The 72,089-nt window shown below is 45.9% G+C and overlaps 1 protein-coding gene across 1 annotated transcript; it reads right to left on the minus strand.

Annotated features, from left to right (window-relative positions):
* Nucleotides 1-19,705: 19,705 nt before the first annotated feature.
* LOC138638882 (antileukoproteinase-like) lies at nt 19,706-55,181 on the minus strand. The gene is made up of 3 exons (XM_069728588.1): nt 55,021-55,181; nt 37,328-37,467; nt 19,706-19,978 (listed from the first exon to the last, which is right to left on the minus strand). Exons 1-3 carry the CDS (start codon nt 55,112-55,114, stop codon nt 19,967-19,969), a joined length of 246 nt encoding a protein of 81 aa, XP_069584689.1. The 5' UTR covers nt 55,115-55,181; the 3' UTR covers nt 19,706-19,966.
* Between the last annotated feature and the right edge of the window lie 16,908 nt (nt 55,182-72,089).

The following is a 72,089-nucleotide window of genomic DNA, read 5'->3' on the forward strand; positions in this document are numbered from 1 at the left end:
CGCCACATACAGACTATTTGTTTGCACAGGTGCACCAAGCAGCCAATTCCTCATTGTAGGGTGGCTGCATTATCGGTATTATTGCACCTGTGTATTTGCCATCTTAACTTGGGTCCACTGCACCCTGGTTAGTGCAATTGTTGGAGGCCTTGAACAGGTAAGCATCTTTGCCTGTATACTGGTGTTTTTTTGTTTAGAATAGTGGAGGTCTTTCCTCTTATGGTGTTTTTTTTTGAGTTTATGTGTTTGTCAAGAAAACAGACTTTTGTTTGTGTAAGCCTGTAATAAAGACTTATATTGTGCGCTTATCCTTGATGACTAGTCATGTTTACTGATAAGCTAATTAATCATTCTCTAGGCCAGGTAGTTTATTGATTTTTAAATCAGAGGATTGAAGGACACTTGTTAAACCTAAAATGAAGCAATATGCCTCTCTGACTGACAGACTCAGAAAAAGAGAGTGACAGCCAGAGATTCTGCGAACAGAAAGTCGATAATAACTGCACTCATAACTGGAAGAATTTTGCTTCAAGTGAAAATATTTATTCATAGGTAATAAGCAACAGGCAATTTGACATTTCAGCCATGCCGTGGCCTTGATCACAGTGTTGCTGAAAAAAACAGAAACAATATCCATATAAAAATATATACAGTATATACAAAAAAACATAACCTATGATACATATTTACAGAGAAAATGAAACCATGTCACAAAGGAGAGAATTATAACCGAATGATAGATAGGCTATTTGCTGATCACTGTCAAACATGAGGAAAAATATCCTAAGTGTAGAGACATTGGTGCAGAGGCTAGGCAGAAAGAGACGAAAAAAATAGATGGTGACGATGTATAGGGCAGTGAGATGGAAGAAGATGCAGAAAAAATGTAGAGATCATGTAGACGAGGACATACCATTACATTAGTGCGTCAACAATCGTACTTGTACATTCCCATCAGGGAAAGAGGCATATTGATAGGTATGTCCTGTTAGGGATAATAAAGCGTCATGAGGGAATATCATGAAAAAGCAAAAAAGACCTTTTTGTTGGATGGTGTTGGTTGTCCGGAAATGCAGCGTTGTGCATGGATCAGTGGCTGTACAAGCCGATGGTGGTGGTGAAGTGGGAGGGCCGGCATATATAGTACCGGTGTAACAGAGTGGAGATTTAGTAGATATGTTCTGGTTTTTCTGCTGTCATTGGTTTTAAGTTCAAGATGTTTGTCCAGAGTAGCATTGATTTTGTTACTTATGGAGGTTGTGGGGTCACAATGGGTTTTCCCATACGTGATGTTGTCAGAAAGTTGTCTCCTGATTTCGGCAGCATAGTAGCTTCTATTCATGACCACGATGGCTCCCCCCTTATCCGCCGGTTTGGTCACAAACCAGGGATTCAAGCTTGAGGAGGCTAATTTGCATATTCCAGGTGCTTTCTGGGAAAAGCGAAGTCTCCCTAAGCTAGAAGATCGTTGGGTACAGCCGGGACCAGCTGCTTGGAAAGCATCACCAAACCAAATTTTTGCCTATAGGATATTATTGCAAGAGAGCTTGGCTGAGTAGATTACACAAGAAGGAAAACACACAGCAAGTCAGCAGGATCTAGGAGCAACATGGCAGATGTGACAACCTACATGGTGAGCTGCAGCATGTGCTACATGTTCACAGATCGACCAGAAGAAGAATCCAATTTCACCTGTCAGAAGTGTAGACTAGTGGCCCTTTTAGAAGAAAAGGTGCGGGGTCTGGAAGAAAGAATAGCAACTTTGAAACTCATCAAAGAGAATGAAGACTTTCTAGACAGAACAGAAGCATCTCTACTGGTCACAGAAGGTGAAAAAAGTGTCAGAGAACCTCCAAAAGCAGATGAGTGGAAGCATGTGACCAAAAGAAGCAAGAAGACCATGGAGATATCACCAACCACACAATTGAAGAACCGATATCAAATCTTTGTAGAGGATGAAGATGGCACACCTAAGAATGAAGCAATACCAGCAAGCAAAAAAGAAAAGGGCACACAGCAACAAGTGACAGCAAAAAGTACAGCCAAGAAGCAACGAAGAGTGGTGGTGGTGGGAGACTCACTACTGAGAGGCACAGAAGCAGCCATCTGCAGACCGGACATAACTGCAAGAGAAGTATGCTGCCTTCCAGGTGCGATAATCAAGGATGTGACCGATAGGATACCAAAGCTCTTCAGCTCCAAGGACGTCCACCCATTTCTTCTGATACATGTTGGCACCAATGACACGGCAAGGAAGGACCGACCGACAATCTGCAAAGACTTTGAAGAGTTAGGGAAGAAAGTAAAGAACTGGATGCACAGGTAGTTTTTTCTTCTATCCTTCCAGTAGATGGGCATTGCACCAGGAGATGGAACAGGATCCTTGATGCAAACAACTGGTTAAGACGATGGTGCAGACAACAAGGATTCGGATTCCTGGACCACGGTGTGAATTACTGGTATGATGGACTCCTCGCCAGAGACGGACTACACCTCAACAAACCTGGGAAACACACATTCGCCAGAAGACTCGCTACACTCATCAGGAGGGCGTTAAACTAGAAGAAGAGGGGACGGGAAGAAAAACATTAGACTTGAACAAAGAAGATCCAGGAAAACATACTCAGAAGGGAGGTAAGAATATTTCTAAAACAATCCACAGTGAGGAGATTGGAACAAAACAAAATCCTCTAAACTGCATGCTCGCAAACGCCAGAAGCCTGACAAACAAGATGGAAGAACTAGAAGCAGAAATATCTACAGGTAACTTTGACATAGTGGGAATAACCGAGACATGGTTAGATGAAAGCTATGACTGGGCAGTTAACTTACAGGGTTACAGTCTGTTTAGAAAGGATCGTAAAAATCGGAGAGGAGGAGGGGTTTGTCTCTATGTAAAGTCTTGTCTAAAGTCCACTTTAAGGGAGGATATTAGCGAAGGAAATGAGGATGTCGAGTCCATATGGGTCGAAATTCATGGAGGGAAAAATGGTAACAAAATTCTCATTGAGGTCTGTTACAAACCCCCAAATATAACATAAACCATGGAAAGTCTACTTCTAAAGCAGATAGATGAAGCTGCAACCCATAATGAGGTCCTGGTTATGGGGGACTTTAACTACCCGGATATTAACTGGGAAACAGAAACCTGTGAAACCCATAAAGGCAACAGGTTTCTGCTAATAACCAAGAAAAATTATCTTTCACAATTGGTGCAGAATCCAACCAGAGGAGCAGCACTTTTAGACCTAATACTATCTAATAGACCTGACAGAATAACAAATCTGCAGGTGGTTGGGCATCTAGGAAATAGCGACCACAATATTGTACAGTTTCACCTGTCTTTCACTAGGGGGACTTGTCAGGGAGTCACAAAAACACTGAACTTTAGGAAGGCAAAGTTTGACCAGCTTAGAGATGCCCTTAATCTGGTAGACTGGGACAATATCCTCAGAAATAAGAATACAGATAATAAATGGGAAATGTTTAAGAACATCCTAAATAGGCACTGTAAGCGGTTTATACCTTGTGGGAATAAAAGGACTAGAAATAGAAAAAACCCAATGTGGCTAAACAAAGAAGTAAGACAGGCAATTAACAGTAAAAAGAAAGCATTTGCACTACTAAAGCAGGATGGCACCATTGAAGCTCTAAAAAACTATAGGGAGAAAAATACTTTATCTAAAAAACTAATTAAAGCTGCCAAAAAGGAAACAGAGAAGCACATTGCTAAGGAGAGTAAAACTAATCCCAAACTGTTCTTCAACTATATCAATAGTAAAAGAATAAGAACTGAAAATGTAGGCCCCTTAAAAAATAGTGAGGAAAGAATGGTTGTAGATGACGAGGAAAAAGCTAACATATTAAACACCTTCTTCTCCATGGTATTCACGGTGGAAAATGAAATGCTAGGTGAAATCCCAAGAAACAATGAAAACCCTATATTAAGGGTCACCAATCTAACCCAAGAAGAGGTGCGAAACCGGCTAAATAAGATTAAAATAGATAAATCTCCGGGTCCGGATGGCATACACCCACGAGTACTAAGAGAACTAAGTAATGTAATAGATAAACCATTATTTCTTATTTTTAGGGACTCTATAGCGACAGGGTCTGTTCCGCAGGACTGGCGCATAGCAAATGTGGTGCCAATATTCAAAAAGGGCTCTAAAAGTGAACCTGGAAATTATAGGCCAGTAAGTCTAACCTCTATTGTTGGTAAAATATTTGAAGGGTTTCTGAGGGATGTTATTCTGGATTATCTCAATGAGAATAACTGTTTAACTCCATATCAGCATGGGTTTATGAGAAATCGCTCCTGTCAAACCAATCTAATCAGTTTTTATGAAGAGGTAAGCTATAGGCTGGACCACGGTGAGTCATTGGACGTGGTATATCTCGATTTTTCCAAAGCGTTTGATACCGTGCCGCACAAGAGGTTGGTACACAAAATGAGAATGCTTGGTCTGGGGGAAATTGTGTGTAAATGGGTTAGTAACTGGCTTAGTGATAGAAAGCAGAGGGTGGTTATAAATGGTATAGTCTCTAACTGGGTCGCTGTGACCAGTGGGGTACCGCAGGGGTCAGTATTGGGACCTGTTCTCTTCAACATATTCATTAATGATCTGGTAGAAGGTTTACACAGTAAAATATCGATATTTGCAGATGATACAAAACTATGTAAAGCAGTTAATACAAGAGAAGATAGTATTCTGCTACAGATGGATCTGGATAAGTTGGAAACTTGGGCTGAAAGGTGGCAGATGAGGTTTAACAATGATAAATGTAAGGTTATACACATGGGAAGAGGGAATCAATATCACCATTACACACTGAATGGGAAACCACTGGGTAAATCTGACAGGGAGAAGGACTTGGGGATCCTAGTTAATGATAAACTTACCTGGAGCAGCCAGTGCCAGGCAGCAGCTGCCAAGGCAAACAGGATCATGGGGTGCATTAAAAGAGGTCTGGATACACATGATGAGAGCATTATACTGCCTCTGTACAAATCCCTAGTTAGACCGCACATGGAGTACTGTGTACCAAGGAAGGTGACGGGCACAAGGGGGCATTCTTTGCGTCTGGAGGAGAGAAGGTTTTTCCACCAACATAGAAGAGGATTCTTTACTGTTAGGGCAGTGAGAATCTGGAATTGCTTGCCTGAGGAGGTGGTGATGGCGAACTCAGTCGAGGGGTTCAAGAGATATGTATAACCTTACATTTATCATTGTTAATCTATCATTCTATCATTCTACAGGAAACAACCTAGGGGTTCTCGGCTCCGGTTGGAGGAATACAGATCTGCTCCATTGACCATCGCTGAACCATGGATATGCTTGGAGAAAGTCAGGATTGGGACCCGCCGGTCACCTGGATCCATGGAGATGTTCAGAGAAGCCAGGTTGTGACCCTCAGGTCAGCTGGACTGTCATCTCCCTATGTTTGTCATTATAACCGCTGCCATTATCCCGGTGAGTCAGCGGAAGGGAGAGCGGGAGTGTGGCGGGATGATCCCCTGGTCCATGCGGTTCCGGCTAGCGGACCTTGGTGCCCGCTGACCTCCCATGCCTACACAACCATATATTCAACTTTTTACCCCTATTTTGAATATTATTACTTTTCCTTTGTTTACAGTTTATAGAGCACCGCTGCTCGATGGCATATCACGTGCAGCAATCGATAACTTTTGTTAATTTGTCTTTATTATTTGTGAAAAAATATGTATTTCTCTATTACTTTTTTTAAAGAATCCTTAAAAATCAGTGTCCTCCTGATATTACCTGAATGTTTCATGTCCAAAATTCTATAATGATTCGTTCATGTTGTTCTGTCCTCACTAGCTGAGGCAGGCTCATACGTAGCTATACAGTCAGCTAAACCGCTATACCGGGGTCCAATAAGGAGACTGTGGTTGAGTCTGTGCTTTATTAAACGTAGTGGTATATTGATGCGGTGAAACTGTGAACAATGATATACATAGAATCAGTGCATGGTATAGAACAGATACATACTACACATGAGGTACATTATGCATAACATTTAGGAAGCTAGTGACTAAACTAGGAGTACAACTGGTTAAACTAAGCTAATATAGAGCAGGAATATCTATATGAAGCATAAAGACATACCGGCAATGCAATCGCAAGGGGGATGAAGTGAAGCGTCTTTCCTTGAAGGCAAACTGAAGAAAGTGAAAGGAAAAATGGAGGGAAATGGAGGCTGAGCTACCATAATGCATTGCAAAGGAGGAGGAGAATCAGACATGGATAATACAAAAACAAGATTGAACTGCCAACATAACTCTGACCGCTAGAGGGAGCCAAAGCATCACAGATGAATAAAGGCATGAATATATCAATACTGTATACTGAGGAAACTGCAATTATGCAAGCAAATAATCAGGGTAACAATATTAGATGGCGGAGACAGAACACTCCCCGTCTGGCATCAACGGATGTCACTACTCCTTTCTTCCGAAGGCAACAATAGGACCAGTTCAGATACCGGTCTGGAAAATGTCTTAGGTTCATTCCCTTTGGTCATCCTTAGCTCAACTTTGCGGACGTTGCCGTCCTTGCTCGGGAACATTGTGGTAACTACACCAAGTGGCCACTGGTTCCGGTGAATCTGACAGTCTTTCACAAGAACAAGGTCACCTATGTTCAGATTAGGTTTAGTAGATTGCCACTTCGTCCGTGGCTGCAGGGTAGACAAATATTGTTTGCGCCACCTGTCCCAGAAAGTATTTGCAAGACTTTGTACCTGTCTCCATTGGCGCTTGTAGAGGTCCTTCGCGTCGAATCCTCCTGGAGGGGCACTGGACAGTCCTGTTTTCTGGGTAAGTAAAATAGCTGGAGTCAATAACAAGGGTTCCTCAGGGTCGTTAGGAACTGGAACCAGGGGTCTTGCGTTAATTATAGCTGCAGCTTCAGCCATGAAGGTGATGAGACTTTCGTGGGTGAGTCTCGCTGCTCCTTCTTGAAGAAGAGTGGAGTCAAGAATTCTCCGTTCTAGACCAATCATCCATTCCCAAGATCCTCCCATATGTGAAGAGTGAGGTGGGTTGAATGACCATGTGCAGCCTTGGTCACTGAGGAACCTCTCGAGAGTCTTATAGTTTAGATTTGAGGGTATTCCTAATTCCTTTGCTGCACCAACGAAGTTAGTACCTCTGTCTGAACGTATGTGCTTGATAGGACCACGGATGGCCATAAAACGTCTTAAGGCATTGATGAAGCTTGACGTGTCAAGGGACTCGATGACCTCTATGTGGACGGCTCTGATTGACATGCAAGTGAACATGACTGCCCAACGTTTACTATTGGCTTGGCCGCCTCTCGTACGACGTGTAACAACTGACCAAGGCCCAAACACATCGAGACCAACGCTAGTAAAGGGAGGCTCTGGGCTGAGTCTATCTGCTGGTAGGTCAGCCATCTTTTGGGTTTGAGTTGAACCACGAAGCTTACGGCAGGTAACACATTTGTAGATGACACTACTGATGAGTCTTTTTGCACCGATGATCCACAAGCCAGCAGATCTGATGGCTCCTTCTGTAAATAGTCTTCCTTGGTGCTTGACCAGATTGTGGTAATGTTGTACGATTATGTAGGCAACATGACATTTTCCGGGAAGTATAAGAGGGAATTTCTCCACAAACTCCATCTCAGCTTCTTTGAGTCGGCCTCCTACCCTCAGCAGGCCGTTGTTGTCGATGAATGGGTCGAGTTTTCTCAATACGCTGCTCGCTGGTATTGGAGCTTTGTTAGTAAGACATTGGATTTCTGCCAAGTAGGTTTCTCTTTGAACAGTGAGGATGATGTGATTTCTAGAGAACTCTAAGTCGGAGGTAACGTAGGTATTTTTACAAAGATGCCAACCTTTACATTTTTCTGTGCCACAAGTTCTGGTAGCCCTGAATGAGCGAGCTATATGTGTCAGGCAGGTAATGGCTCGAGTAAGTGACTTCCAACTTGAGAATCTGTCGAACCTGCAAGATCCAAGCTGGATAACAGAGGTCATTGTATGTAGTGTAGACACCTGAGGGCGGATTTCAGCATCTGAGTCCTCTCCTACAAGTTCGAAGGTGTCTGGAAAACATTCCTCAATGTACAATAGTTTTGGTCCAGAGAGCCACGTTGTGCTTCCTAGTCGACTTGCGTCAACTGCTCTAGTTGCATGATCTGCGGGATTCTGGTCTGTGGGTATGTAATGCCACTGCTGTGGGTGAACTGATCTCCTGATTCGTAGCACTCTGTTATTGACATAAACGTAGAATCGCCTGGTTTCGTTGTGGATATATCCCAGGACTACTTTGCTGTCTGAGTAGAACTTGGCTTGTGTCAGGTCGATATCCATTTCGGATGCGATGAACTCCGCTAACTCAACGGCTAAGACTGCGGCACAAAGCTCTAACCTGGGTATAGTGTGCTCTGGTTGTGGTGCGAGTTTGGCCTTTCCCATAATGAAACCAATGTGGCACTGACATTTGGAGTCTACAGTTTTGAGGTAGGCAACAGCGGCAATTGCTTTGACAGAAGCATCTGCAAATATGTACAGTCTTTGGCTCTGTATCTCAGTAGATGGCACAGGGGTGTATGGTCTTGGCACATGCAGGTTGGAGAGTGCCGCTAACGAGTTCTTCCACTCTTCCCACTGGATCCTCTTATCAGGTGGCAGAGGTGCATCCCAGTCAGATGTTTCCCTAGTTAAGTCTCTTAGTAGGGCCTTGCCTTGTATAGTAACAGGAGCTGCGAAACCCAAGGGATCGTACAGACTGTTGATGGTAGACAGGACGCCTCTACGTGTGAAAGGCCTTTCTTCCTGGCTGACCTGAAAGGTGAAAGTGTCTGATTGTAGATTCCAGAGAAGCCCGAGGCTGCGTTGCATTGGTGCGGGGTCTGACCCCAGGTCCAGGTCTCTGAGACCATTACATAGGTCCTAAGAAGGGAACGCTTCCATGAGTTCTTGGCTGTTTAAGGCTATTTTATGAAGCCTAAGGTTTGAGCAGGCAAGCATGTCCTGAGCTCTCCTGAGAAGACTGATGGCAGTCTCATTTGAAGGCATGGCTTTTAGACAGTCGTCGACATAAAAGTCCTTTTCTATGAATTGCCTGACATCTGCTCCGTATTCTGCTTCTCCTTCCTGAGCCGACCTTTTGAGTCCGTAAATGGCGACTGCAGGTGAAGGACTGTTGCCAAAGATGTGCACTCTCATGCGATACTCTGTGACTTCTTTAGTAGGATCATTGTCTCTGTACCAGAAGAATCTTAGGAAGTTCCTGTCTCTCTCTCTCACAAGGAAACAATGGAACATTTGCTGGATGTCAGCGATGAAGGCAATAGAATCCTTACGGAAGCGCATAAGTACACCCAGTAGTTTGTTATTGAGGTCTGGTCCTGTCAGCAGAACGTCATTCAGGGAGACATCATTAAATTTAGCACTGGAATCAAACATGACTCTGATCTGGCCTGGTTTCTTAGGGTGGTATACTCCGAACATGGGTAGGAACCAGCATTCTTCAGAGTCTTTGAGAGTGGGAGCTAGTTCTGTGTGACGGTTTTCAAAAATCTTTGACATGAAGGAGAAAAAGTGATCTTTCATCTCTGGTTTCTTTTGCAGATTACGAATGAGAGAGGAGAAACGTTGTAATGCCTGATTTCTGTTGTTCGGTAGACGTGGTCTGTGGGTTTTAAAGGGAAGAGGTGCGACCCAGCTGTTGGTCTCATCTTTAACGAGTCCCTTGTCCATTACCTCTAAGAACAACTTGTCCTCTACCGACATTGCCACTTGGTTGTCCTGCTTAGTTCTCTGGAAGACTGTGCCCCTAACTGATCCTCATAGCTTCCCGACACTATACTGCTGTCGTGAGTAAAGTCTATTAAATGATCAGGTAGTTGGATGCTGTGTGGCAGTTCCCTGACATGGAACTCATTGTTACAAGGTTGAAACAGAGATGGACGTCCTTTCTCCAATGTATTTGTCAGCATGCTTGTCACAGAAGATGGGGCGTGCATGCGTCCCAAGCATACGTTGCCAATTATGACCCATCCTAGGTCTAGCCTTTGGGCATAGGGAGCATTGTGGAGTCCGTTGATATGACGTCTCACTTTATGAACCTGTAGGATATCTCTCCCCAACAGCAGAATTATCTGGGCCTGATGGTCGAGTTCCGGTATGAGGTGTGCTATTTGTTTTAAGTGAGCGTGATGGATTGCTACATCTGGCGTAGGGATTTCAGATCTGTTGTCTGGGATCTGGTTACATTCGATGATCGTAGGTAGCGGTAGGCAGAATTGTCCGTCTAAAGACTCGATCTGGTAGTCAGTAGCTTTCCTGCCTGCTGTTGTCACAGTACCTGCACACGTCTTTAAGGAGTAGGGAGTGCTTGGCCCTTTGATGTTGAATAGGTCAAAGAATGTTGATCTAGCCAAGGATCGATTACTTTGGTCATCTAAGATAGCATACAGTCTTACAGCTTGGTCTCTATGGCCCTTCGGGTATACTTTGACGAGGCATATTTTTGAACAGGACCTACTGTCTATTGTCCCTTTGCAGACCTCGGTGCATTGTGAAGTGATCTCTGGCGTAGCTGTATCAGTGTTCCTTTCCTCCCCGCCATGCTCACTGTCAGCTGGCGTGTTTTGTGTACTCCATGGAGCTGGGCCAGGGTATAGAGCGGTGTTATGATCTGTGGTGCCACATTCTGTGCATTTTACACTGACCTTGCAATCCTTGGCGAGATGAGCTGTGGACGAGCAGCACTTGTAGCAGATACTGTTTTCTTTCAGGAAGCTTCTGCGATCTGGCATAGATTTTCCTCTGAAGGCTCTGCATTTCAGGAGAGGATGAGGCTTCTGATGAAGTGGGCACTGCTTGTCAGGGTCCTGCACCTTTGTCTCTGATTGGGAGCAGCCAGCAGACCTGTAATTAGAACCTGGAGAAGAAACATAAGTCTTGTGTACTGCCACAGATGTTCTGCGTGGATTTGCAGGTGGTGACGGTGTGGCATATGGTATTGCAAAGTCAAAGCTGGGATCGTTTCTAATTCTCGCTTGTTGGTGTATGAAGTCTACAAAAATGGAGAAGGGAGGGAATGGAACGCTGTGTTTGTATTTGTACGTGGAACCATGTGTGAGCCACCTCTCCTGTAGATTGTAGGGCAACTTCTGGACTATAGGGTTAACACCTCTGGCTGTGTCGAGAAATGCAAGTCCCTGTAGGTCGTCCTTGTATTTGGCAACTTGGACTTCCTTTAGCAAGTCGCTTAGCTCTCTAAGTTTCTGGAGACCTTTGTTAGATATTTTAGGAAAGTCATCGATTCTTTTGAACAAGGCTCTTTCTATTACTTCTGCTGAGCCGTAACACTCATCCAGCCTTTTCCAGATCTCTTTGAGGCCAGTCTCAGGGCGGTTTATATTAATGTCTCTGATCCTTACTGCGTGTTTGACTGACTCTTCTCCCAGGTATTTGACTAACAGGTCTATCTCTTCCCTGTGTTGTAGCCCCAAGTCTCTAATGACATTTTGGAAGGAAGCTTTCCAAGCTCTGTAACCTTCAGCTCGGTCAGTGAATTTCATGAGTCCCTTGGCAACCAGTTCACGTCGTGTGAAGAACTTGGCAAATTCTGTCGTGAACCGGTTGTCAGCAGAGTATACTGGTGATGGGTCGCCCTGATAGTGATGTGAGGTGCGTTCGTACCTGTTAGTGTCCTCATGGTGGCGCCAGCCGGTGTCGTATTGCTTCGGCCTGATGAACGGTGCGTCAGCAGGGTGATCCACGTTGGTTACCTGATGAGGGGTAAGGTAGTCATTAGCAGAGTTGTTTTGCCCCACATTTTCGAGTTTGTTTCTGTCCTGGTACAATATAAAGTGACTAGCACACTCCAGGGTGTTGTGATGCAAAAAAGTGGGGATTTATTACATACAGTAAATCACAAACGTTTCGGTCGATACTGGACCTTCATCAGTGTGCTAGGTATAATTGTATACTTGTATGGCCCCAAAAACAATAGACTACTCGGATTTGCATCAATCAGACATGCTGGAAAAAAAGCAACAAGCCGGGAAGAAACAGAACCAGGCTGGTCAACTGACGGTGAGTCAGAATAATGGGTGGCGCTGAGGCTCAAAAGAGCTGTCAGTACGCCAGGACACTAGGGATAAATGCGGTATCCACCGCTAATAGAGTGTGTCCACTCTTTTGAGCCTCAGCGCCACCCATTATTCTGACTCACCGTCAGTTGACCAGCCTGGTTCTGTTTCTTCCCGGCTTGTTGCTTTTTTTCCAGCATGTCTGATTGATGCAAATCCGAGTAGTCTATTGTTTTTAGGGCCATACAAGTATACAATTATACCTAGCACACTGATGAAGGTCCAGTATCGACCGAAACGTTTGTGATTTACTGTATGTAATAAATCCCCACTTTTTTGCATCACAACACCCTGGAGTGTGCTAGTCACTTTATATTGTATACGTTCAGGTTTGGGCACCTATGACTGTGCACCTCCCCTATTTAGGCTGTGCTTAGCATCTTCTATATCACAGTATCTTCCCATATGCTCAGCACGCCGACATTGTCATGTCAGCTTTAACCTTTTCATATAACCCAGAGGAGACATCCAACATTATCGCGTTGTCCAAAGTTCCTAGCGACTTCCTTAAGATCCCCCCCTGTGAAATACGGGGTAGGGATTGGGAGCGCGAACTCCGACGCTGCACCAATCTCGAACTGCATGGGGCCACTCTAACTGAGTATCTCAAAGCTCAGAGGATTCCCCGGGGCCTAAGGGTTTCACTCCGTCCCACCCTATTTAGCAATTCCACTGAATTCTGTACTAAGTTTGAATTGATTTTAAACAAATGCTCCTTTGATCTTATGGTCCTAACATTAGAACACCTTCACAAGGAGATCTCTACCACCCAGGAACAGATCAAGAATCTCGAGAGTCAACTCTCTTCCACCATATCGGTTGACGAATTTAATTCCCTTAAGAAGAAAATCGATTCTAACATCAGTCTACATCGCCGCGACATCGAGCTATAAAAAAAGAACCAAGTTCCAAAGGGACCTTGAGGACTATGAACTAAATAGAGTGTACCAATGGCAGGACAAGTCTACCTCCAGAAAACCTTCCAGGCAGGAAGGCTACCATTCATCAGTAGACTACACTACGTCAGATTCGGATCCAGAGCGACCTGGCAGATACCCGTATCCGGGTCGTTTTTTAGGCCGACAGAAACGACAAGGCAAAAGAAGAGGGCCAGACGGGGGCTTCACAGGACCCAGAAACATGGACTTTGCGAGAGTGACACGATCTCAGGTACACAACCGTTAGTCGTAAATATTTCCTCCAAAACTCTAGGGGTAGCTGAACACAGCGCCTTACAGAAAGGGCTCTCATTTTGTCCGAGTTACAAACACAACACGTTCCAAATGGATATGGATCTGCAGAAGTTCTACAGATCCTTAAGACTCAAGTTACACTTTGCTGATACAGACCATGCAACACCCCCTAACCTACAAGCCATGGCACCTATAGGGGTTACTGCAGCTAGCCTTGGGCTACGTGATAAGAGCACATATCAGCCACCAAAAGGGTCACATCCCCTTGAGACCTTCATCCAATTTGTAGACAAATCTTTTCAAAAACTGAGGAACGACACGGATAGAGGTAGGATCCACTACCCTTCAAATCTTTCCGTTACCGAGAGACAGGCCTTAACATCCTTAAAACAAGAGAAGGACATCATTATCAAGCCAGCAGATAAGGGTGGGGCCATAGTGGTAATGGACAAAACCCTTTATAAGAATGAAGTGTACCGCCAACTCAGCGACACTACCACATACAAAAAACTTTCCTATAATCCCACTCAAACCATCCAAGATGTCATCCGAAAAGACACACTCTATTAGCGGTGGATACCGCATTTATCCCTAGTGTCCTGGCGTACTGACAGCTCTTTTGAGCCTCAGCGCCACCCATTATTCTGACTCACCGTCAGTTGACCAGCCTGGTTCTGTTTCTTCCTGGCTTGTTGCTTTTTTTCCAGCATGTCTGATTGATGCAAATCCGAGTAGTCTATTGTTTTTGGGGCCATACAAGTATACAATTATACCTAGCACACTGATGAAGGTCCAGTATCGACCGAAACGTTTGTGATTTACTGTATGTAATAAATCCCCACTTTTTTGCATCACAACACCCTGGAGTGTGCTAGTCACTTTATATTGTATACGTTCAGGTTTGGGCACCTATGACTGTGCACCTCCCCTATTTAGGCTGTGCTTAGCATCTTCTATATCACAGTATCTTCCCATATGCTCAGCACGCCGACATTGTCATGTCAGCTTTAACCTTTTCATATAACCCAGAGGAGACATCCAACATTATCGCGTTGTCCAAAGTTCCTAGCGACTTCCTTAAGATCCCCCCCTGTGAAATACGGGGTAGGGATTGGGAGCGCGAACTCCGACGCTGCACCAATCTCGAACTGCATGGGGCCACTCTAACTGAGTATCTCAAAGCTCAGAGGATTCCCCGGGGCCTAAGGGTTTCACTCCGTCCCACCCTATTTAGCAATTCCACTGAATTCTGTACTAAGTTTGAATTGATTTTAAACAAATGCTCCTTTGATCTTATGGTCCTAACATTAGAACACCTTCACAAGGAGATCTCTACCACCCAGGAACAGATCAAGAATCTCGAGAGTCAACTCTCTTCCACCATATCGGTTGACGAATTTAATTCCCTTAAGAAGAAAATCGATTCTAACATCAGTCTACATCGCCGCGACATCGAGCTATAAAAAAAGAACCAAGTTCCAAAGGGACCTTGAGGACTATGAACTAAATAGAGTGTACCAATGGCAGGACAAGTCTACCTCCAGAAAACCTTCCAGGCAGGAAGGCTACCATTCATCAGTAGACTACACTACGTCAGATTCGGATCCAGAGCGACCTGGCAGATACCCGTATCCGGGTCGTTTTTTAGGCCGACAGAAACGACAAGGCAAAAGAAGAGGGCCAGACGGGGGCTTCACAGGACCCAGAAACATGGACTTTGCGAGAGTGACACGATCTCAGGTACACAACCGTTAGTCGTAAATATTTCCTCCAAAACTCTAGGGGTAGCTGAACACAGCGCCTTACAGAAAGGGCTCTCATTTTGTCCGAGTTACAAACACAACACGTTCCAAATGGATATGGATCTGCAGAAGTTCTACAGATCCTTAAGACTCAAGTTACACTTTGCTGATACAGACCATGCAACACCCCCTAACCTACAAGCCATGGCACCTATAGGGGTTACTGCAGCTAGCCTTGGGCTACGTGATAAGAGCACATATCAGCCACCAAAAGGGTCACATCCCCTTGAGACCTTCATCCAATTTGTAGACAAATCTTTTCAAAAACTGAGGAACGACACGGATAGAGGTAGGATCCACTACCCTTCAAATCTTTCCGTTACCGAGAGACAGGCCTTAACATCCTTAAAACAAGAGAAGGACATCATTATCAAGCCAGCAGATAAGGGTGGGGCCATAGTGGTAATGGACAAAACCCTTTATAAGAATGAAGTGTACCGCCAACTCAGCGACACTACCACATACAAAAAACTTTCCTATAATCCCACTCAAACCATCCAAGATGTCATCCGAAAAGACACACTCTATTAGCGGTGGATACCGCATTTATCCCTAGTGTCCTGGCGTACTGACAGCTCTTTTGAGCCTCAGCGCCACCCATTATTCTGACTCACCGTCAGTTGACCAGCCTGGTTCTGTTTCTTCCTGGCTTGTTGCTTTTTTTCCAGCATGTCTGATTGATGCAAATCCGAGTAGTCTATTGTTTTTGGGGCCATACAAGTATACAATTATACCTAGCACACTGATGAAGGTCCAGTATCGACCGAAACGTTTGTGATTTACTGTATGTAATAAATCCCCACTTTTTTGCATCACAACACCCTGGAGTGTGCTAGTCACTTTATATTGTATACGTTCAGGTTTGGGCACCTATGACTGTGCACCTCCCCTATTTAGGCTGTGCTTAGCATCTTCTATATCACAGTATCTTCCCATATGCTCAGCACGCCGACATTGTCATGTCAGCTTTAACCTTTTCATATAACCCAGAGGAGACATCCAACATTATCGCGTTGTCCAAAGTTCCTAGCGACTTCCTTAAGATCCCCCCCTGTGAAATACGGGGTAGGGATTGGGAGCGCGAACTCCGACGCTGCACCAATCTCGAACTGCATGGGGCCACTCTAACTGAGTATCTCAAAGCTCAGAGGATTCCCCGGGGCCTAAGGGTTTCACTCCGTCCCACCCTATTTAGCAATTCCACTGAATTCTGTACTAAGTTTGAATTGATTTTAAACAAATGCTCCTTTGATCTTATGGTCCTAACATTAGAACACCTTCACAAGGAGATCTCTACCACCCAGGAACAGATCAAGAATCTCGAGAGTCAACTCTCTTCCACCATATCGGTTGACGAATTTAATTCCCTTAAGAAGAAAATCGATTCTAACATCAGTCTACATCGCCGCGACATCGAGCTGAAAAAAAGGACCAAGTTCCAAAGGGACCTTGAGGACTATGAACTAAATAGAGTGTACCAATGGCAGGACAAGTCTACCTCCAGAAAACCTTCCAGGCAGGAAGGCTACCATTCATCAGTAGACTACACTACGTCAGATTCGGATCCAGAGCGACCTGGCAGATACCCGTATCCGGGTCGTTTTTTAGGCCGACAGAAACGACAAGGCAAAAGAAGAGGGCCAGACGGGGGCTTCACAGGACCCAGAAACATGGACTTTGCGAGAGTGACACGATCTCAGGTACACAACCGTTAGTCGTAAATATTTCCTCCAAAACTCTAGGGGTAGCTGAACACAGCGCCTTACAGAAAGGGCTCTCATTTTGTCCGAGTTACAAACACAACACGTTCCAAATGGATATGGATCTGCAGAAGTTCTACAGATCCTTAAGACTCAAGTTACACTTTGCTGATACAGACCATGCAACACCCCCTAACCTACAAGCCATGGCACCTATAGGGATTACTGCAGCTAGCCTTGGGCTACGTGATAAGAGCACATATCAGCCACCAAAAGGGTCACATCCCCTTGAGACCTTCATCCAATTTGTAGACAAATCTTTTCAAAAACTGAGGAACGACACGGATAGAGGTAGGATCCACTACCCTTCAAATCTTTCCGTTACCGAGAGACAGGCCTTAACATCCTTAAAACAAGAGAAGGACATCATTATCAAGCCAGCAGATAAGGGTGGGGCCATAGTGGTAATGGACAAAACCCTTTATAAGAATGAAGTGTACCGCCAACTCAGCGACACTACCACATACAAAAAACTTTCCTATAATCCCACTCAAACCATCCAAGATGTCATCCGAAAGAGACACACTCTATTAGCGGTGGATACCGCATTTATCCCTAGTGTCCTGGCGTACTGACAGCTCTTTTGAGCCTCAGCGCCACCCATTATTCTGACTCACCGTCAGTTGACCAGCCTGGTTCTGTTTCTTCCCGGCTTGTTGCTTTTTTTCCAGCATGTCTGATTGATGCAAATCCGAGTAGTCTATTGTTTTTGGGGCCATACAAGTATACAATTATACCTAGCACACTGATGAAGGTCCAGTATCGACCGAAACGTTTGTGATTTACTGTATGTAATAAATCCCCACTTTTTTGCATCACAACACCCTGGAGTGTGCTAGTCACTTTATATTGTATACGTTCAGGTTTGGGCACCTATGACTGTGCACCTCCCCTATTTAGGCTGTGCTTAGCATCTTCTATATCACTGTTTCTGTCCTGGAGCTGAGCCTCGTGACGACTCTCGCTCACTTCGCTGGAGGTGTCGTATTCTGGTTTTGGTACTGGTTCAGGGTTGTAGTTTGGATCAGGAAGTTCATTAACATACTGAGATGTGCGTTGTGGTGAGTCTTGCAGTGGGAACTCCAGACTCGACGTACTGCTTTGGCTATGCAGCTTGGGATTTTGTGCGGCTTCTAGCGATTCTGCTTCGGCGAGGGCTGCGGCAGCTTCCCTTTTTGCTGCTAGGCTTTCTAAGGCGGCATCCACACGTGCCTTCTCTAACTGCGTCCTTCTCTCTTGGTCGGCTCTCTCTAAGAGTGACCTTCTCTCTTCGTCATCTAGGCGTGCTTTTTCTAATTTAAGTTGCATCTCTTGGTCAGCAAAGCTCTCTCGTATTTTGGCGGCTTCAGCATTTGCGCGGGCAATGGCGACTGCGCTGCTGATGGATGTTGTCTTTGAGGAGACGGAAGTAACAGATCTTGTCCTATGTGATTTGTGAGACATGGTGTCTTGGGAAAGTGCTTGGCTGTGCAGAGATTGCTGTAGCTGTATTTAGTCTCTGAGTAGCCGGTGACTTGAATCCCACTAGTTGGATGGCTGCCGTTTCACTGATGAATCCCACTAGTTGGATGATTGCCGTTTCACTGTTCTGTCCTCACTAGCTGAGGCAGGCTCATACGTAGCTATACAGTCAGCTAAACCGCTATACCGGGGTCCAATAAGGAGACTGTGGTTGAGTCTGTGCTTTATTAAAAGTAGTGGTATATTGATGCGGTGAAACTGTGAACAATGATATACATAGAATCAGTGCATGGTATAGAACAGATACATACTACACATGAGGTACATTATGCATAACATTTAGGAAGCTAGTGACTAAACTAGGAGTACAACTGGTTAAACTAAGCTAATATAGAGCAGGAATATCTATATGAAACATAAAGACATACCGGCAATGCAATCACAAGGGGGATGAAGTGAAGCGTCTTTCCTTGAAGGCAAACTGAAGAAAGTGAAAGGAAAAATGGAGGGAAATGGAGGCTGAGCTACCATAATGCATTGCAAAGGAGGAGGAGAATCAGACATGGATAATACAAAAACAAGATTGAACTGCCAACATAACTCTGACCGCTAGAGGGAGCCAAAGCATCACAGATGAATAAAGGCATGAATATATCAATACTGTATACTGAGGAAACTGCAATTATGCAAGCAAATAATCAGGGTAACAATATTAGATGGCGGAGACAGAACACATGTTTTATTAGATGTAAATCGTGGTCGAGCACAGAAAAACCTGCATAGATGAAGCATAGATGAACCATTGCATGATGAATATCTGCTGTGTGTGACCACCACTAGGGGGAGCCGAGGAGCTGGCTGCATACGACCTATAAAAGGACCTCAATAATGAACCTGTATCCAGCGGGCTCCTGAGCGCCCCTTAGTGTAAGCACAGAGATGTAGCTCTACTTCTCTGCAGGGGATTGGGCAGGGCTCTGGTGGGAATGATCACAGACTAAGAATGTGTAACATATTTAGATAAGGTAAATGCGATCAGCGCTCATGACTCGTGAATTACTCAGCTATAGAAATATGACCCCTAGGGTTGTCTCTGGAGAGTCGGCTGCTGAAGTTATCTGGCTACTAATATCCACCTCTCTCTGTGGGTATCACTGACCAGCCATCATGTAGAGTCTTTGCATTGAGGAAATAGCAGAACAGATGGTCATGGCCGGCATCATATGATGGGACTGGTTGGTGATTTAGACTCATGATTTTTTGTCACGTTTTGAAATCCTGCACCAGACGCCACGAACATCCCAAATGCACTGCGACCATAGAACACACAAAACTCTGGGTCTCCTCAAGTTTATTCACTCTTACAGATCCAAACTAGAATCGAGGAGAAAGAACATTATGAGGATCTGAATATTGCAGAAGATCTACTACAGACTGTGGTCATGGACAAGGAAACTACAGTTACAGATAAGTGGAAAAGACGGGTCTACAGAGGACGATCCACCAGACGTCGTAGGATATACAGATGTGGTCTACGTCCATTGGTCTCTTCATTCGCTATCTGCCCGGAGTCTCCCGCCATCTTCACCTCATCTCTAGTAGAAGATCTGATGGAAGACAACACAATGAATGATGAGGATTCAGTTCTGCAAAGTACCATTATATTTACTATCTTTTATTAATTTTTCATCTAGTTTTTGGATGTGACAAGTGCCAATTCTTTGACTTCAATGTAATTTACAATTTGAAGTGAAGTAGTGCTGAGGATACAGGTCTATATGTTTAGTTTTAGTTTAGTTTTTCTCTTAAGACTCTGAAAAAAATTAAAATAACAAACTAAAATTTTTTTTCTTATTTTTAGGAGCAAAACAGTAACAATGCAGTGAGATGACAAGAATCTGCATAACTAATCATATGCTAATGAGCTGCAAGTCACATTTATGTATGAAATAGCTGAGATGATTGTCTAAAAAATGATGGCGGTCTCATGTTCAAAGCAAAATGGATGGTGAGATATGGAGCTTGAAAGTCAAAAGTTCAAACCATTATTTCCCTTCTGCTCATCATTGTATACTCTGCCCCCCAGCGGGCGTTTCCTGCTGGTGATAGATTTATTTAGATGTTCTAACATTGTATTGATGTTTGGAGCCAGTCTGTGAGCTTTAAGCTTAGGGTTTTCACTTTGCTGCTTCTTTGCTGTACTTTTTGCTGTACTTTCCACCTCTCTTCTGTTTCACTTTAGTAAGTAGGCTGTATATTTTTTAACATTAATTGCTTTATTCTTTGTTTGGTATTTTGTTAGTTACTTTACTCACTATAACGTCTTTCCTTTGTCTAGCACACTTCTCCTCTTGTAGGTAATTCACACTCTGCTCTGCCCTTCGGTTCTTTAGGAGGAATGTGAAGCAACTCGAAGAGCGTTTAGGGAGTTTTGGTCCAAGTTGCCATCTAATAGTTCTATGGTTAGGGCTATCTCTGCACCCACAGGCACCGCTAGGGACTGTGGTGTCAGGATTACTAATCTGTACAGGAACCGACAGGCTCAGTTGGATTTTTTTAGTGTCTATCCTATTAATCCCAAAAAGGTTGGCATAACCTAAACGTTGCCTCTTGCTAATATGGACCATATCAGATGGTTGTGCTGGATGTTGCGATGTACTGAGGTTTTTCACATTTCTGCCATGCTAACACTTCCGAGGTGGTGCCATTTTCCCAGCTGCATTGGGTGACTTCTTCCTTCTCAGCGTTGTGCTTCCACTGAGCCCCCACTGTCAGTTGAGGATGCCATCAGTAGTGCATCTATCAGCAAACTCTTGTATTCCTGCATTTTTCAATTACACTCTAGTGAGAGAAGTAAGAATGGCACATTGTGCTGGCAGCCGGGATCCAGAGGGATAACCACCCAATAATCAGCTCTTGTAACAAGGCACCGCATCATGTATTGCCTCATGTGTGCCAGGCTGCCCAGAGACAACCACAAGCTGTCCTCGGTGGGAAGTATATCATGTGGGTCCTCATTATCGTCTGCATCCTCTGTATACTTCCAATGATGCCTGTGAGATGCTTTGGCAGCCACCGTGCTATCAACACTTGTTGCTCTTCATCCTGCTCCTCATACGCCTGCTCATCTTGCAAAATTGTAACCTAGCTGGATGTCTTGTGTACCTGGCCTGTTGTGAATTCTGTGGCTGAATTCACTCCTGTGGTCACAAGTGGTACTGCAGCTTCTGAGCTTCCTCCCTCAGGTGTTCTGGTGAGCTCGTTAGCTGCTTCGTTACTTAACTCCACCTGATGCTGCTATCCTTGCTCCTTGTCAATGTTCCAGTGTTGGATCTGAGCTTCTCCTGATTGTTCCTGTGACCTGCTGCTCTGTATAGCTAAGTGCTTTTTTGCTATTTTGTTGCTTTTTTTCTGTCCAGCTTGTCTTTTGTTTTGCTGGAAGATCTGAGACGCAAAGGGTGTACCGCCGTGCCGTTAGTTCGGCACGGTGGGTCTTTTTTGCCCCCTTTGCGTGGTTTTTGCTTTAGGGTTTTTTGTAGACTGCAAAGTTCGCTTTACTATCCTCGCTCTGTCTAAGATTATCGGGCCCCACTTTGCTGAATCTATTTCATCCCTACGTTTTGTCTTTTCATCTTACTCACAGTCATTATATGTGGGGGGCTGCCTTTTCCTTTGGGGTATTTCTCTGGGGTCAAGTCAGGCCTATTTTTCTATCTTCAGGCTAGCTAGTTTCTTAGGCTGTGCCGAGTTGCATAGGTAGTTGTTAGGCGCAATCCACAGCTGCTTTTAGTTGTGTTTAGGATAGGATCAGGTGTTTCCACGTCTCAGAGCTCGTTCTTTTGTTTTTGGGTATTTGTCAGATCACTGTGTGTGCTCTGATCGCTAGGCACACTGTGTCTCTGGATTGCCTTCATAACACCTTTCATTAGCAGACATAACAGTACAAGGAGCCAAACTAATGATTCTCAATAGAGGGAAAGAAAAAGTTCTGACATCATTTTTTTTTTTTCTGCTCTGTGTTCACTTTTTTTTTTCCCCTAGACATTTGGGTGATTCTGGACACAGGTGTGGCCATGGATATTCAGGGTCTGTGCTCTTCAATGGATAATCTCGTTATAAATGTACAAAAGATTCAAGATACTATTGATCAGAAATCTATGTTAGAACCAAGAATTCCTATTCCTGATTTGTTTTTTGGAGATAGAACTAAGTTTCTAAGTTTCAAAAATAATTGTAAGCTATTTCTGGCCTTGAAACCTCATTCTTCTGGTAATCCTATTCAACAGGTTTTGATTATTATTTCTTTTTTGCGCGGCGACCCTCAAGACTGGGCATTTTCTCTTGCGCCAGGAGACCCTGCATTGAGTAGTGTCGATGCGTTTTTCCTGGCGCTCGGATTACTGTACGATGAGCCTAATTCAGTGGATCAGGCTGAGAAAAATTTGCTGGCTTTGTGCCAGGGTCAGGATGATATAGAAGTATATTGTCAGAAATTTAGGAAATGGTCAGTACTCACTCAGTGGAATGAATCTGCGCTGGCAGCTTTGTTCAGAAAGGGTCTCTCTGAGGCTCTTAAGGATGTCATGGTGGGATTTCCTATGCCTGCTGGTTTGAATGAGTCTTTGTCTTTGGCCATTCAGATCGGTCGACGCTTGCGCGAGCGTAAATCTGTGCACCATTTGGCGGTATTGCCTGAGGTTAAACCTGAGCCTATGCAGTGCGATAGGACTATGACCAGAGTTGAACGGCAGGAATACAGACGTCTGAATGGGCTGTGTTTCTACTGTGGTGATTCCACTCATGCTATTTCTGATTGTCCTAAGCGCACTAAGCGGTCCGCTAGGTCTGCCGTCATTGGTACTGTACAGTCCAAATTCCTTCTGTCCATTACCTTGATATGCTCTTTGTCGTCGTTTTCTGTCATGGCGTTTGTGGATTCAGGCGCTGCCCTGAATCTGATGGATTTGGATTATGCTAAACGTTGTGGGTTTTTCTTGGAGCCTTTGCGGTGTCCTATTCCATTGAAAGGAATTGATGCCACACCTTTGGCCAAGAATAAACCTCAGTACTGGGCCCAGCTGACCATGTGCATGGCTCCTGCACATCAGGAAGTTATTCGCTTTCTGGTGTTGCATAATCTGCATGATGTGGTCGTGTTGGGGTTGCCATGGCTGCAAACCCATAATCCAGTATTGGATTGGAATTCCATGTCGGTATCCAGCTGGGGTTGTCAGGGGGTACATGGTGATGTTCCATTTTTGTCGATTTCGTCATCTACCCCGTCTGAGGTCCCAGAGTTCTTGTCTGATTATCAGGATGTATTTGAAGAGCCCAAGTCCGATGCCCTACCTCCGCATAGGGATTGTGATTGTGCTATCGATTTGATTCCTGGTAGTAAATTCCCTAAAGGTCGATTATTTAATTTATCCGTGCCCGAACACGCCGCTGTGCGCAGTTATGTGAAGGAATCCCTGGAGAAGGGACATATTCGCCCATCGTCATCACCACTGGGAGCAGGGTTCTTCTTTGTAGCCAAGAAGGATGGTTCGCTGAGACCGTGTATTGATTACCGCCTTCTTAATAAGATCACTGTTAAATTTCAGTATCCCTTGCCATTGTTATCTGACTTGTTTGCTCGGATTAAGGGGGCTAGTTGGTTCACTAAGATAGATCTTCGTGGTGCGTATAATCTGGTGAGAATCAGGCAAGGAGATGAATGGAAAACTGCATTCAATACGCCCGAGGGTCATTTTGAGTATCTAGTGATGCCGTTCGGACTTGCCAATGCTCCATCTGTGTTTCAGTCTTTTATGCATGACATCTTCCGTGAGTATCTGGATAAATTCCTGATTGTTTACTTGGATGACATTTTGGTCTTCTCAGATGATTGGGAGTCTCATGTGAAGCAGGTCAGAATGGTTTTTCGGGTCCTGCGTGCTAACTCTTTGTTTGTGAAGGGATCAAAGTGTCTCTTCGGTGTGCAGAAAGTTTCATTTTTGGGGTTCATCTTTTCCCCTTCTACTATCGAGATGGATCCAGTTAAGGTCCAAGCCATCCAGGATTGGATTCAGCCGACATCTCTGAAAAGTCTGCAAAAGTTCCTGGGCTTTGCTAATTTTTATCGTCGCTTCATCTGTAATTTTTCTAGCATTGCCAAACCATTGACCGATTTGACCAAGAAGGGTGCTGATTTGGTTAATTGGTCTTCTGCTGCTGTGGAAGCTTTTCAGGAGTTGAAGCGTCGTTTTTGTTCTGCCCCTGTGTTGTGTCAGCCAGATGTTTCTCTTCCGTTCCAGGTCGAGGTTGATGCTTCTGAGATTGGAGCAGGGGCGGTTTTGTCACAGAGAGGTTCTGATTGCTCAGTGATGAAACCATGTGCTTTCTTTTCCAGGAAGTTTTCGCCCGCTGAGTGTAATTATGATGTGGGCAACCGAGAGTTGCTGGCCATGAAGTGGGCATTCGAGGAGTGGCGTCATTGGCTTGAAGGAGCTAAGCATCGCGTGGTGGTATTGACTGATCATAAGAACTTGACTTATCTCGAGTCTGCCAAGCGCTTGAATCCTAGACAGGCCCGTTGGTCGTTATTTTTTGCCCGCTTCGACTTTGTGATTTCGTACCTTCCGGGCTCTAAAAATGTGAAGGCGGATGCTCTGTCTAGGAGTTTTGTGCCCGACTCTCCGGGTTTATCTGAGCCAGCGGGTATCCTCAAGGAAGGAGTCATTGTGTCTGCCATCTCCCCTGATTTGCGGCGGGTGCTGCAAAAATTTCAGGCGAATAAACCTGATCGTTGCCCAGCGGAGAAACTGTTCGTCCCTGATAGGTGGACTAATAAAGTTATCTCTGAGGTTCATTGTTCGGTGTTGGCTGGTCATCCTGGAATCTTTGGTACCAGAGAGTTAGTGGCTAGATCCTTTTGGTGGCCATCTCTGTCGCGGGATGTGCGTTCTTTTGTGCAGTCCTGTGGGATTTGTGCTCGGGCTAAGCCCTGCTGTTCTCGTGCCAGTGGGTTGCTTTTGCCCTTGCCGGACCCGAAGAGGCCTTGGACATATATGTCTATGGATTTTATTTCAGATCTTCCCGTCTCTCAAAAAATGTCAGTCATTTGGGTGGTTTGTGATCGCTTCTCTAAGATGGTCCATTTGGTACCCTTGTCTAAATTACCTTCCTCCTCTGATTTGGTGCCATTGTTCTTCCAGCATGTGGTTCGTTTACATGGCATTCCAGAGAATATCGTTTCTGACAGAGGTTCCCAGTTTGTTTCGAGGTTTTGGCAAGCTTTTTGTGCTAAGATGGGCATTGACTTGTCTTTTTCCTCGGCTTTCCATCCTCAGACTAATGGCCAGACCGAATGAACCAATCAGACCTTGGAAACATATCTGAGATGCTTTGTTTCTGCTGATCAGGATGACTGGGTGTCCTTTTTGCCTTTGGCTGAGTTCGCCCTTAATAATCGAGCCAGCTCCGCTACCTTGGTTTCGCCGTTTTTCTGCAACTCTGGGTTCCATCCTCGTTTCTCTTCAGGGCAGGTTGAGTCTTCGGACTGTCCTGGTGTGGATACTGTGGTGGACAGGTTGCAGCAGATTTGGACTCATGTAGTGGACAATTTGACCTTGTCCCAGGAGAAGGCTCAACGTTTTGCTAATCGCAGATGCTGTGTGGGTCCCCGTCTTCGTGTTGGGGATTTGGTTTGGTTGTCTTCTCGTCATATTCCTATGAAGGTTTCCTCTCCTAAGTTTAAACCTCGTTTCATTGGTCCGTATAGGATTTCTGAGGTTCTTAATCCTGTGTCTTTTCGTTTGACCCTTCCTGATTCTTTTTCCATCCATAACGTATTCCATAGGTCATTGTTGCGGAGATACGTGGCACCTATGGTTCCATCTGTTGATCCTCCTGCCCCGGTTTTGGTGGAGGGGGAGTTGGAGTATATTGTGGAGAAGATTTTGGATTCTCGTGTTTCAAGACGGAAACTCCAGTATCTGGTTAAGTGGAAGGGTTATGCTCAGGAAGATAATTCCTGGGTCTTTGCCTCTGATGTCCATGCTCCCGATCTTGTTCGTGCCTTTCATATGGCTCATCCTGGTCGTCCTGGGGGCTCCGGTGAGGGTTCAGTGACCCCTCCTCAAGGGGGGGATACTGTTGTGAATTCTGTGGCAGAGCTCCCTCCTGTGGTCACAAGTGGTACTTCGGCTGATTCTCTCTATGAGCTTCCGTTGGTGGAGGAGAGTGGTACTGCGGCTTCTGAGTTTCCTTCCTCAGGTGATGTGGTGAAGTCGTTAGGTGCTTCTCTATTTAACTCCACCTAGTGCTTTGATCCTGGCCTCCAGTCAATGTTCTAGTATTGGACTTGCTTCCTCCTGGATCGTTCCTGTGGCCTGCTGCTCTGCATAGCTAAGTTTCGCTTGTGTTATTTTTGTTTGCTGTTTTTTCTGTCCAGCTTGCTTATTTGGTTTTTCTTGCTTGCTGGAAGCTCTGGGACGCAGAGGGTGTACCTCCGTGCCGTTAGTCGGTACGGAGGGTCTTTTTGCCCCCTTTGCGTGGTTGTTTGTAGGGTTTTGTGTTGACCGCAAAGTTACCTTTCCTATCCTCGCTCTGTTCAGAAAGTCGGGCCTCACTTTGCTAAATCTATTTCATTTCTACGTTTGTCTTTTCATCTTAACTCACAGTCATTATATGTGGGGGGCTGCCTTTTCCTCTGGGGTATTTCTCTGAGGCAAGGTAGGCTTGTTTTCTATCTTCAGGCTAGCTAGTTTCTCAGGCTGTGCCGAGTTGCATAGGGAGCGTTAGGAGCAATCCACGGCTGCCTCTAGTGTGGTTGGAGAGGATTAGGGATTGCGGTCAGCAGAGTTCCCAGGTCTCAGAGCTCGTTCTATGTTTTTGGGTTATTGTCAGGTCACTGTATGTGCTCTGACTTCTATGTCCATTGTGGTACTGAATTACCTAATCATAACAATTCTCCAAGACATGTATGGACTTCTGGCCTGGTAATGGTGTCAATGGTCTCTGTTTCCCTGGTGCCACCACCTCATCCATCATCGCCTGAAGGTTTGTTTTTCTTGGAAGCACAGAAGTGGGATAGGAATGATGATGATGGCGTCATCAGCACTGAACATGTTCGTGGCGTACGTGAAGCACCTCAACATGGCACACACATCCTGCATAGAGGTGCACTCGTTGTTGGTAAAGTGCTGCTAGAACAGTCTCTCCACTATGTGCAAAGTGGAGTTCTTTGTGGGTACATCACATATGAAGCAGTGAGCGGAAAGGCAGAAGTGAAGCTGCAGTGCAGACGGTCGAGGAGCAGGTGGAGGGCGAGAATGCCAAAAGCGCACACACACACTGCCTGCACTTTCAGCAACAAATCTGACATATGTGTGTAATTTTCAACATACAGTACCTCTGCACTGCCAAATTCAGCACATGTGCCAGGCAAGGGATGTGCGTGAAACCAGCAAAACTAGGAGCTGTTATGAGATTTCACCCATTATCGCACACCAGGCCGGGTTTGAAGTTTAGTGGTACCAACCACCCACACATCTGTCTATTGTTTCATCTGTATCCACATCTCCTGTGCAGAGTGGGATTTGCCCCCCAAACAGATGAGTTTCAGAACATCCTGCTGTAGTTTACCCCTGGCTGTGCTGAAGTTGGTGGTGCAGGTGCGGATGAGGAGGCATTGGAGGAAGCAGAGGAGGAGGCAACATGGACAGAGAAACATCCAAAAAACATCCAGCAAACCATGTCGTAGGACATGCACCAAAATGCTTTCTACCTCAGGCCCAGCCACCACTACATTTACGCAGTGAGCAGTCAGAGAGATATAACGTCCCCGCCCGTGGTTACTGGTTCATGTATCAGTGGTTATGTGGACCTTTATAGGGATGGTGTTGCACAGTGCCCAACTGATTTTGTCTTGCAGGGCAGAAGTGGCCCGCCTGGAAAAGTAGTGGCAACTGGGAACATGTACTGTTGATCCCATGATCCCAACGTATTGTTAGCCTTTTAAATATCACTTGTGAGGCCACATTTAGAATATGGGATCCAGTGTTTGGGGGATCTAGAGCTGAAAGATTCAATTGGATGGTGTGGAGATGCTCGGTGGTGGTGCTGTCACATCCTCTTTATGGAGAGCTAGGCATCCCTACTGCTCGGAAGGGTAGGAATAGGCTGAGACCGCAACAAAAAGAGGGAGCAGGAGGAGCCTCAGATCTTTCCTGGTTTTTCAGGTGTATACTTCACTACAGTTCATGCTTTGTATTTGGATGCCTCATCATGCAGGTGGTGCTCAGGTTAAGAACATGTATGCCTTGCTTAAGTCTCTGATAGTATAGGGTGCAAACCACCCATATCTTGTTAGGGAGCTCCTTCGAGCTGGATTTGATGTACTCAGTTCATCGGTGTGGAGGCCAATAGCGGCTGATGTATATGCTAGGGGCCGCCCATTGTGCTGTTACACCCTGTTTCCTCTTTTACACCTTGCTCTCTCTTTTTCTGTGCAGCTGCAGCCATGGAAGCAGATTTAGGCCATGTAGATGGCTCACAGTAGTGTGAGAAACATGATGCTTTGGGAAGTGTGTGTAAAATGGCTCCTAGGACACTTTGAAGAAACTGCCACAACATTGGATCCACCACAAATCAACATAATGCTGAGTGCACCTGAAATGGAGAGGTGTCTGACCACTGTACATTATGTCCCCCAGACCATATTGGAGAAGGACTGGTGTGAGTTCCCTGTTGAAAGACTCTTCATGGTGTTTCCCATTCTTCACCTATCATTGTGTCCAAGACAAAATTGGGACACATCTCTGAAGAGGACAAACCTCCAATCCTGCCTCCATTGCTCTGCACCAAAATGGCCTTTGAATGCGGTGACATGAGGTCAGTGGAGGAACAGTGGCAAGATGTTTGGTTAGTAGCCCAATCTCATGTTCATATTCCACCGCTTGATGGTCTGTGTAGACGTGGGCATTATATGTGGCATCTAATTTCAGTTTCAGCACAGAATGGATCACAACGCCCCATTCTTCCAACATCCGTCTGTGAGTTTTGCGTCTGCACACCTCTTCCTGTATTTTCAAATTGTCGTCGTTCTCCCAATCACAGGGACACCCAACGCTGACTGTTGTGAATTCTGTTGTCAAGCTCCCTCCTGTGGTCATGAATGGTACTTCGGCTGGTTCTGTCCATGGGCTTCCTCTGGTGGTTGTGAGTGGGGCTGCGGCTTCTGAGTTTCCTTCCACAGGTGACGAGGTTAATTCGTTAGCTGGCTGCTCTATTTAACTCCACTTAGATCATTGCTCCATGCCACCTGTCAATGTTCCAGTATTGGTCCAGTTCGCTCCTGGATCGTTCTTGTGACCTGTCTTCCCAGCAGAAGCTAAGTTCCTGCTTGTTTTTCTCTTGTTTGCTATTTTTCTGTCCAGCTTGCTATTTTGATTTTTGTCTTGCTTGCTGGAAGCTCTGGGATGCAGAGGGGCGCCTCCGCACCGTGAGTCGGTGCGGAGGGTCTTTTTGCGCCCTCTGCGTGGTTTATTTGTAGTTTTTGTGCTGACCGCAAAGTTACCTTTCCTATCCTCTGTCTGTTCAGTAAGTAGGGCCTCTCTTTGCTAAATCTATTTCATCTCTGTGTTTGTATTTTCATCTTTACTCACAGTCATTATATGTGGGGGGCTGCCTTTTCCTTTGGGGAATTTCTCTGAGGCAAGGTAGGCTTTATTTTTCTATCTTTAGGGCTAGCTAGTTCCTTAGGCTGTGACGAGTTGCATAGGGAGCGTTAGGAGCAATCCCCGGCTATTTCTAGTGTGTGTGATAGGATTAGGGATTGGGGTCAGCAGAGTTCCCACGTCCCAGAGCTTGTCCTGTATTATTAGTAACTATCAGGTCATTCCGTGTGCTCTTAACCACCAGGTCCATTATTGTCCTAACCACCAGGTCATAACAGTACAGGTGGCCCAAAGTATTAATCCATCTCAATATAGGGATAAGAGAAGTTCTGAGACCATTTTTTTTTCTTTGCAGTGTGTTTTGTCTCTCTTTTCCCCTTTACCTCTGGGTGGTTCAGGATACAGGTGTAGATATGGACATTCAAGGTCTGTCCTCTTGTATGGATAATCTCACTGCAAGGGTACAAATCATTCAAGATTTTGTGGTTCGGAATCCAATGTTAGAGCCTAGGATTCCTATTCCTGATTTGTTTTTTGGGGATAGATCTAAGTTCCTGAATTTCAAAAATAATTGTAAATTGTTTCTGGCTTTGAAGCCTCACTCCTCAGGTGACCCTGTACAACAAGTAAAAATCATTATTTCTTTGTTACGTGGCGACCCTCAAGACTGGGCATTTTCCCTTGCGCCAGGAGATCCTGCATTGCGTGATGTTGATGCGTTTTTTCTGGCGCTTGGATTGCTTTATGATGAACCAAATTCAGTGGATCAGGCAGAGAAAATCTTGCTGGCTCTGTGTCAGGGTCAGGATGAGGTAGAGATATATTGTCAGAAGTTTAGGAAGTGGTCTGTACTCACTCAGTGGAATGAGTGCGCCCTGGCAGCAATTTTCAGAAAGGGTCTCTCTGAAGCCCTTAAGGATGTCATGGTGGGATTTCCCATGCCTGCTGGTCTGAATGAGTCTATGTCTTTGGCCATTCAGATCGATCGACGCTTGCGTGAGCGTAAAGCTGTGCACCATTTGGCGGTATTATCTGAGCATAGACCTGAGCCTATGCAATGTGATAGGACTTTGACCAGAGCTGAACGGCAAGAACACAGACGTCGGAATGGGCTGTGTTTTTACTGTGGTGATTCCACTCATGCTATCTCCGATTGTCCTAAGCGCACTAAGCAGTTCGCTAGGTCTGCCACCATTGGTACGGCACAGTAGAAATTTCTTTTGTCCGTTACTCTGATTTGCTCTTTGTCATCCTATTCTGTTATGGCATTTGTGGATTCAGGCGCTGCCCTGAATTTGATGGACTTGGAGTATGCTAGGCGCTGTGGTTTTTTCTTGGACCCCTTGCAGTATCCTATTCCATTGAGAGGAATTGATGCTACGCCTTTGGCCAAGAATAAGCCTCAGTACTGGACCCAATTGACCATGTGCATGGCTCCTGCACATCAGGAGGATATTCGCTTTTTGGTGTTGCATAATCTGCATGATGTGGTCGTTTTGGGGTTGCCATGGCTACAGGTCCATAATCCAGTATTGGATTGGAAATCTATGTCTGTGTCCAGCTGGGGTTGTCAGGGCGTACATGGTGATGTTCCATTTTTAGTAGAAAGTATAATATCTGATAATCCAAAATTAGTATTAAACCAAGAAAAACAAAGAAAACTAATCTATCCAATAAACTTTATTAAACAAAATAAGGATAAAAGACTGACACAACACCCAGACCCCTCTAAATGGGGGTGGGTCAATTAAAAAACCTGGCCCAAAAAGATTGTAAAGGGCAAAGGGTGGGAGGGACAACGGGGCCGATAGCAAAAACCCTACACGTCCCTACAAATATTCCCTGCCTGTCTGCGGAGGTTGGCACCCTCTTGGACGCAATATGGCGCCCCCGCTCACCGTCGACTCACCCTTAAGGCCCTATAAGTCCCTCTACATGTATAAAGATACTATACCACAAACAACACCCAATACATGGCCTAACCAAACTCGGGACCAAAAAAGAGAAAAAACACCAGGTAGTGATTCACCAGTAAAGACAAACGGTCTGACCGTACCAATCCCTAATGCTAAAGTATAACGCCTGAAACTAAGGCTAATACACCCTAAGGAGTCCCTAACCGAGTCTCCCTACCTGTCAGCGGAGGTTGGCACCCTCTTGAACGCAAATGGCGCCCCCGCTCCTCGGCGGCTGCCCCTATTAACCCTGGCTGAATCCCTAAAAGAAGATATATCGGGATACTAAATACGGGTGGTGCCTTAGGGGCTATACTAGTGACCCAGATAAATAGGTCCCTATAGCTCGGTCAGACCCTAAAGATAAAGCAAATAGCAACAATACTTAAACCAATGCTTGCACGGCAATAGGAAAGATGTATATAACAGCTTAACGAATACAACTATAGATCACATCAGAGATACATGTTGTGCCTGGTTGCAGGACCTGCAACCAGGCACAACATGTATCTCTGATGTGATCTATTCACACAGTATCTCTTTTTCCCATATGCCTCCTGAGGAACCACATCATGGGGGGGAAACGCGTAGAGGCGAGACCTGAACACAGATAAGTGTTTCAGGCCTTTTAAGTTTATATGTTTTTCACCAGTTGTGTGTATTTTTTTTTTTTTTTTTCCCCGCAACCATTGTATTTGCATATGAGTACTTTACCAACTGTGATCATAATATAGTTGTATTCGTTAAGCTGTTATATACATCTTTCCTATTGCCGTGCAAGCATTGGTTTAAGTATTGTTGCTATTTGCTTTATCTTTAGGGTCTGACCGAGCTATAGGGACCTATTTATCTGGGTCACTAGTATAGCCCCTAAGGCACCACCCGTATCTAGTATCCCGATATATCTTCTTTTAGGGATTCAGCCAGGGTTAATAGGGGCAGCCGCCGAGGAGCGGGGGCGCCATTTGCGTTCAAGAGGGTGCCAACCTCCGCTGACAGGTAGGGAGACTCGGTTAGGGACTCCTTAGGGTGTATTAGCCTTAGTTTCAGGCGTTATACTTTAGCATTAGGGATTGGTACGGTCAGACCGTTTGTCTTTACTGGTGAATCACTACCTGGTGTTTTTTCTCTTTTTTGGTCCCGAGTTTGGTTAGGCCATGTATTGGGTGTTGTTTGTGGTATAGTATCTTTATACATGTAGAGGGACTTATAGGGCCTTAAGGATGAGTCGACGGTGAGCGGGGGCGCCATATTGCGTCCAAGAGGGTGCCAACCTCCGCAGACAGGCAGGGAATATTTGTAGGGACGTGTAGGGTTTTTGCTATCGGCCCCGTTGTCCCTCCCACCCTTTGCCCTTTACAATCTTTTTGGGCCAGGTTTTTTAATTGACCCACCCCCATTTAGAGGGGTCTGGGTGTTGTGTCAGTCTTTTATCCTTATTTTGTTTAATAAAGTTTATTGGATAGATTAGTTTTCTTTGTTTTTCTTGATGTTCCATTTTTGTCTATTTCGTCATCCACCCCTTCTGAAGTCCCGGAGTTTTTGTCGGATTACCGGGATATATTTGATGAGCCCAAATCCAGTGCCCTACCTCCTCATAGGGATTGCGATTGTGCTATTAATTTGATTCCTGGTAGTAAGTTTCCTAAGGGCCGACTGTTCAATTTATCTGTGCCAGAACACGCCACTATGCGGAGTTATATAAAGGAATCCTTGGAGAAAAGTCATATTCGCCCGTCGTCATCACCGTTAGGAGCAGGGTTCTTTTTTGTGGCCAAGAAGGATGGTTCTTTGAGACCTTGTATTGATTACCGCCTTCTTAATAAAATTACAGTCAGGTTTCAGTATCCTTTGCCGCTGCTGTCTGATTTGTTTGCTCGTATTAAAGGGGCTAGTTGGTTCACCAAGATAGATCTTCGAGGGGCGTATAATCTTGTGCGTATTATACAGGGCGATGAATGGAAAACAGCATTTAATACGCCCGAGGGCCATTTTGAGTACCTGGTTATGCCATTCGGGCTTTCCAATGCTCCATCAGTATTTCAGTCTTTTATGCATGACATCTTCCGAGAGTACCTGGATAAATTCCTGATTGTAAATTTGGATGATATTTTGGTCTTCTCAGATGATTGGGAGTCTCACGTGAAGCAGGTCAGAATGGTGTTCCAGGTCCTTCGTGCAAATTCTTTGTTTGTGAAGGGGTCAAAGTGTCTCTTTGGAGTTCAGAAGGTTTAATTTTTGGGTTTCATTTTTTCCCCTTCTACTATCGAGATGGACCCTGTTAAAGTCCAGGCCATTTATGATTGGACTCAGCCGACATCTGTGAAGAGTCTGCAAAAGTTCCTGGGCTTTGCTAATTTTTATCGTCGCTTCATCGCTAATTTTTCTACTGTTGCTAAACCGTTAACTGATTTGACCAAGAAGGGTGCTGATGTGGTCAATTGGTCTTCTGCGGCTGTGGAAGCTTTTCAGGAGTTGAAGCGTCGTTTTTCTTCTGCCCCTGTGTTGTGCCAGCCAGATGTTTCGCTCCCGTTTCAGGTCGAGGTTGATGCTTCTGAGATTGGAGCAGGGGCTGTTTTGTCGCAAAGAAGTTCTGATGGCTCGGTGATGAAACCATGTGCCTTCTTTTCTAGAAAGTTTTCGCCTGCTGAGCGCAATTATGATGTTGGCAATCGAGAGTTGTTGGCCATGAAGTGGGCATTCGAAGAGTGGCGTCATTGGCTTGAAGGAGCCAAGCATCGCGTGGTGGTCTTGACGGATCACAAGAATTTGACTTATCTCGAGTCTGCCAAACGGTTGAATCCTAGACAGGCTCGTTGGTCACTATTTTTCTCCCGTTTTGATTTTGTGGTTTTGTACCTTCCGGGCTCTAAGAATGTGAAGGCTGATGCCCTGTCAAGGAGTTTTGTGCCCGACTCTCCGGGTGTTCCTGAGCCGGCGGGTATTCTCAGAGAGGGGGTAATTTTGTCTGCAATCTTCCCTGATTTGCGGCGGGTGCTGCAAAAATTTCAGGCTGATAGACCTAACCGTTGCCCAGAGGAGAAACTGTTTGTCCCTGATAAATGGACTAGTAGAGTTATCTCTGAGGTTCATTGTTCGGTGTTGGCTGGTCATCCTGGAATATTTGGTACCAGAGATTTGGTGGCTAGATCCTTTTGGTGGCCATCTTTGTCACGGGATGTGCGTTCTTTTGTGCAGTCCTGTGGGACTTGTGCTCGGGCTAAGCGCTGCTGTTCTCGTGCCAGTGGGTTGCTTTTGCCCTTGTCGGTCCCGAAGAGGCCCTGGACGCATATTTCTATGGATTTTATTTCGGATCTCCCTGTCTCTCAAAAGATGTCGGTCATTTGGGTGGTTTGTGATCGCTTCTCTAAGATGGTCCATTTGGTACCCTTGTCTAAATTGCCTTCCTCCTCTGATTTGGTGCCATTGTTTTTCCAGCATGTGGTTCGTTTACATGGCATTCCGGAGAACATCGTTTCGGACAGAGGTTCCCAGTTTGTTTCGAAGTTTTGGCGAGCCTTTTGTGCTAGGATGGGCATTGATTTGTCTTTTTCCTCGGCTTTCCATCCTCAGACAAATGGCCAAACCGAACTAACTAATCAGACTTTGGAAACATATCTGAGATGCTTTGTTTCTGCGGATCAGAATGATTGGGTATCCTTTTTGCCTTTGGCTGAGTTCGCCCTTAATAATCGGGCCAGCTCGGCTACTTTGGTTTCGCCGTTTTTCTGCAATTCTGGTTTCCATCCTCGTTTCTCTTCAGGGCAGGTTGAGTCTTCGGACTGTCCTGGTGTAGATACTGTGGTGGATAGGTTGCAGCAGATTTGGACTCATGTGGTGGACAATTTGACATTGTCCCAGGAGAAGGCTCAACGTTTCGCTAACCGCCGGCGCTGTGTGGGTCCCCGACTTCGTGTTGGGGATTTGGTTTGGTTGTCGTCTCATTATGTTCCTATGAAGGTTTCCTCTCCTAAGTTTAAGCCTCGTTTCATTGGTCCGTATAAGATTTCTGAGGTTCTCAATCCTGTGTCATTTCGTTTGACCCTTCCAGCTTCTTTTGCCATCCATAATGTATTCCATAGGTCGTTGTTGCGGAGATACGTGGCGCCTGTGGTTCCATCCGTTGATCATCCTGCCCCGGTGTTGGTTGAGGGGGAGTTGGAGTATGTGGTGGAGAAGATTTTGGATTCTCGTATTTCGAGACGGAAACTCCAGTACCTGGTCAAGTGGAAGGGTTATGGTCAGGAAGATAATTCCTGGGTCTTTGCCTCTGATGTTCATGCTGCCGATCTGGTTCGTGCCTTTCATTTGGCTCGTCCTGGTCGGCCTGGGGGCTCTGGTGAGGGTTCGGTGACCCCTCCTCAAGGGGGGGTACTGTTGTGAATTCTGTTGTCAAGCTCCCTCCTGTGGTCATGAATGGTACTTCGGCTGGTTCTGTCCATGGGCTTCCTCTGGTGGTTGTGAGTGGGGCTGCGGCTTCTGAGTTTCCTTCCACAGGTGACGAGGTTAATTCGTTAGCTGGCTGCTCTATTTAACTCCACTTAGATCATTGCTCCATGCCACCTGTCAATGTTCCAGTATTGGTCCAGTTCGCTCCTGGATCGTTCTTGTGACCTGTCTTCCCAGCAGAAGCTAAGTTCCTGCTTGTTTTTCTCTTGTTTGCTATTTTTCTGTCCAGCTTGCTATTTTGATTTTTGTCTTCCTTGCTGGAAGCACTGGGATGCAGACAGGCGCCTCCGCACCGTGAGTCGGTGCGGAGGGTCTTTTTGCGCCCTCTGTGTTTTTTTTGTAGTTTTTGTGCTGACCGCAAAGTTACCTTTCCTATCCTCTGTCTGTTCAGTAAGTCGGGCCTCTCTTTGCTAAATCTATTTCATCTCTGTGTTTGTAATTTTCATCTTAACTCACAGTCATTATATGTGGGGGGCAGCCTTTTCCTTTGGGGAATTTCTCTGAGGCAAGGTAGGCTTTATTTTTCTATCTTTAGGGCTAGCTAGTTCCTTAGGCTGTGACGAGTTGCATAGGGAGCATTAGGAGAAATCCACGCCTATTCCTAGTGTGTGTGATAGGATTAGGAATTGCGGTCAGCAGAGTTCCCACGTCTCAGAGCTTGTCCTGTATTATTAGTAACTATCAGGTCATTCCGTGTGCTCTTAACCACCAGGTCCATTATTGTCCTAACCACCAGGTCATAACAGCTGACCACCGCTGACATCTCAAACTATGGGCATTGCGATCTGCCAGAGTGACAACCACCATCTCTCAACTCAAGGACTTTATGCTTTTCAGTACGCGACAAGTGGAGATAATCATAATATCTCATAATATCGATTATGTTACTTACAGGGTTGAGGCACTGCATCTGACAGTCCTTTTTACAGCACTTCAACATGTCAGAGCAATCGTCGTCCTGGGTGCACGCGGTGTCATCCACTGAGTCACAATCTGTATTTGAATACTCAGGTTCACAAGCTCCAGCTTTAACTGCAAAAAATCAATGAGGAGGTAGAAAGTGATAATCAGGTTTATCATCATGCCGTGCCGCCATCATCCATGCCAATCATCCACCTCACTCATCCAGCTATTAGAGTGGACACAAAGTTCTCACACCTTCATCACATGTTCTTCATAGTCTACAGGAAGACTTAGGGCCCAACTCAATAAGGTGTAAGAGGCCCATAATTCATTACAAGTGTGGTGTGCCTCTGCCGGAGATGTACGGGGACTGGAGCACACTACTTGTGAAACTTGGACCCCCGGCTGGCCCGCACAGACCCCGGCAGGCCCATACAGACCCCCGGCTGGCCCACACAGATCCCCCAGGGTCACGCACAGACCCCGCCCACGCACACAGACACGTAGTCTCCGCCCACGCACCACCCACACTCCATTATAGTGTATCATTGCATTATGGGAACTTTTGATTCCAGTATTCGATATCTTAAAAGTATCGGAACTCAGTATCATAAATCCTATACAGCGAATATTGGCCGATACCCGATATTTGCAGTATCAGAATGCTCAACACTAGTGAGCAGCTGAAATTTTTGAATCTGTAAGTAGCAGATGTCCACAAATCTGTAAGCGGCAGAACTTCACGGAGCTTATGCAGATCTGTGAGCAGCAGAACTCCATACATCTATGAGCAACAGAACTCAACTGATCTGTGAGCAGCAGAAGTCCACGGATCTGTAAGCGTTGTGAAGGTACAGACCAAAACATCCAACACCGCGGAGACACCATCACGTGTTTCTCAACGCAGTGATCCAGAACACTGCCCCCATCCCTTATGGGAAATATGCAAATGCATGTAAAATAAGCTGTTTTGGGGCCAGTTTCCTACTCCACACTGATGAGGGGCAAAAACCCCGAAACAGCTGTCTGTGGATGGATACCATGCTTGGCATAGGTGGTTTTTCTTTATTGGATGTTTTCCTTTATTGGATGCTGCCCTCCCCGTGGTTGTTCCTTCCCTGGGAAAGGCCTGGCTATTCATTGCTTGCGTTGAGAAACACGTGATGGTGTCTCCACAGCTTACTTTACATGCATTTGCATATTTCCCATAAGGGATGGGGGCAGTGTTCTGGATCACTGCGTTGAGAAACACGTGATGGTGTCTCCGCGGTGTTGGATGTTTTGGTCTCCCCGAGGTCATTCATCTATACCTTCACAGCCTTTTACTAGGCACTGCTCCTAATAGCCAGTTTCCTACTCCACACTGATGAGGGGCAAAAACCCTGAAGCAGCTGTCTATGGATGGATACCATGCTTGGCATAGGTGGTTTTCCTTTATTGGATGTTTTCCTTTATTGGATGCTGCCCTTCCCGTGGTTGTTCCTTCCCGGGGAAAGGCCTGGCTATTCACTGCCTGCATTGAGAAACACGTGATGGTGTCTCCACAGCTTACTTTACATGCACGGATCTGTAAGCGTCAGACATTCATGGAGCTGTGGGCAGCAGAAGATCATGGATCTGTTAGCAGTAGAAGTCCACGGATCTGTAAGCGTCAGACATCCACGGAGCTGTGGGCAGCAGAAGATCATGGATCTGTTAGCAGTAGAAGTCCACAGATCTGTAAGCGTCAGACATCCACGGAGCTGTGGGCAGCAGAAGATCATGGATCTGTGAGCAGTAGAAGTCTGTTGTGAATTCTGTTGTCGGGCTCCCTCCTGTGGTCATGAATGGTACTTCGGCTGGTTCTGTCCATGGACTTCCTCTGGTGGGTGTTTCTGAGTTTCACAGGTGACGAGGTTAATTCGTTAGCTGCTGCTCTATTTAACTCCACTTAGATCTTTTCTCCATGCCACCTGTCAATGTTCCAGTATTGGTCTGTTCACTCCTGGATCGTTCTTGTGACCTGTCTTCCCATCAGAAGCTAAGTTCCAGCTTGTATTTCTTTGGTTTGCTATTTTTCTGTCCAGCTTGCTATTTAATTTGTTGTCTTGCTTGCTGGAAGCTCTGGGATGCAGAGGGGCGCCTCCGCACCGTGAGTCGGTGCGGAGGGTCTTTTTGCGCCCTCTGCGTGGTCTTTTTGTAGGTTTTTGTGCTGACCACAAAGTAACCTTTCCTATCCTCGGTCTGTTCAGTAAGTCGGGCATCTCTTTGCTAAATCTATTTCATCTCTGTGTTTGTATTTTCATCTTTACTCACAGTCATTATATGTGGGGGGCTGTCTTTTCCTTTGGGGAATTTCTCTGAGGCAAGGTAGGCTTTATTTTTCTATCTTCAGGGCTAGCTAGTTTCTTAGGCTGTGCCGAGTTGCATAGGGAGCGTTAGGCGCAATCCACGGCTATTTCTAGTGTGTTTGATAGGTTTAGGGATTGCGGTCAGCAGAGTTCCCACATCCCAGAGCTCGTCCTTATTATCAGTAACTATCAGGTCATTCCGTGTGCTCTTAACCATCAGGTCCATTATTGTCCTGACCACCAGGTCATAACAGAAGTCCACTGATCTGTAAGCGGCAGAACTTCACGGAGCTTATGCAGATCTGTGAGCAGCAGAAGTCCATAGATCTATGGGCAGCAGAAGATCATGGATCTGTGAGCAGCAGAAGTCCATGTGTAGTGACCTTGTCCAGGTTATGTCTGTCCCTTTAAATACCCCAGGACTGTGAGTAATCCTGTACACTACAGCTCACATCCTAGCTGCCCTTTCCTTACTGTTATTAGACAAGTACTTTCATTTAATTCTTGTATTTTTCCAGGTATTTTCCAATTTGTTGAGTTCCAGCACCGTCTGCTAGTGAAATGTACAATGTAAGGTTTTGACATGAGAACTGAGGTTTCCAGAGGAGGGCTATTCTAGCTTCCGCCCTGTCTAGACCAGTAGAGCTGCGAAAACCCCCAGTATGGAACAAGCAGTCTCCGGGAGCAGAGCACATGTTGAGGCTCCCTCTCTCCAAGACCCTCTGGTGGGCCTGACAAGCTGAGAAATGACCCCAGGACTCCCAGGTCGGTGAAATACTTTTGCTATGTAAAATCTTCTGCATAAAACTACAAAAGACGAGGAATCTCTCTATAACAACTTACGAGCATTGCATCTAAAAGAGCAAATTCTAAAACTCCAAAGCCTCAATTCCATGTCACAATATAATTCAGTACTGTAGTTTCTGTAGTTTAACCCCGTGAGCTGTGAAGCATTTACTCCGTGTCATGTTTTCCCGTTCCTGCAAAAGTAAATGCAACTGTTATCCCCGAGACCTGAGTCTGTGGTCATTATCATGGACACCGCATGGGGGTGGAGAGCAGTGAACGGAACGACCCCTATTGCAAGGGCTTTACACAAGGACCTGTGACCAGCAGAAGTCCATGAATCTGTGAGCAGCAGAACTCCATTGATCTGTGAGCACCAGGACTCCACGGATCTGTGAGCAATCTGTGAGCACCAGGACTCCACGGATCTGTGAGCAATCTGTGAGCAGCAGGACTCCACGGATCTGTGAGCACCAGGACTCCACGGATCTGTGAGCACCAGGACTCCACGGGTCTGTGAGCACCAGGACTCCACGGATCTGTGAGCACCAGGACTCCACGGATCTGTGAGCACCAGGACTCCACGGATCTTTGAGCACCTTATGTCTGCGGATCTGTGATGAGCAGAACTTCACAGATCTGTCAGCAGTGGAAGTCTGCAGATCTGTGAGCAGCAGAAGTCTATGAATCTGTGAGCAGTAAAAGTCTGCGCATCTGGGAGCAGCAGAATTCCATGGATCTGTGAGCAGCAGAAGTCTGCGGATCTGTGAGTAGCAGAGATCAATAAATCTGTGAGCAGCAGAACTCCACTGATCTGTGAGCAGCAGATATCCATGGATCTGTGAGCGGCAGAACTCCACGGATATGGGAGCAGAAGAAGACCACGGATCTGTAAGCGGCAGAACTCAAGGGGTCTGTGAGAAGCAAAAGTCCACGAACCTGTGAGCAGCAAGAAGTCTGCAGATCTGTGAACAGTTGAACACCATGGACATTTGAGCAGCAGAAGTTCACATATCTGTGAGCAGCAGAACTCAACGGATCTGTGAGCAGCAAAAGTCTGCGCATCTGGGAGCAGCATAATTCCATGGATCTGTAGGCAGCAGAGGTCTGGGACCTGTGAGCAGCAGAACTCCATGGATCTGTGAATAGCAGAACTCAATAAATCTGTGAGCAGCAGAAGTCCATGGATCTGTGAGCAGCAGAAGTCTGTGGATCTGTAAGCAGCAGAACTCAATGGGTCTGTGAGAATCAAAAGTCCATGGATCTGTGAGCAGCAACAAGTCTGCAGATCTGTGAGCAGTTAAACACCATGGACATTTGAGCAGCAGAAGTCCACTTATCTGTGAGCAGCAGAACTGAACGGATCTGTGAGCAGCAGAAGTCTATGAATCTGTGAGCAGCAGAATTCCATGGATTTGAGAGCAGCAGAACTCCACGGATCTGTAGGCAGCAGAAGTCTGCAAATCTGTGAGAAGCAGAGATCATTGGATCAGTGACCAGCAGAAGTCCACGGATCTGTGAGCAGCAGATATCCATAGATCTGTGAGCAGCAGAAGTCTGTGGATCTGTGAGCAGCAGAAATCCATGGATCTGTGAGTGGCAGATCTCCATGGATCTGTAGGAAGCAGAACTCCACAGTTATGTGAGCAGCAAGAAGTTCGTGGATCTGTGAGCAGCAGAAGTCTGTGGATCTGTGAGCGGCAGAAGTCCATTGATCTGTGAGCAGCCGAAGTCTGTGGATCTGTAAGCAGCAGACCTCAGCGGATCTGTGAGCAGCAGAACTCAACGGGTCTGTGGGAAGCAAGAGTCCACGGATCTGTGAACAGCAAGACGTCTGCGGATCTGTGAGAAGCAATAGTCCACGGATCTGTGAGCAGCAAGACGTCTGTGGATCTGTGAATAGTTGAAAACCATGGACATTTGAGCAGCAGAAGTCCACATATCTGTGAGCAGCAAAAGTCTGCGGATTTGTGAATAGCAGACCTCCACGGATCTGTGAGCAGCAGAAGTCTGCGGATCTCTAAGCAGCAGAACTCTACATATCTGTCAGCAGCAGAAGTCCACGGATCTGTGAGCAGCAGAAGTCCACGGATCTGTGAGCAGCAGATATCCACGGATCTGTTAGCGGCAGAACTCCATGGAGCTGTGGGCAGCCGAAATCTATGGATCTGTGAGCAGCAGGAGTCTGTGGTTCTGTAAGAAGCAGAGCTTCATGGATCTGTGAGCAGCAGATGTCCACAGATCTTTGTTCTGATCAATGGCTTCAGATGGTCGGCTTCTGCTCTTCTAGGCACATCATCAACATGACCTGTTACCACCATGCCCTTTGTCCATGCACTCCGTACTTGCCTTCCATTATTGCCCTTTGCCCTTTATGATGGATCATCTCCTTACATCTCGCAGATGTTCGGTGTTATTGCAGGTCGTAGTGCGACCACAATACGGCTCTCAGCTCTGTTTTTCTGTTTTCTCTCTAACTGCGACCTCCTGAGTCAGACTACGGCCATTGTGTAGCTTGTATCTCAGTGAAAGGCGCAGGATGCAGCGTGCGCGCCCTTCATCCAGTCCCTCAGCTGACCACCTCTGTGGTACCGTGTGGAGAGCCTCCCTCTATCACCTGCTGGACACCACTGTGCGGCTTCCCTGGTGTCCTCCATTCTACACACCAGACTAGAAGCTTCTCCACTATTTGTAGACACATACCGCACACACCACTCCCACAATAGACACACACCGCATGTCACGATTCACACCGTGACCGTCACCCCTACGTCACGGATCGGGGTGACTTTAGGCCAACAGACGGCTATCACATGTGCAGGGGGGCTTATCTTAGTTATCCCTCCACTCCACAATGTGATGAAAAACCACACACAAGGCTATTGACCTCTTAGTTTACAGCAGGGGCTTATTTTAGGCATCCCACTGCTCTTTAACCCCTTTACCCCCAAGGGTGGTTTGCACGTTAATGACCGGGCCAATTTTTACCATTCTGACCACTGTCCCTTTATGAGGTTATAACTCTGGAACGCTTCAACGGATCCCGGTGAATCTGACACTGTTTTCTCGTGACATATTGTACTTCATGACAATGGTAAAAATTCTTTGATAGTATCTGCGTTTATTTGTGAAAAAAACGGAAATTTGGCGAAAATTATGAAAATTTCGCAATTTTCCAACTTTGAATTTTTATGCAATTAAATCACAGAGATATGTTACACAAAATACTTAATAAGTAACATTTCCCACATGTCTACTTTACATCAGCACAATTTTGGAACCAAAATTTTTTTTTGTTAGGGACTTATAAGGGTGAAAAGTTGACCAGCAATTTCTCATTTTTACAACACCATTTTTTTTTAGGGACCACATCTCATTTGAAGTCATTTTGAGGGGTCTATATGATAGAAAATACCCAAGTGTGACACCATTCTAAAAACTGCACCCCTCAAGGTGCTCAAAACCATATTCAAGAAGTTTATTAACCCTTCTGGTGCTTCACAGGAATTTTTTAAATGTTTAAATAAAAATGAACATTTAACTTTTTTTCACAAAAAATTTAATTCAGCTCCAATTTGTTTTATTTTACCAAGGGTAACAGGAGAAAATGGACCCCAAACATTGTTGTACAATTTGTCCTGAGTACGCAAATACCCCACATGTGGAGGTAAACCACTGTTTGGGCGGATGGGAGAGCTCGGAAGGGAAAGAGCGCCATTTGACTTTTCAATGCAAAATTGACTGGAATTGAGATGGGACGCCATGTTTCGTTTGGAGAGCCCCTGATGTGCCTAAACATTGAAACCCCCCACAAGTGACACGATTTTGGAAAGTAGACCCCCTAAGGAACTTATCTAGAGGTGTGGTGAGCACTTTGACCCACCAAGTGCTTCACAGAAGTTTATAATGTAGAACCGTAAAAATAACAAATCATATTTTTTCACAAAAATTATCTTTTCGCCCCCAATTTTTTATTTTTACAAAGGTAAGAGAAGAAATTGGACCCCAAAAGCTGTTGTACAATTTGTCCTGAGTACGCTTATACCCCATATGTGGGGGTAAACCACTGTTTGGGCGGATGGGAGAGCTCGGAAGGGAAGGAGCGCCGTTTGACTTTTCAATGCAAAATTGACAGGAATTGAGATGGGATGCCATGTTTCGTTTGGAGAGCCCCTGATGTGCCTAAACATTGAAACCCCCCACAATTGACACCATTTTGGAAAGTAGACCCCCTTAGGAACTTATCTAGAGGTGTGGTGAGCACTTTGACCCACCCAGTGCTTCACAGAAGTTTATAATGCAGAACCGTAAAAATAAAAAATCATATTTTTTCACAAAAATTATCTTTTTGCCCCCAATTTTTTATTTTTCCAAGGGTAAGAGAAGAAATTGGACCCCAAAAGTTGTTGTACAATTTGTCCGGAGTACGCTGATACCCCATATGTGGGTGTAAACCACTGTTTGGGCGGATGGGAGAGCTCGGAAAGGAAGGAGCGCCGTTTGACTTTTCAATGCAAAATTGACAGGAATTGAGATGAGACGCCATGTTGCGTTTGCAGAGCCCCTAATGTACCTAAATAGTAGAAACCCCTCACAAGTGACACCATTTTGGAAAGTAGACCCCCTAAGGAACTTATCTAGATGTGTGGTGAGCGCTTTGACCCACCAAGGGCTTCACAGAAGTTTATAATGGAGAGCCGTAAAAATAAAACAAAAATTTTTTCCCACAAAAATTATTTTTTAGCCCCCAGTTTTGTATTTTCCTGAGGGTAACAGGAGAAATTGGACCCCAAAATTTGTTGTCCACTGTTTGGGTGCATGGGAGGGCTCGGAAGGGAAGGAGTGCCATTTGAATGCAGACTTAAATAGAATGGTCTGCAGTTGTCACATTGCGTTTGCAGAGCCCCTAATGTACCTAAACAGTAGAAACCCCCCACAAGTGACCTCATATTGGAAACTAGACCACCCTGGGAACTTATCTAGATGTGTTGTGAGAACTTTGAACCCCCAAGTGTTTCACTACAGTTTGTAACGCAGAGCCGTGAAAATTAAAAAAAAAATCTTTCCCCCAAAAATAATTTTTTAGCCCCCAGTTTTGTATTTTCCCGAGGGTAAGAGGAGAAATTCGACCCCAAAAGTTGTTGTCCAATTTGCCCTGAGTACGCTGATACCCCATATGTTGGGGGGAACCACCGTTTGGGCGCATGGGAGGGCTCGGAAGGGAAAGAGTGCCATTTGGAATGCAGACTTAGATGGAATGGTCTGCAGGTGTCACATTGCGTTTGCAGAACCCCTAATCTACCTAAACAGTAGAAACCCCCCACAAGTGACCCCATATTGGAAACTAGACCCCCCAGGGAACTTATCTAGATGTGTTGTGAGAACTTTGAACCCCCAAGTGTTTCACTACAGTTTATAACGCAGAGCCGTAAAAATAAAAAATCTTTTTTTTCCCACAAAAATTATTTTTTAGCCCCCAGTTTTGTATTTTCCCAAGGGTAACAGGAGAAATTGGACCCCAACAGTTGTTGTCCTATTTGTCCTGAGTACGCTGATACCCTATATGTTGGGGTAAACCCCTGTTTGGGCACACGGGAGAGCTCGGAAGGGAAGGAGCACTGTTTTACTTTTTCAACGCAGAATTGGCTGGAATTGAGATCGGACGCCATGTCGCTTTTGGAGAGCCCCTGATGTGCCTAAACAGTGGAAACCCCCCAATTATAACTGAAACCCTAATCCTAACACACCCCTAACCCTAATTCCAACAGTAACCCTAAACACACCTCTAACCCAGACACACCCCTAACCCTAATCCCAACCCTATTCCCCACCGCAAATGTAATCTAAACCCTAACTGTAACTTTAGCCCCAACCCAAACTGTAGCCCTAGCCCTAACCCTAGCCCTAACCCTAACCCTAGCCCTAACCCTAACCCTAGCCCTAACCCTAACCCTAGCCCTAACCCTAGCCCTAACCCTAACCCTAGCCCTAACCCTAGCCCTAACCCTAACCCTAGCCCTAACCCTAACCCTAGCCCTAACCCTAGCCCTAACCCTAGCCCTAACCCTAGCCCTAACCCTAACCCTAGCCCTAACCCTAACCCTAACCCTAGCCCTAACCCTAGCCCTAGCCCTAATGGGAAAATGGAAATAAATACATTTTTTTAATTTTTACCTAACTAAGGGGGTGATGAAGGGGGGTTTGATTTACTTTTATAGTGGGTTTTTTAGCGGATTTTTATGATTGGCAGCCGTCACACACTGAAAGACGCTTTTATTGCAAAAAATATTTTTTGCGTTACCACATTTTGAGAGCTATAATTTTTCCATATTTTGGTTCACAGAGTCATGTGAGGTCTTGTGTTTTGCGGGACGAGTTGACGTTTTTATTGGTAACATTTTCGGGCATGTGGCATTTTTTGATCGCTTTTTATTCCGATTTTTGTGAGGCAGAATGACCAAAAACCAGCTATTCATGAATTTCTTTTGGGGGAGGCGTTTATACCGTTCCGCGTTTGGTAAAATTGATAAAGCAGTTTTATTCTTCGGGTCAGTACGATTACAGCGACATCTCATTTATATTATTTTTTTATGTTTTGGTGCTTTTATACGATAAAAACTATTTTATAGAAAAAATAATTATTTTGGCATCGCTTTATTCTCAGGACTATAACTTTTTTATTTTTTTGCTGATGATGCTGTATGGTGGCTCGTTTTTTGCGGGACAAGATGACGCTGTCAACGGTACCATGATTATTTATATCTGTCTTTTTGATCGCGTGTTATTCCACTTTTTGTTCGGCAGTATCATAATAAAGCGTTGTTTTTTGCCTGTTTTTTTTTTTTTTTTCTTACGGTGTTTACTGAAGGGGTTAACTAGTGGGCCAGTTTTATAGGTCGGGCCGTTACGGACACGGCGATACTAAATATACAGTGGGGCAAAAAAGTATTTAGTCAGTCAGCAATAGTGCAAGTTCCACCACTTAAAAAGATGAGAGGCGTCTGTAATTTACATCATAGGTAGACCTCAACTATGGGAGACAAACTGAGAAAAAAAATCCAGAAAACCACATTGTCTGTTTTTTTTAACATTTTATTTGCATATTATGGTGGAAAATAAGTATTTGGTCAGAAACAAACAATCAAGATTTCTGGCTCTCACAGACCTGTAACTTCTTCTTTAAGAGTCTCCTCTTTCCTCCACTCATTACCTGTAGTAATGGCACCTGTTTAAACTTGTTATCAGTATAAAAAGACACCTGTGCACACCCTCAAACAGTCTGACTCCAAAATCCACTATGGTGAAGACCAAAGAGCTGTCAAAGGACACCAGAAACAAAATTGTAGCCCTGCACCAGGCTGGGAAGACTGAATCTGCAATAGCCAACCAGCTTGGAGTGAAGAAATCAACAGTGGGAGCAATAATCAGAAAATGGAAGACATACAAGACCACTGATAATCTCCCTCGATCTGGCGCTCCACGCAAAATCCCACCCCGTGGGGTCAGAATGATCACAAGAACGGTGAGCAAAAATCCCAGAACCACGCGGGGGGACCTAGTGAATGAACTGCAGAGAGCTGGGACCAATGTAACAAGGCCTACCATAAGTAACACACTACGCCACCATGGACTCAGATCCTGCAGTGCCAGACGTGTCCCACTGCTTAAGCCAGTACATGTCCGGGCCCGTCTGAAGTTTGCTAGAGAGCATTTGGATGATCCAGAGGAGTTTTGGGAGAATGTCCTATGGTCTGATGAAACCAAACTGGAACTGTTTGGTAGAAACACAACTTGTCGTGTTTGGAGGAAAAAGAATACTGAGTTGCATCCATCAAGCACCATACCTACTGTAAAGCATGGTGGTGGAAACATCATGCTTTGGGGCTGTTTCTCTGCAAAGGGGCCAGGACGACTGATCCGGGTACATGAAAGAATGAATGGGGCCATGTATCGTGAGATTTTGAGTGCAAACCTCCTTCCATCAGCAAGGGCATTGAAGATGAAACGTGGCTGGGTCTTTCAACATGACAATGATCCAAAGCACACCGCCAGGGCAACGAAGGAGTGGCTTCGTAAGAAGCATTTCAAGGTCCTGGAGTGGCCTAGACAGTCTTCAGATCTCAACCCTATAGAAAACCTTTGGAGGGAGTTGAAAGTCCGTGTTGCCAAGCGAAAAGCCAAAAACATCACTGCTCTAGAGCAGATCTGCATGGAGGAATGGGCCAACATACCAACAACAGTGTGTGGCAACCTTGTGAAGACTTACAGAAAACGTTTGACCTCTGTCATTGCCAACAAAGGCAAAGTATTGAGATGAAATTTTGTTTCTGACCAAATACTTATTTTCCACCATAATATGCAAATAAAATGTTAAAAAAACAGACAATGTGATTTTCTGGATTTTTTTTTCTCAGTTTGTCTCCCATAGTTGAGGTCTACCTATGATGTAAATTACAGACGCCTCTCATCTTTTTAAGTGGTGGAACTTGCACTATTGCTGACTGACTAAATACTTTTTTGCCCCACTGTATGTACTTTTATTGTTTTTTTTTATTTATTTAGATAAAGAAATGTATTTATGGGAATAATATATATTTTTTTTCATTATTTAGGAATATTTTTTTTTATTTTTTTTTACACATTTGGAAATTTTTTTTTAACTTTTTTACTTTGTCCCAGGGGGCGACATCACAGATCGATGATCTGACAGTTTGCACAGCACTCTGTCAGATCACCGATCTGATAGCAGTGCAGGCTGCTTCAGTGCCTGCTCTGAGCAGGCTCTGTGAAGCCACCTCCCTCCCTGCAGGATCCGGATCCGCGGCCATCTTGGATCCGGGTCTGGAGCAGGGAGGGAGGGCGGTAAAACCCTCGCAGCAACGCGATCACATCGCGTTGCTGCGGGGGCCTCAGGGAAGCCCGCAGGGAGCCCCCTCCCTGCGCGATGCTTCCCTGCACCGCCGGCACATCGCGATCATCTTTGATCGCGGTGTGCCAGGGGTAATGTGCCGGGGGCGGTCCGTGACCGCTCCTGGCACATAGTGCCGGATGTCAGCTGCGATAGGCAGCTGACACCCGGCCGCGATCGGCCGCGCTTCCCCCGTGAGCGCCGCCGATTGCGCTGGACGTACTATCCCGTCCGTGGTCATAGGGGCCCACCCCACCTCGACGGGATAGTACGTCCGATGTCAGAAAGGGGTTAATATTCCACGAACTGCAGGGATTTATGTATATCCCACTTACAGTTCCCCTTGAAACTTGCAGCTCTCTGGCGCCCCCTTACTCTCAGGTCAGATGAGGTACTGCACCTGGGGTAATTAGTCGCCAGACAGGCTGCCTGCTATGTACTGGCTATTGGGCACGCTGCAGCGACGCGATAAACTACTCCCACTCAGGCAGGAGCAATAATTATCAATGCCGCAGTCGCTACAACTTCTCCCAACTACCCAGTACAAACGTATGCTGCCACCAGCTTCGGTTAGACGGGTCTGAAGCTAACCCATAACAGTAGCGTAATTCGCTTCAGGAGACAGGGTACGTTTTAGTACAGGAAGAACGACTCTAGTATTAAATATTATACTCTGTCAAAGGTTTCAGGCAGTGTTTATAAAAAGTCATATAAAGATGTTACATTATGAGACAATTGAAAATATGTACAAGGTAATTATAAAAATAACAGGGGTTAAATGAGAAATAACACTTACATGTGTTCAGAGCATTGCAGGCAACCAGGCTAGTTCCATATGTCCCAATGCATTAGGACTCTGGTTAGGAACAGCTCTTCAAATCAGACTCACATGGGTTCCAGCAGACAGACTGCCTGCTGGGGTCTGGCCAAAACGTTATAAACCGCAGCCTGTGACATCACCAACAGGGCGGACTTACCCAAACCCTGTTCTCTCTTCAGTTTAACTAAATTTAACCTAAATTTGTCTAATGCCTGTAACTCCGCTACAGAACATGTCATAGTCATAACAAACCCAGCATTCATCTCGTATTAACATTGGCATTCTAATGAGATCAAATATGTCCTATTTGCGATGTATAATTACAGAGAAATCCCTACTTTTTACCTGATGGAGTTAGAAGCTCGTGTTTACAGCTGTTGACAGATCCGCCGAGGGACCTTAAGAGTAGGTATTTTTCCCTTTTCTAGCCTAAATCGTTAGCCCAATATCTTACAATAATAGAACAAAGACTCTCATGGATTCTGGAAGCTTCTATACCAGTTTCTGCTAGTGCAGTTGGGAGGGGGACGAGTAACTTTCTTCGAGCCTGGAATTTATGGCTAGGGCAATAAAACCCTCTTCTACCATACATTCCAAGATAAAGAGACAAAAAGAGCCATAGAGAGAAGGGGGGGGGGGGATTAGCCCCCAGCATGGGCTGAAGGACAAAGCTACAACCTCATATTATATTTTATACAATATCGTGACACCGCACACACTGCTCACAATAGACACATACCGCATACACCGCTCACAATAGACACATACTGCATACACCGCTCACAATAGACACATACCGCATACACTGTTCACAATAGACACATACTGTACACACCGCTCACAATAGACACATACTGCACACACCGCTGACAATAGACACATACCGCACACACCGCTCACAATAGACACATACCGCACACACCGCTCACAATAGACACATACCGCACACACCGCTCACAATAGACACATACCACACACACCGCTTACAATAGACACATACCGCACACACCGCTCACAATAGACACATACTGCACACACCGCTCACAGTAGACACATACCGCACACACCGCTCACAATAGACACATACCGCACACACCGCTCACAATAGACACATACTGCACACACCGCTCACAGTAGACATATACCGCACACACCGCTCACAATAGACACATACCGCACACACCGCTCACAATAGACACATACCACACACACCGCTCACAATAGACACATACCGCACACACCGCTCACAATAGACACATACTGCACACACCGCTCACAGTAGACACAAACCGCACACACCGCTGACAATAGACACATACTGCACACACCGCTCACAGTAGACACATACCGTACACACCGCTCACAATAGACACATACCACACACACCGCTCACAATAGACACATACCGCACACACCGCTCACAATAGACACATACTGCACACACCGCTCACAGTAGACACAAACCGCACACACCGCTGACAATAGACACATACTGCACACACCGCTCACAGTAGACACATACCGCACACACCGCTCACAATAGACACATACCGCACACACCGCTCACAGTAGACACATACCGCACACACCGCTCACAATAGACACATACCGCACACACCGCTCACAATAGACACATACTGCACACACCGCTCACAGTAGACACATACTGCACACACCGCTCACAATAGACACATACCGCACACACCGCTCACAGTAGACACATACTGCACACACTGCTCACAATAGACACATACCGCACACACCGCTCACAATAGACACATACCGCACACACCGTTCACAATAGACACATACCGCACACACCGCTCACAGTAGACACACACCGCACACACCACTCACAGTAGACACATACCGCACACACCGCTCACAGTAGACACACACACCGCTCACAGTAGACACATACCGCACACACCGCTCACAGTAGACACATACCGCACACACCACTCACAAAAGACACATACTGCACACACCGCTCACAGTAGACACATACCGCACACACCGCTCACAGTAGACACACACCGCACACACCACTCACAATAGACACATACCGCACACACCACTCACAATAGACACATACCGCACACACCGCTCACAGTAGACACATACCACACACACCACTCACAATAGACACATACCGCACACACCGCTCACAATAGACACATACCACACACACCACTCACAATAGACACATACTGCACACACCGCTGACAATAGACACATACCGCACACACCGCTGACAATAGACACATACCGCACACACCGCTCACAGTAGACACATACCGCACACACCGCTCACAATAGACACATACCACACACACCGCTCACAATAGACACATACCGCACACACCGCTCACAATAGACACATACTGCACACACCGCTCACAGTAGACACATACCGCACACACCGCTCACAATAGACACATACCGCACACACACACCGCTCACAGTAGACACATACCGCACACACACACCGCTCACAGTAGACACATACCGCACACACCGCTCACAGTAGACACACACCGCACACACCGCTCACAATAGACACATACCGCACACACACACCGCTCACAGTAGACACATACCGCACACACACACCGCTCACAGTAGACACATACCGCACACACTGCTCACAATAGACACATACCGCACACACCGCTCACAATAGACACATACCGCACACACCGTTCACAATAGACACATACCGCACACACCGCTCACAGTAGACACACACCGCACACACCACTCACAATAGACACATACCGCACACACCGCTCACAATAGACACATACTGCACACACCGCTCACAGTAGACACATACCGCACACACCGCTCACAATAGACACATACTGTACACACCGCTCACAATAGACACATACCGCCCACACCGCTCACAATAGACACATACTGCACACACCGCTCACAATAGACACATACCGCACACACCGCTCACAGTAGACACATACCGCCCACACCGCTCACAATAGACACATACTGCACACACCGCTCACAATAGACACATACCGCACACACCGCTCACAGTAGACACATACCGCACACACCGCTCACAGTAGACACATACTGCACACACCACTCACAGTAGACACATACTGCACACACCGCTCACAGTAGACACATACCGCCCACACCGCTCACAATAGACACATACTGCACACACCACTCACAGTAGACACATACTGCACACACCGCTCACAGTAGACACATACCGCACACACCGCTCACAGTAGAAACATACCGCACACACCGCTCACAATAAGTAGATACCTCATAGAATTGTAGAACGTTAGAGTTGGAAGAGATCTCAAGGGTCATCACCCTCTTTTCTCTTTAGACTACTATCGCTCACAGTTCAGTGTCGCATCCAGACCTCCGTCTTCCTCCTGATCCCTCTGACCCTCGTCAATGCTCCCTGTTCCATTCAGAATTTTCGGTCTCTCCATAAACCAGTGTCCAAACTGCTCTGTCCACTCTACAAGTCACTATTCTCTTCAGACCCCTTTCCTCCATCCTCACCCATTCGTCCCCCTTCCATGTTCCTTTGTAATTCACAGACCTCCATGATCTTTCTGACTTCTACACTCGCCTGTCTCCTCTGCAGACTCCTTTTTTTTCCTCCCAGATCTCTGCTTCCTCCTGAATCTCCTGTCCCTTCCAGACTGTTCTTCCCTTCAGACTGTCTGTACCCTTTAGTCTCCTCTCTATCATCCAGATTCTCCGTCAGACTCTTCTGTCCCTTTCTTACCATTGTCTCTTTCACACTTCTTTTTCTTCTCTGTCCCCTACATACCTCTATCATCTTCACATTGTCTTCTCCAGACATCTTGCACCATTCTGATTTTCTGACCTCACCTGCACACACATCAGTCCAATTCAGATCATCTATTCCCCTTTAGACTCTGCTACATCTTTACAGACCTATTTGTCCCCTTTATAGCCGTCTTCCCATTTCCAGTTTCTTCTGTCCCTTATCTTCTCCAGTCTCTTTTGTTCCCTTTGGCTACGTGCACACGTTGCAGATTACTGTGCAGATTTTTCCGCACTGCGTTTTACCTGCGGATTTACCGCGGACTTACCGTGGTTTTTATGTGGTTTTTTTGCGGATTCCACCTGCGGTTTTACGCCTGCGGATTCCTATTGAGGAGCAGGTGTAAACCGCTGCGGAATCCACACAAAGAATTGGCATGCTGAGGAAATAACAACGCTGCGTTTCCGCGCGTTTTTTTCTGCAGCATGTGCACTGCGGATTTTGCTTTCCATACGTTTACATGGCTCTGTAGAATGCAGGAGAAACAGCTGCAGATCCGCAGCAAAATCCGCAACATGTGCACATAGCCTAAACGCTCCTCCGTCAACTCCAGATATCGCTGACTTCTTCAGATCTATCTGTCCACATTCCGTTTCCTCTTTAAACCTCTGTGTCCTCCAGATTTCTCTAAAACATCCCCCCCAATACTTCTATCCACTCACAACGTTACTATCTCCTCCACCATAAATTCTCCCTCCAGACGCCTCTGTCCTCTCCGAACCCCTTTGGCACTCTCCCAATTGCTCTGTCCTCCTCGAGTCTCCTATCAGCCCACTTCAGGTACCATTGTCCCCTCCAGATCTTATTATCCCTATGTAGATGCCTTTTCCTCTCTAGCACCGTGCCCCATCCAGAATCTTTTGTCCCTTCTTAATTTTTTTTTTGTTTTTAACTCTTTGTCCCCTTTAGATTTTTTTTCATATACTTTTGTCCCTTATTGTCAATATACTTAAATATCAACGACAATGTTCTTAATTCATTCATGTTTATCACTTACCATTATCTGGTTTTGGTGGTGAAAGTGCACTGGTAGGGTTACCTGTGCAGCACAGGAAGAATAGAAGCAGGAGAGAAACCTTTACTGGAGACATGTCTTCTGGTCCTGGAGATATGAGCAATTCGTCTCCAGTGCTACCTATTTTATACAGTTGATGGGGGAAGAAGCAGGATGTTCAACATGTGTCTAACGTTATGTTTGAGTAATGATTTATGAAGCAGGATACGCAAATGTGGTGATCAGGACATTCAGGTGCCACGACATGTGACTTTTGAATACCCAGTATCTCCACATCTGAGGAGTGAGAGCAGAACTGCAGCTACAGGTGAAACTTCTGCCAAGAGGAAAGCTTATTAGAGGTCCCTGGGAAATTTGGAAGAACAAACAACAAACTGGGAGAAGGATTCTGAGAGAAAGACTCTGCAATGGGAGAAGCACTCTGGACTGGGACAAGGATTCTGGATTGGAAGAAGGACTCTGGAATGGGATAAGACCTCTGGAATTGGAGAAGACCTCTCGACTGGGACAAGAACTCTGTACTGGGACAAGAATTTGGAGAAGAACTTTAGACTCAGACAAGTACTCTGGATTGGGAGAAGGACTATGGATTGGGAGAAGGATGCTGGACTGGGAGAAGGATTCTGGACTGGGACAAGGACTCTGGACTGTAGAAGGACTCTGGACTGGAATTGCTTGCCTGAGGAGGTGGTGATGCCCAACTCAGTCGAGGGGTTCAAGAGAGGCCTGGATGTCTTTCTGGAGCAGAACAATATTGTATCATACAATTATTAGGTTCTGTAGAAGGACGTAGATCTGGGGATTTATTATGATGGAATATAGGCTGAACTGGATGGACAAATGTCTTTTTTCGGCCTTACTAACTATGTTACTATGTTACTATGGATACGGACTCTGGACTGGGACAAAGACTCTGTACTGGGAAAAGGAGTCTGGACTGGGACAAGAACCCTGGATTGGGACAAGGACTCTGGACTGGGACTGTTATGATAAGGTAATTCAGTACCACAATGGACATAGAGGTCAGAGCACATACAGTGACCTGACAAAAACCCAAAAACATAGAACGAGCTCTGAGACGTGGGAACTTTGCTGACCGCAATCCCTAATCCTCTCCAACCACACTAGAGGCAGCCGTGGATTGCGCCTAACGCTCCCTATGCAACTCAGCACAGCCTGAGAAACTAGCTAGCCTGAAGATAGAAAATAAGCCTACCTTGCCTCAGAGAAATACCCCAAAGGAAAAGGCAGCCCCCACATATAATGACTGTGAGTTAAGATGAAAAGACAAACGTAGAGATGAAATAGATTTAGCAAAGTGAGGCCCGACTTTCTGAACAGAGCGAGGATAGGAAAGGTAACTTTGCGGTCAACACAAAACCCTACAAAAACCACGCAAAGGGGGCAAATAGACCCTCCGTACCGAACTAACGGCACGGAGGTACACCCTCTGCGTCCCAGAGCTTCCAGCAAGCAAGAAAAAACAAATAGACAAGCTGGACAGAAAAAAACAGCAAACAAAATAGCAAAGCAGAACTTAGCTATGCAGAGCAGCAGGCCACAGGAACGATCCAGGAGGAAACAGGTCCAATACTAGAACATTGACTGGAGGCCAGGATCAAAGCACTAGGTGGAGTTAAATAGAGCAGCACCTAACGACTTCACCACATCACCTGAGGAAGGAAACTCAGAAGCCGCAGTACCACTCTCCTCCACCAACGGAAGCTCACAGAGAGAATCAGCCGAAGTACCACTTGTGACCACAGGAGGGAGCTCTGCCACAGAATTCACAACAGTACCCCCCTTGAGGAGGGGTCACCGAACCCTCACCAGAGCCCCCAGGACGACCAGGATGAGCCATATGAAAGGCACGAACAAGATCGGGAGCATGGACATCAGAGGCAAAGACCCAGGAATTATCCTCCTGAGCATAACCCTTCCACTTAACCAGATACTGGAATATCCGTCTTGAAAGACGAGAATCCAAAATCTTCTCCACAATATACTCCAACTCCCCCTCCACCAAAATCGGGGCAGGAGGATCAACAGATGGAACCATAGGTGCCACGAATCTCCGCAACAATGACCTATGGAATACGTTATGTATGGAAAAAGAATCTGGAAGGTTCAGACGAAAAGACACAGGATTAAGAACCTCAGAAATCCTATACGGACCAATGAAACGAGGTTTAAACTTAGGAGAGGAAACCTTCATAGGAATATGACGAGAAGACAACCAAACCAAATCCCCAACACGAAGTCGGGGACCCACACAGCGTCTGCGATTAGCGAAACGTTGAGCCTTCTCCTGGGACAAGGTCAAATTGTCCACTACATGAGTCCAAATCTGCTGCAACCTGTCCACCACAGTATCCACACCAGGACAGTCCGAAGACTCCACCTGCCCTGAAGAGAAACGAGGATGGAACCCAGAGTTGCAGAAAAACGGCGAAACCAAGGTAGCCGAGCTGGCCCGATTATTAAGGGCGAACTCAGCCAAAGGCAAAAAGGACACCCAGTCATCCTGATCAGCAGAAACAAAGCATCTCAGATATGTTTCCAAGGTCTGATTGGTTCGTTCGGTCTGGCCATTAGTCTGAGGATGGAAAGCCGAGGAAAAAGACAAATCAATGCCCATCCTACCACAAAAGGCTCGCCAAAACCTCGAAACAAACTGGGAACCTCTGTCAGAAACGATATTCTCTGGAATGCCATGTAAACGAACCACATGCTGGAAGAACAATGGCACCAAATCAGAGGAGGAAGGTAATTTAGACAAGGGTACCAAATGGACCATCTTAGAGAAGCGATCACAGACCACCCAAATGACTGACATCTTTTGAGAGACGGGAAGATCTGAAATAAAATCCATAGAGATATGTGTCCAAGGCCTCTTCGGGACCGGCAAGGGCAAAAGCAACCCATTGGCACGAGAACAGCAGGGCTTAGCCCGAGCACAAATCCCACAGGACTGCACAAAAGAACGCACATCCCGCGACAGAGATGGCCACCAAAAGGATCTAGCCACCAACTCTCTGGTACCAAAGATTCCAGGATGACCAGCCAACACCGAACAATGAACCTCAGAGATAGCTTTATTCGTCCACCTATCAGGGACAAACAGTTTCTCCGCTGGGCAACGATCAGGTTTATTAGCCTGAAATTTTTGCAGCACCCGCCGCAAATCAGGGGAGATAGCAGACACAACTACTCCCTCTTTGAGGATACCCGCCGGCTCAGATAAAACCGGAGAGTCGGGCACAAAACTCCTAGACAGAGCATCCGCCTTCACATTTTTAGAGCCCGGAAGGTACGAAATCACAAAGTCAAAACGGGCAAAAAACAGCGACCAACGAGCCTGTCTAGGATTCAACTGCTTGGCAGACTCGAGATAAGTCAAGTTCTTATAATCCGTCAAGACCACCACGCGATGCTTAGCTCCTTCAAGCCAATGACGCCACTCCTCGAATGCCCACTTCATGGCCAGCAACTCTCGATTGCCCACATCATAATTTCGCTCAGCAGGCGAAAACTTCCTGGAAAAGAAGGCGCATGGTTTCATCACCGAGCAATCAGAACTTCTCTGCGACAAAACAGCCCCTGCTCCAATCTCAGAAGCATCAACCTCGACCTGGAATGGAAGCGAAACATCTGGTTGACACAACACAGGGGCAGAAGAAAAACGACGCTTCAACTCTTGAAAAGCTTCCACAGCAGCAGAAGACCAATTGACCACATCAGCACCCTTCTTGGTCAAATCGGTCAATGGTTTAGCAATACTAGAAAAATTGCAGATGAAGCGACGATAAAAATTAGCAAAGCCCAGGAACTTTTGCAGACTTTTCAGAGATGTCGGCTGAGTCCAATCATGGATGGCTTGGTCCTTAACAGGGTCCATCTCATTAGTAGAAGGGGAAAAGATGAACCCCCAAAATGAAACCTTCTGAACACCAAAGAGACACTTTCATCCCTTCACAAACAAAGAATTAGCACGCAGGACCTGAAACACCGTTCTGACCTGCTTCACATGAGACTCCCAATCATCCGAGAAGATCAAAATGTCATCCAAGTATACAATCAGGAATTTATCCAGGTACTCTCGGAAGATGTCATGCATAAAGGACTGAAACACTGATGGAGCATTGGCAAGTCCGAATGGCATTACTAGATACTCAAAATGGCCCTCGGGCGTATTAAATGCAGTTTTCCATTCATCGCCTCGCTTAATACGCACAAGATTATACGCACCACGAAGATCTATCTTGGTGAACCAACTGGCCCCCTTAATCCGAGCAAACAAATCAGATAACAACTGCAAGGGGTACTGAAATGTAACCGTGATCTTATTTAGAAGGCGGTAATCTATACAAGGTCTCAGCGAACCATCCTTCTTGGCTACAAAAAAGAACCCTGCTCCTAATGGCGATGATGATGGGCGAATATGCCCCTTCTCCAAGGACTCCTTCACATAACTCCGCATAGCGGCGTGCTCAGGCACAGATAAATTAAACAGTCGACCTTTTGGGAATTTACTACCAGGAATCAGATCGATAGCACAATCACAATCCCTATGCGGAGGTAGGGTATCGGACTTAGGCTCATCAAATACATCCCGGTAATCAGACAAGAACTCTGGAACCTCAGAAGGGGTGGTATTACGCTACACGGAGATGAGACGACGAGACGTAGTAAACCCAATAGTGGACCCTCTGGGTCACGGTCCCAGAGCCCCCCAGGGCGAGCAAACCTGATAGATGCGCCCCCTATACAGGGAGCGTTAGGAGCAGGCCCAAGGAGGATGGTACCGCAACTGCCGGAGCCAAAGGGACGACTGGGTGAAGCAGCGGAGCAGGAATGCAGAGGGAGACGAGGCAGAGAGCTGAAAAGGAAAAACACAATATAAGGACAAGGCAAAACCAAAAACCAGCAGGAACAGGGAACAGGGGATAACCGGAGGAACAGGGAGAAACCGGAGAAACGGAACACAGAGAGTAATCCTAAGGATGGGCCCAAACACAACGCTGGCGCTAGCAGGAACGCTACAGCGAAGATACACAGGCGCTTACCTGAGGAAGCGCCGAGCAGAAATACCCGGTGGGCGCCGCCATATTGGAGGCGGAGCCACCGGGTCACAACCTCCCAGCAGGCAGAGCGGCGGAAGAGACCCTACGGCGCATGCGCGGACCGCAGCTGCGCCGAGAAGCAGAGAAGCCGAGCCGACCAGAAGAAGAAGTGACGTTAGGAGCGCGCCTGCCGGACAGGTAAGTATCGGCGATCGTGACAGTACCCCCTTTCTTACTCCCCCTTCTTTTAGAGCTGGAAAGAAACCTCTTTAAAATATGGGGCGCATTGATGTTCTCTCGAGGTTCCCATGATCTCTCCTCAGGACCAAATCCCTTCCAGCCAATTAGAAATAGCGTTCGGCCCCTAACCGTCTTTCGAGCTAAAATATCCCTCACCTGATCGTCGGAAGAGGAAAAGGATGGGACAAAAGATGACGAAGAGTGAAAACGATTGAAAACAGCAGGTTTAAGAAGCGAGACATGAAAGGCATTAGGCACACGCAAAGAAGCCGGTAATTTTAACTTATATTATTATTATTTTTATTATTATTATACATTTTTATAGCGCCATTTATTCCATGGCGCTTTACATGTGAATACGGGGCAAATATAGACAAATACATTAAACATGAGCAGATAACAAGGCACACGAGTACATAAGGAGGGAGGACCCTGCCCGGGAGGGCTCACAGTCTGCAGGGGGCCACCTCATTGATTCGGCTAGAAATTTCAAAAGGACCAATGTAGCAAGGACCTAATTTATGAGAAGGGATTTTTAGCCTAATGTACCGAGAGGAGAGCCAAACCTTATCCCCCGGTAGATATGGGGGAGCATCAAGTCGTCTTTTATCTGCAAACCTTTTCATACGATCAGTAGCTTTTAGAAGTGACTCCTTAGTCTCTAGCCAAATCTTGGAGAACTTCAGGGACAGAGAATCAGCCGCCGGTACGCCTGAAGTGCTGGAAATGGGAAAAGGAATGCCAGGGTATTGCCCAAAGACCACAGAGAAAGGAGATTTAGAAGAAGATTCATTAGGATGATTGTTATAGGCAAATTCCGCCCAAGGAAGCAAGGAAACCCAATCGTTATGGTGAGCATTGGAGAAATGTCGTAGATAGGACGTGAGAATTTGATTGACGCGCTCCACTTGGCCATTAGACTGAGGATGATAAGCGGAGGAGAAATCTAGAGTTATTTTCATTAAGCCACACAGAGCTCTCCAGAATCGAGCTGTGAACTGGACTCCTCGATCCGAAACAATATGAAGAGGGAAGCCGTGAAGTCGAAAGATATGGCGGATGAAGATCTTCGCCAGTTCGGGAGCAGATGGCAAACCAGATAAGGGTATGAAGTGAGCCATTTTGGAAAATCGATCGACAACCACCAGGATAACGGAGCAATTAAAAGAGCGAGGGAGATCCGTGATAAAGTCCATGGCGATATGACTCCAAGGAGTAGAAGGTACTGGTAGCGGATGTAAGAGTCCAGAAGGTAATTGCCGGGGAACCTTGTTTTTAGCACAAGAAGGACACGAAGCGACGAAATCTCGGACATCTAGACGAAGGGACGGCCACCAATAGTGGCGAGCAATAAGAGAAAGAGTCTTCTTAACTCCAGCATGTCCAGCAATTTTGGAAGAATGACCCCAGAGTAGTACTTTCTTTCTGTCCTCGCTTGCCACGAAGGTCTTCCCAGGAGGTAAAGAGATTACTTCTAAAGGAGTAACAGAAATGATCCTAGCAGGGTCAATAATATGTGCAGGAGTCTCCAGTTCATCCAACGGCTGAAAGGACCGTGAGAGAGCATCAGCTCGGACATTCTTGTCACCAGGACGAAAATGGAGTTCAAAGTCAAAACGTCCAAAAAACAGGGACCATCTAGCTTGTCGAGGATTAAGTCTTTGGGCCGACTGCACATAGGCCAGATTCTTATGGTCTGTAAATATAGTGAAGGGGTGAACAGCCCCCTCGAGGAGATAACGCCACTCTTCTAAGGCCAACTTAATGGCTAACAGTTCCTTGTCTCCGATGGAGTAGTTTCGTTCCGAAGACGAAAATGACTTGGAGAAGAAACCACACGTGACGATACGTCCAGAGGCTGACTTTTGTAAGAGGACTGCTCCGACTCCCAAGGAAGATGCATCCACTTCAAGAACGAAGGGTCTGTTGACATCAGGGCGATGAAGCACCGGAGCTTCAGCAAATCTCTGTTTCAAAGTGAGAAATGCATTTTGCGACTCTGTAGACCAGTTGTTGGAATCAATCCCTTTGCGAGTAAGAGCCGAGATGGGCTTGGTTAAAGAAGAAAAATGTGGGATGAATTGCCTATAGTAATTGGCAAAGCCGAGGAAACGTTGAATGGCTTTCACTCCTACTGGTCGTGGCCAATCCAGAACCGCAGACACTTTGGCTGGATCCATTCTTAGACCGGCATCAGAAACGATATATCCCAGGAAAGGTACACTTGACTGTTCGAAAACACATTTTTCGATCTTGGCAAAAAGATGATTCTCACGGAGACGTTGTAAAACCAGACGGACGTCACGTCGATGAGTGGAGAGGTTCGGAGAGAAGATGAGAATGTCGTCTAGATAAACCACGACACTAACATACAGGCAATCTCTGAAGATGTCATTTACGAATTCTTGGAATACAGCTGGAGCGTTACAGAGTCCAAAAGGCATAACCAAGTACTCATAATGGCCGTCTCGAGTGTTAAACGCGGTCTTCCATTCATCTCCTGCGCGGATTCATACCAGATTGTATGCACCACGGAGATCCAGCTTAGTGAACACTCGTGCTCCTCTTAGACAGTCAAAGAGCTCAGAGATTAATGGCAATGGATATTTGTTCTTCACCGTTATGTTGTTCAAACCTCTATAATCAATACATGGACGAAGAGAGCCGTCTTTTTTCTTGACGAAAAAGAAACCGGCTCCTGCAGGCGAAGAGGATTTTCGAATGAAACCTTTGGCAAGATCCTCCTGAACGTACTCCGACATGGCTTGAGTCTCTGCAGGGGAGAGAGGGTAGATTCTTCCTCGCGGAGGCATGGTACCAGGAACCAGGTCTATGGGACAGTCGTAAGGCCGATGTGGGGGAAGACACTCCGCTTCCTTCTTATTGAAAACATCAGAAAAAGAAGAGTAGACAGAAGGCAGACCAGAAAGAACAAGGGAAGAGGAAGAGTCACCCACAGGACGTACTGACGACAGACACCAAGTCCGACAGGAATCCCCCCAACAAAGAATATTGCCATTATGCCAATCAAATGCGGGCTCGTGGGTCTGCAACCAGGGTAAACCTAAAAGAACAGGATGAGAAATATTGGCTAAAACGTAAAACGCAATTTTCTCCTTATGTAAAACACCTACTTGCAGCTCTACTATCTGAGTGACTTGGGTTACAGTCTCCTGCAGGGGTTTACCGTCCACCGAGGCAAGAAAAAGAGGACTTTCTAGGGTCCTAACGGGAACAGAAAATCTAACAACCTCCTCTTGTCTAATAAAATTCCCGGCAGCACCTGAGTCAATGTAGGCAAGCAAAGAATAGCGTTTACCAGAGACATGAAGTAAAACGGAAAGCGTAAGGGGTTGAGAGGTATCACATGCACCTAGGGAGGCCTCTCTTACCTGACCTAGGCGGAGGAGTTTTCCGGACGATCAGGGCAAGCACGGAGGAGATGGGAAGCACTACCACAGTAGAAACACAAGCCTTGGGTGCGCCTCTCCTGGCGCCGTTGCTCAGACATCTTGAGCCGGTCCACTTGCATCGGCTCTGGCGCTGGTACAATAGTAGATGCTCTGGGTCTGGGACTAGGTGGTCTTCGAGATGGCAGGGAAGGACGAGGATTCCTTCTCTCACGCGCACGCTCTTGAAATCGGAGGCCAATACGGGTAGCCAGAGATATCAAATCCTCCAAAATGGTAGGAGTATCTCGACCCGCCAACTCATCCTTAATGCGTCCGGACAATCCCCGCCAAAATGCCCCTACCAAGGCCTCGTTATTCCACCCAAGATCAAATGATAACGTGCGGAACTGATTTGCGTACTGACCCACAGATAGAGACCCCTGTTGTAAACTGAATAGAGACTCGGTAGTAGAGGCCAGACGACCAGGTTCGTCGAAAACTCGACGGAAGGTTTCAAAGAAATCGGCTAAGTGTGACATCAGATGGTCGTCTCGCTCCCAGAGAGGATTTACCCACGCCAACGCATCCCCCTCAAGATGGGAAATTATGAAAGCTATCTTAGCCCGATCGGTGGGGTATTGTAAGGGCAAGAGCTCAAAATGGAGACGGCACTGATTTAAGAAACCCTGACATAATTTGGGGTCTCCATTATAACGTGGGGGTTTGGCCAGACGAGGTGGTGCGTGAGAAGCGGGGACCGGAGCAGGAGTAGATGCAGAGGTCTGCAGAGAGAGGAGGCGAGAATCTATCGCGGCCATATAAGACAGAATTTGCGTTCGGATCGGAAGACTGAAGTGAGGACAAACGGGAGTCCATAGACTTCATGAAGGCCATCATACGGGACTGATTTTCACGAAGAAAGAGTAATTCTTTCTGAGCAGCCGAGGCTCCAGCGGGATCCATGGCCTGTGTATACTATAACGCTACACGGAGGTGAGACGACGAGACGTAGTAAACCCAATAGTGGACCCTCTGGGTCGTCACCGTCCCAGAGCCTCCCAGGGCGAGCAAACCTGATAGATGCGCCCCCTATGCAGGGAGCGTTAGGAGCAGGCCCAAGGAGGATGGTACCGCAACTGCCGGAGCCAAAGGGACGACTGGGTGAAGCAGCGGAGCAGGAATGCAGAGGGAGACGAGGCAGAGAGCTGAAAAGGAAAAACACAATATAAGGACAAGGCAAAACCAAAAACCAGCAGGAACAGGGAACAGGGGATAACCGGAGGAACAGGGAGAAACCGGAGAAACGGAACACAGAGAGTAATCCTAAGGATGGGCCCAAACACAATGCTGGCGCTAGCAGGAACGTTACAGCGAAGATACACAGGCGCTTACCTGAGGAAGCGCCGAGCAGAAATACCCGGTGGGCGCCGCCATATTGGAGGCGGAGCCACTGGGTCACAACCTCCCAGCAGGCAGAGCGGCGGAAGAGACCCTACGGGGGTCGTTAGGAGCGCGCCGGCCGGACAGGTAAGTATCGGCGATCGTGACAGGTGGATGACGAAATAGTCAGAAATGGGACATCACCATGTACCCCCTGACAACCCCAGCTGGACACAGACATGGATTTCCAATCTAATACTGGATTATGGACTTGTAGCCATGGCAACCCCAACACGACCACATCATGCAGATTATGCAACACCAGAAAGCGAATAACCTCCTGATGTGCAGGAGCCATGCACATGGTCAGCTGGGTCCAGTACTGAGGCTTATTCTTGGCCAAAGGCGTAGCATCAATTCCTCTCAATGGAATAGGACACTGCAAGGGCTCCAAGAAAAACCCACAACGCCTAGCATACTCCAAGTCCATCAAATTCAGGGCAGCGCCTGAATCCACAAATGCCATAACAGAATAGGACGACAAAGAGCAAATCAGGGTAACAGACAATAGAAATTTTGACTGTACCGTACCAATGGTGGCAGACCTAGCGAACCGCTTAGTGCGCTTAGGACAATCAGAGATAGCATGAGTGGAATCACCACAGTAGAAACACAGCCCATTCAGACGTCTGTGTTCTTGCCGTTCAACTCTGGTCAAAGTCCTATCGCACTGCATAGGCTTAGGTTTAAGCTCAGGTAATACCGCCAAATGGTGCACAGATTTACGCTCACGCAAGCGTCGACCGATCTGAATGGCCAATGACATAGACTCATTCAGACCAGCAGGCATAGGAAATCCCACCATGACATCTTTAAGGGCTTCAGAGAGACCCTTTCTGAAAATAGCCGCGAGCGCACCTTCATTCCACTGAGTGAGTACGGACCACTTTCTAAATTTCTGACAATATATCTCTACCTCATCCTGACCCTGACACAGAGCCAGCAAATTTTTCTCTGCCTGATCCACTGAATTAGGCTCATCGTACAGCAATCCGAGCGCCAGGAAAAACGCATCAATATTACTTAATGCAGGATCTCCTGGCGCAAGGGAAAATGCCCAGTCTTGAGGGTCGCCACGCAAAAAAGAAATAATAATTCTCACTTGTTGAACTGGGTCACCAGAGGAGCGAGGTTTCAAGGCCAGAAACAGTTTGCAATTATTTTTGAAATTCACATAGTAACATAGTAACATAGTAACATAGTTAGTAAGGCCGAAAAAAGACATTTGTCCATCCAGTTCAGCCTATATTCCATCATAATAAATCCCCAGATCTACGTCCTTCTACAGAACCTAATAATTGTATGATACAATATTGTTCTGCTCCAGGAAGACATCCAGGCCTCTCTTGAACCCCTCGACTGAGTTCGCCATCACCACCTCCTCAGGCAAGCAATTCCAGATTCTCACTGCCCTAACAGTAAAGAATCCTCTTCTATGTTGGTGGAAAAACCTTCTCTCCTCCAGACGCAAAGAATGCCCCCTTGTGCCCGTCACCTTCCTTGGTATAAACAGATCCTCAGCGAGATATTTGTATTCTCCCCTTATATACTTATACATGGTTATTAGATCGCCCCTCAGTCGTCTTTTTTCTAGACTAAATAATCCTAATTTCGCTAATCTATCTGTGTATTGTAGTTCTCCCATCCCCTTTATTAATTTTGTTGCCCTCCTTTGTACTCTCTCTAGTTCCATTATATCCTTCCTGAGCACCGGTGCCCAAAACTGGACACAGTACTCCATGTGCGGTCTAACTAGGGATTTGTACAGAGGCAGTATAATGCTCTCATCATGTGTATCCAGACCTCTTTTAATGCACCCCATGATCCTGTTTGCCTTGGCAGCTGCTGCCTGGCACTGGCTGCTCCAGGTAAGTTTATCATTAACTAGGATCCCCAAGTCCTTCTCCCTGTCAGATTTACCCAGTGGTTTCCCATTCAGTGTGTAATGGTGATATTGATTCCCTCTTCCCATGTGTATAACCTTACATTTATCATTGTTAAACCTCATCTGCCACCTTTCAGCCCAAGTTTCCAACTTATCCAGATCCATCTGTAGCAGAATACTATCTTCTCTTGTATTAACTGCTTTACATAGTTTTGTATCATCTGCAAATATCGATATTTTACTGTGTAAACCTTCTACCAGATCATTAATGAATATATTGAAGAGAACAGGTCCCAATACTGACCCCTGCGGTACCCCACTGGTCACAGCGACCCAGTTAGAGACTATACCATTTATAACCACCCTCTGCTTTCTATCACTAAGCCAGTTATTAACCCATTTACACACATTTTCCCCCAGACCAAGCATTCTCATTTTGTGTACCAACCTCTTGTGCGGCACGGTATCAAACGCTTTGGAAAAATCGAGATATACCACGTCCAATGACTCACCGTGGTCCAGCCTATAGCTTACCTCTTCATAAAAACTGATTAGATTGGTTTGACAGGAGCGATTTCTCATAAACCCATGCTGATATGGAGTTAAACAGTTATTCTCATTGAGATAATCCAGAATAACATCCCTCAGAAACCCTTCAAATATTTTACCAACAATAGAGGTTAGACTTACTGGCCTATAATTTCCAGGTTCACTTTTAGAGCCCTTTTTGAATATTGGCACCACATTTGCTATGCGCCAGTCCTGCGGAACAGACCCTGTCGCTATAGAGTCCCTAAAAATAAGAAATAATGGTTTATCTATTACATACTTGGCTCTATCACCATAAAACAAATCAGGAATAGGAATTCTTGGTTCTAACATAGGATTCTGAACCACCAAATCTTGAATCTTTTGTACATTTATAACGAGATTATCCATTGAAGAGCACAGACCCTGAATGTCCATGTCCACACCTGTGTCCTGAACCACCCAAATATCTAGGGGAAAAAAAAGGCAAAACACAGTGCAAAGAAAAAAAAATGGTCTCAGAACTTCTTTTTTCCCTCTATTGGGAATCATTAGTACTTTTGGCCTCCAGTACTGTTATGATAAGGTAATTCAGTACCACAATGGACATAGAGGTCAGAGCACATACAGTGACCTGACAAAAACCCAAAAACATAGAACGAGCTCTGAGACGTGGGAACTTTGCTGACCGCAATCCCTAATCCTCTCCAACCACACTAGAGGCAGCCGTGGATTGCGCCTAACGCTCCCTATGCAACTCGGCACAGCCTGAGAAACTAGCTAGCCTGAAGAAAGAAAATAAGCCTACCTTGCCTCAGAGAAATACCCCAAAGGAAAAGGCAGCCCCCACATATAATGACTGTGAGTTAAGATGAAAAGACAAACGTAGAGATGAAATAGATTTAGCAAAGTGAGGCCCGACTTTCTGAACAGAGCGAGGATAGGAAAGGTAACTTTGCGGTCAACACAAAACCCTACAAAAACCACGCAAAGGGGGCAAATAGACCCTCCGTGCCGAACTAACGGCACGGAGGTACACCCTCTGCGTCCCAGAGCTTCCAGCAAGCAAGAAAAAACAAATAGACAAGCTGGACAGAAAAAAACAGCAAACAAAATAGCAAAGCAGAACTTAGCTATGCAGAGCAGCAGGCCACAGGAACGATCCAGGAGGAAACAGGTCCAATACTAGAACATTGACTGGAGGCCAGGATCAAAGCACTAGGTGGAGTTAAATAGAGCAGCACCTAACGACTTCACCACATCACCTGAGGAAGGAAACTCAGAAGCCGCAGTACCACTCTCCTCCACCAAGGGAAGCTCACAGAGAGAATCAGCCGAAGTACCACTTGTGACCACAGGAGGGAGCTCTGCCACAGAATTCACAACATGCGACATAGAATCTGGACTCAGAGAAGGACTCTAAACTGGGACAAAGGGTCTGGACTGGGACAAGGACTCTGGATTGGGTCAAGGATTCTGGACTGGGAGAAGGAATCGGAAGTGGGAGAAGGACTGTAGAAGAAGGACTCTGGATTGGGAGAAGGACTCTGTTTTGGGAGAAGAACTCTGGATTGGGTGAAGGATTCTGGATTGGGAGCAGTCCTCTGGACTAAGACAAGGGCTCTGGACTGTGAGACAAATTCTGAAGGACTCTTTATTGGGACAAGGACTCTGTACTGTTACAAAGACTCTGGACTTGGACAAGGGTTTTGGATTGGGAGAAGGTTTCTGCATTCGTAGAAGGACTCTGGCCTGGGAGAAGGACTCTGGACTTGGACAAGGACTTTGGATTGGGAGAAGAACTCTAGACTGGGACAAGGACTCTGCATTGGGAAGAGTTGGGATTAAAACAAGGAACCTGGATTGGGACAAGAACTCTGGACTGGGAGAAGGAGTCTGGACTGGGAGAAGGACTGTGCATGGATTTTCTACAACTGCCGGATTTAGCAGCAAATTTGTTCTTGGTGAATTCATATAATCATAAGTGTTCCTAGACCTGTGATAGTCTTAACAGTTTAAAAACAGTGCATCATGGGAAATAAATATCTATTATTTAAAACCTGTCATACACTTAAAGTGTATATGTAATTTTAGGTGACTGTTTAGATTAAGCTTTTGTGTGTTTCAATTAGGAATAAGGTTATTTCTGACCATTATTAGATGTCTGAATTTTCCCCAGTCTTTCCTCTGCAGGCTCTATCTCTTATTTTCAGTTGTCTCAGAGCTAGTGGATAGAAACTTGCTGCTATTATGTCTCTAATACACAGCACACATAGATATGATGGATTCCTGCTCTCCTGTCTTAATGTAATACATGTCTGTATGCAGAAGCAGCATGTACTGTATAATAATAAATAATCTTTACATAGCACTAACATATTCCGCAGCGCTTTACAGTTTGCAAACATTATCATCGCTGACCCTGATGGGGGTCACAATCTAAATTCCCTATCAGTATGTCTTTCGGAGCATGGGAGAAACCCACACAAACACGGGGAGAACATGCAAACTCCTTGCAGATGTTGTCCTTGGTGGGATTTGAACCCAGGACTCCAGTGCTGCAACCAGTGAGCCACCGTCCATGACATTGTAGAGCTGTACTGAGCTGTGTAGCTGTGAACTTAGTATTTGAGAGATCTATCAGGCTTATTAGAAGCAGAGAATGTTGTACAGCAGTACTGAGCAATGCGACTGTGAATCCAGAATTGAGGTGATATAAAACACTTAAAACAGCATGAGAAGGCAAATGTTCCTCATAAATGGAGAAGGAAGCATATTTCTTTGATTGAAGTCGCAGCAACCTATTAAGTCACTTGTGTCAATAATTTGCAGGTTTTTTAATAAATTATCCTATTTTTTGTGGTTGGGGGACAAGAAAAAGTCCAATCGACAAAGACATCTCAATGGCAGGAGAGGTGAAGAAGAGGGCATCCTGGTGACCTTCTTTGTGACTGTGAACATCCGTGATTCATAGAAAGTCGTAGTCTTTTGTATTAGGTTAATAGTTTAAATAAAAGTGGTGGCCACCACCACTCACACATACGTCTAGAGATTTCTCTGCCTTTTATTTTTCACCATGGGCATAATATATAATTAGTGGAGAAAGGTTGAACTTGATAGACCATTTACCATCTTCAACCTATATAATTATATTGGATGGTGCTGCTCAGATCCTCCAAGTCCAGACATGTTGCAACATTTCCTCTATCAGCTTGTACTTTATGTAAAGTTTGTAGAAACTATTCGAGACACAATGAGTGTAGACAACTGTTCCCCGGAGTCTCTGATATATGCGCACTCTCAGCGGCAGCTCATCTTCTACAAGAAAATATATAATCAGGTGTCCTGAAATTGACAAGCGGACCCTTATGTCTCCAAAGAAAGGGAATCCCCCCCTACACATCATATCGCTGGCGGTCATCCCCAAAGTCCGCTGATTTCATCCTCACGACACTGTAAGGCGTCTTTCACACTTTCGTTTTTTACAATCAGTCACAATCCGTCAAAATGTTGAAAAGACGGATCCTGTGCAGATTGTAAAAAATGGATGCACTGGGTCTCTTTTTTCTGACGGATCCGTCGAGGCTATCTGCACACGTTGTGTATGCGTCTTTGCCACGTTTTTTCTGCTGTGAAAACGCATACACAAAACAACCCAGGTTAAAAATAATTTTAAAAAATTAAAAATCGTGATGTTCCTACCTTCCAACATCCCCCGCGGCCTTCCCGATTCCCATCAGGGAAATTCTCTCTCGCTCGCTCTCTCTTTTTTACTATTGATGCTGGCTATGCGGCATGAATAGCAAAAAGATATAATGTTAAAAATAATTTAGAAAAAAAATCATGATATTCTTACCTTCCGGCGTCCCCCGCAGCCTTCCCGATTCTTGCGATGCTGCCGGCAGATCCCGTTCCCAGTAATGCCTTGCAAAATGACCCGATGATGTAGCGGTCTCGCGAGACTGCTACATCATCACAGGTCATTGTCTCCTAATGCATTACTGGAAACGGGAGCTGCCGGCAGCATCGCAAGAATCGGGACGGCTGCGGGGGACGCCGGAAGGTAAGAATATCATGATTTTTTTTCTAAATTATTTTTAACATTATATTTTTTGCTATTCATGCCGCATAGCCAGCATCAATAGTAAAAAAGAGAGAGCGAGCGAGAGAGAATTTCCCTGATGGGAAGTTCTTCCGCGCATGCTCAGTTTCCGCCGCTGGATTCCTGCTTTTGACAGTCAGCGACGGATCCGGCGTCCATAGGCTTCCATTATAGCCAACGATGGGTAGCGCAGGATCCGTCGCTGAGTAATTTTCCGACGTACCGAAAAAAACGTTCCTCTGTGCGTTGTCTCCTCCCAACGGACAGTGATTTTACGACGGATCCAGTTCGTGATGGATGAAACGTGTGGCCATCCGTTACAATCCGTCGCTAATACAAATCTATGAGAAAAAAATGGATCCAGCAGAAACATTTTCTCGATCCGTTTTTTACACAAAGCG

This window comes from Ranitomeya imitator, chromosome 5 (genome assembly GCF_032444005.1).
Source record: "Ranitomeya imitator isolate aRanImi1 chromosome 5, aRanImi1.pri, whole genome shotgun sequence".
NCBI classification, from domain to species: domain Eukaryota; kingdom Metazoa; phylum Chordata; class Amphibia; order Anura; family Dendrobatidae; genus Ranitomeya; species Ranitomeya imitator.

Coding starts and splice junctions, on each gene's coding strand:
- LOC138638882 (XM_069728588.1), bottom strand. CDS start 55,114: ATGTCTCCAGTAAAGGTTTCTCTCCTGCTTCTATTCTTCCTGTGCTGC. Junction 37,468..55,020: donor ACCACCAAAACCAGATAATG/GTAAGTGATAAA, acceptor GATTTTTTGCAG/TTAAAGCTGGAGCTTGTGAA.